At 40.4% G+C, this 72,089-nt stretch overlaps 4 protein-coding genes, 1 long non-coding RNA gene and 1 pseudogene across 5 annotated transcripts; 1 reads left to right on the top strand and 5 right to left on the bottom strand.

Annotated features, from left to right (window-relative positions):
* Window positions 1-18,154: 18,154 nt before the first annotated feature.
* LOC125316161 lies at window positions 18,155-19,912 on the bottom strand. The gene has a single exon (XM_048283631.1). The coding sequence runs from the start codon at window positions 19,910-19,912 to the stop codon at window positions 18,155-18,157; it is 1,758 nt and encodes a 585-aa protein (XP_048139588.1).
* Window positions 19,913-28,228: 8,316 nt separating this feature from the next.
* LOC125316160 (probable disease resistance protein RF9) lies at window positions 28,229-33,168 on the bottom strand. The gene is made up of 3 exons (XM_048283630.1): window positions 32,798-33,168; window positions 28,389-31,182; window positions 28,229-28,282 (listed from the first exon to the last, which is right to left on the bottom strand). The coding sequence occupies exons 1-3, from the start codon at window positions 33,166-33,168 to the stop codon at window positions 28,229-28,231; spliced, it is 3,219 nt and encodes a 1,072-aa protein (XP_048139587.1).
* A 547-nt stretch (window positions 33,169-33,715) lies between these two features.
* Window positions 33,716-35,239, bottom strand: LOC125312523 (protein PHLOEM PROTEIN 2-LIKE A1-like). The gene is made up of 3 exons (XM_048283629.1): window positions 35,054-35,239; window positions 34,703-34,875; window positions 33,716-34,332 (listed from the first exon to the last, which is right to left on the bottom strand). Exons 1-3 carry the CDS (start codon window positions 35,237-35,239, stop codon window positions 33,945-33,947), a joined length of 747 nt encoding a protein of 248 aa, XP_048139586.1. The 3' UTR covers window positions 33,716-33,944.
* Window positions 35,240-42,267: 7,028 nt separating this feature from the next.
* LOC115737994 lies at window positions 42,268-53,807 on the bottom strand (annotated as a pseudogene).
* On the top strand, window positions 47,425-48,223 carry LOC125316130. The gene is made up of 2 exons (XR_007199452.1): window positions 47,425-47,562; window positions 47,776-48,223. It is a non-coding gene; the product is annotated as an uncharacterized LOC125316130 (long non-coding RNA).
* Window positions 53,808-61,339: 7,532 nt separating the features above from the next.
* On the bottom strand, window positions 61,340-64,624 carry LOC115737995 (oligouridylate-binding protein 1C-like). Its single transcript, XM_030670475.2, has 3 exons — window positions 64,519-64,624; window positions 62,133-62,309; window positions 61,340-61,459 (listed from the first exon to the last, which is right to left on the bottom strand). Exons 1-3 carry the CDS (start codon window positions 64,597-64,599, stop codon window positions 61,340-61,342), a joined length of 378 nt encoding a protein of 125 aa, XP_030526335.2. The 5' UTR covers window positions 64,600-64,624.
* Between the last annotated feature and the right edge of the window lie 7,465 nt (window positions 64,625-72,089).

Raw genomic sequence — 72,089 nt, 5'->3', positions numbered from 1 at the left:
ACTTTGACCTACCTAATTCATCTGATTCATGGGGAAATATGAAATGCTATTCCAATCTTTGAATGGAATATCTAAGTTCTCTAGTAAACCGAGTCCTAAGCAGATTTTGAGCATTCAACGAACCGGAGCTGAATGCAGGAAATCACCATCTGTCTACAGGTTTAAGGAGTTCAAGCGAACACAAAGATATACTGTTTTCCCATCAGATTGGTAGAGGGACTAAAATGTTATCATTACAAAACGTCCCTCCGCTCACGAAGATCCAGTGAAAACGGAGACGAAATTCAGGACAGATTTGGTTATGCTGCTAATGAAGTAACATTTGGAAGTGAAATGTCAAGCCGAAATAAGAGATGAGGAGCTAACACATATGAAAGTAACAATTAGAAGTGAACTGTGAAGCCGAAATAAGAGAGGAGGAGCTAACACATGTGACATATGGTTCACTCAGAGCCGGGGCATGATGAGTCAGTCCTGCCTCACCAGCACCTCGGCAATTGCTGGGTCACTCAGTATCTGGAAGTGATCGGTCAAGCCGAAATGAGCCATGAGGAGCCAGACGTGAGTCAGGAATTGGCCTCCTTTTTGTAGTTGCCGGGCGTGTTCACGTCCCCTGCACTTGATGGCTGCGAATCCCATCATCTCCAGCCACACCGAACTTATGATGTCCCATCTAGCTGTTGGATCGATGATTTTGTTCAGCTGCGACGCGAGGCGGCATCCGTTGTACAGGGTGAACTTTCTCTTATCTCCTTTTGTCACCATTGGAGGTATTTCCGTGTTCACGTCGTTGAGGAGCACATTGCAAGCTTGGGTTACGTCGGTTATCATTGACTCGTTCTCATCGAAGATACTCGTTGCATCTGCATACATCTCTCGGAATTCAACGCGTCCAACTCCGACAGGCAAGAGATTAGGGTATTCGACCAAAAGATACAGCATATACCGAGACAAGTGCTTGCTCATTTTGGAAGCGTTTCGAAGAGTCAATTCATCATACTCCTGATATTCAGGGAGGCAGAGTTGGGTTGCAATGTGCCAGATGAGGATGCTCTGGTCGAACTCTAACTTGATGCTCCATTTGAAAATCGTCGATAACGGATTTTCGAGTATGTGATCTCCCCCAATCTTCAATAACCGATGATTTTCGAGTATGCGATCTCCCCAGCGCGTCCATACAGACGGCTTCTGGCTGGGCGTGAAATTCTCGAGGACTCGTTTCTTTAGAAAGTCGCTCACTTTCACATCACCCTTGCGACGTCTCTTCAGAGCCCACGGGCCGACCCATCGCACCTTTTGGATTACACAGCATGCAGGGTTTTTCTCTTTGAGGGCGAAGCTTATTAGGTTGTACTGCGGCATAGAACCCGACCACCTGCGCCCGTAAAACAGTGGTTTTAACCGTTGGCCAAAATCCAGGATTGCGAGCCCATGATGGTTCATCAGCCAATAAGCTGCTTTGTCAGAGAAAAGAAGAACGATTAACGACCAAATCTCCAGGAAAGTGGCGACGCCGAGCAACACATAGGTCACAGAGACATTAATCTTGGAGTACTTGCCCTTCCCAGACAAGGAAAAAAGCACCAAGGCCATAAAGGTGAATAGTACACTCGCGACGCGGAAAGCGAAGCCCCATCGATTCTGGAATAATTTGGCCTTAGTGTAGAACAAATCGAACATGAGTCCCAGTTCTATCTCGATAACTCTGAATACCACGTGAGAATGTTTTCCCCGGAGTTTTGACAGACTAGTGTCGATGTCTTGAGAGCTAAGCACGAGGTCTGCAAAAATGCGCCGGAAAATGTTGATCAGCTCGTTGGCTATTTTCAACTCGGCCTGGTTGCGCTTTCTCATAGCTCTAGGTAAAATATCAGCGTCAGGAGAGGAGAGATTGTCTTCCGCGTCCTCTCTCTGTACCACCATCACCTCGTGTTGCGTGATGTCATAGCCCTCGGCCTTCTTCAACTTATATTCCTCTAGAATCTTCGAGTAATGGAGAGCATGGTTGGGGATTGAGTCCCTGAATGGATCGCTGCTTGCGGCCCAGAGGATGTAAACCCTCTCGCCACACTTTATGAGGCCAGAGGCGATGATGAGAAGCGAAAGCATCCAGAGCCAGCGTTCAGAGCCTATGAACACCATCTGGAAGAAGATGTACAGCGTCGCAATTGTCTTGATGGCGAGTGTGTAAGCACGCCTCAACCAGAGCTCGTTGTCCTCAAGGGCGTAGGCCGTGATGGTGTCGGGACCGCCCAGGTGCAGCAGCAGGAATGGTGCCCAGAACGCGGCCATCTGGGCGTTTGGGTCCAGCCCCTTGGCGGCATCTTGCCGCATTTGCTTGACCTGGGTCGTGATCTTGCCGAGTGCGTAGATCGCGGCCCAGTCTGCCAGCAAGTAGCACAGCCAGACCACCGCCCTCAGCAATGCACCGGGCCGGTACTTCCGGCGATGGCCGAGGAAGATGAGCAGCACTTGAATGGTGAGGCTGAGGAGAACCAGGACTCGCAGTTCCCATTCCACCCATAGATCCTTTAGATGGTAAGCCATTCCCTCCTCCGTCTATCGGTTTTTACAGGTAAAAAGAAAGCTGAAAATAGTGTACTTTCGATACCAACCGAGACCAAATGATCATCAGCTGTGCAGTTACTCAAAAGTGTTCCTTTCGGAGTATACTCGCGGATGAACAAGTCCACGCTCATCGAGCCGGTTCTTCAAAGTCATATATTTGGATTGGACGGGGAACTTGATCCACTTGAAAAGTGCCAAGTCATTACGCAAAGATTTTTTTTATGTTTTATTTATTTTATTTTTTTGCTATAGCTGAGTGTGTGGAGTCTTCAAGTACCTAACGCCTTATGGTAACGTTTTTATTCCAAAAAAGTGATTCTGATTAGAATCAAATTTTTTGATTCTATTCCCTGAAATGAGTTTTAGAGAATCATAACGCATTTGGTAACTACATAAAATTTTTGTTCCTGGAACAAAAACGCATTTGTTAACTGCACAAATTTCTATTCTAGAAAATAATTTGTCTTCCCAATTTGTCATTTAAGTCAAATAATTACATAATCACATTTGATACCATGTGGATGGTGGACCTGAGCAATTGATACCATGTGGATGGTCACCGATGCAGCAAAGTACTCCGACAACAAATCATGCAAGGTTTAAGAAAAATCACCAAAACCAGGATTGGCCGGTTGAATTGGACCCATTTCCTACTTTTTGAGATTTTTTTTTTAATTTTCAAGATTTTTTTGGAACAATTTGCCCATGAGAGGCAAAATTGTTATTTGGGAGAGAAATCGAAAGGAAAAATTGTGAAAAATAGGATTGGCCAGTTGAAATGACCTATCTCCTAATTTTTGAAATTTTTTTTGGAATTCTTCTTCTTTTTTTTCCAATTTTTTAGATTTTTTTGTGAATTTTTATTTTTTTGGATTTTTAATCATTTTCTCATTTTTATTTTTTTTATTAATTTTATAATTTTTTATAAAAAAAAATCATCCGAACGGGGTTTGGTTGACCCGGCCCATGCCTTGCGGGCCCCCGACAAAAGTGAAAGAAGACTATCGTTGCCTTTTTTATTCTCAAAAGTGTTCTTTTTTTGGAGAAACATTTTTTTTATTTTTATTTTGTCCAAAAGTGTTTCCGAGAGCAGAATTAAAAGCAGAATCAGAATCGGAATCAGAATCATTTGCGTAACCAAATGTGTTTATGATTTTTTTTTGTTTCGAAGAACAGAAACGTTACCAAACAGGCCCTATGTAATCTTATATGTGCGTTGTAGGTCTGCTCTCTGCACCCAATGAATTGAGCTCTTGGGATCTTCGGCACTCCAAATTCGAAAACATAGGCGCAAGATTAATGACTGTAGACTAGGCGAAAAGAGGAAAATGGCGTATGTGGAGGATCAGGATGATACGTGAAGCAATTTAAGTCATTAACCATTTTCTTTAAGTGGTCATACCGCGGAATTTTATTATTCTTTTCTAAAAAAAATTCGGTTTTTTTCCCATGTCCGTACATTTCCATAATTAATTTTATCGGTAAGTATTGATATCATATTCGTATAGCTGACTTTTTGCAATTGCTCCCTCCAGATGGAGTTCTCTTCTCAAGGATGCACCTTTTCCCGATTAGCCTCTTCTCGTTACTGGATGTGCAAAGGGAACTAGGAAAAATCGCGGGCCCATCGACATAGTCGAATAGGTGTCGAGGTAACCATAGATATAAGATAATTTCTGCATTGCAAAGTTGGACAACCCATTATATTTGGTGCATGTGTATTGAACAACATACATAGATATATATTTCCATAGACTCTATATTTTATTTCTAAATGTGCATGAAAAAGCTTTCTGTAATTTATTTTCACCTCGCTTTTATACCATTCACTGTTTCATGAAATTTGTCCGAAAAATCTCCTATGTTGTTTTGACCATGACAAAGACAATTAAATGTTACTAATGTGTGTATTTGTTAAGTAAGTACCACGTGATATATATTGAAGTAACAAATCAAAAAGCGAAAAATCATAATCGTTAATTTTTATTCATTTCTCACGTATATCAAAATTGTTATCTTTTATCACATAATTGTAGGTGGCAATATTTCTATTTATACTGTACTATGTATCAATGAAAGTAAGCTTCACCAACTTAATTCTTTGTTTTTTTATGGTATCAGAGCCAAGCAAGGGCACAATGATCTCTTCTTGTTGGCAAAAAAAAAAAAAAAAAAGAAACTGTGCAATCATGTCGTAAACTTCTCTAAACTTGAGATTTTCATTTCCTTCAAACATCAATGTGGCAAATATTGTTAAATTGAAGCTCGGCGAAAACAAATTTTTACTTTGGGAGACACATGTATTGTTTATGATTAAAAGTCAGGACCTACTTGGCTTCCTTACCGGAGAGACAGAGGCACCACCACGGACTCGAACAGCAAAAAATACAACCAAAGTCAGTAATCTAGAATATACATCATGGATGCGTAGTGACCGACTCGTAAAGTCTTGGATTGTGGGCGCACTCTCAGAAGAGGTTCTCGGACATGCTGTTGGACTTCAAACAGCAACATAAGTATGGAAAGCTCTCACCAATCATTTCAAGCAAAGCTCAATGACTCATGAATTTGACCTCTTTGGACAACTTCAACACATTAGGAAAGGAAATAAGCCTTTATCTGTTTATCTTTATGATTTTAAATCTATTTGCGATCAATTGCATTCTATTGATAAACATGTGTTGGATGCTAATAAAGGCTTCATGTTACTTGAAGGACTTGATGATAGCTATGAGTCATTCAAAATGACTATGTTCAGGCTTCCTCTTCTATATCATGCCGAAGTGGTTGCACGACTTCAAAGTTATGAGTTATGCAACAAGCGCACTTCAACCTTGCTTCCAAACAATTCAATAGTGTTTATCTCGCAATGAAGTAATAGTGGCTACAAAAACAACCCTAGAGGAAGGGGTAGAGGACCCACATTTAATCCTAGGGGTCGTGGCTTTTCTCAAACAAATCAGAATGGTCGGCCATTTTCAGGAAACCATTATACTACTCAGCAAACAAAAACCGCTCGTGCACTGCCAAATCCAAACCTATGAGTGTCATCTTTCTCATCTGTCAAATCCGTAAGAAGAAGGGGCATGATGCATTGAATTGCTGGTATCATTTCAACAATAGTAATCAAAGTATCAATATACCCCACGGCCTAGCTGCTCTTCATATCTCAAACTCACAAGACGAAGAATGGCATCCGGACACTAGTGCTTATATCCATATGATAGATAATCTAGGTAATCTTGTAAACACGGTTCCTTACCATGGCCAGGATAATGTAATAGTTGGGAATGGCACATCACCGCTGATTACTCATATTGGAACTGGTCAATTTGGCAACGAGACCGATCAATTTTCACTTAATAATGTTCTGGTCGTTCATAAATTAAGAAAAATCTATTATTTGTCTCTCAATTGACGCAAGATTATCCTTGCTATTTTGAGTTTGATTCCTTTGGTTTTTCTATCAAGTACTCGAGGACACACCGGGTATTGCTGAAGGAAACTAATCATCAAGGATTATATAACAATAAGGACCTGCATTCCATGGTATTGTCTCCTCAAAGAAACAAGATTGCGAGTGAACTTACATGGCATCACCGATTAGGCCATCCAAATAGTCATATTTTACAACTTTGGCGGTTTGATTTCAGTAAATAAATCCACCGGCACTTTATGTCCAAGTCGGATTAGTAAAATTTGATGTTTTCTTGTGTTTAGATCGCATTTAGAAAATGATTTCAACTTCATGACATTATCTCAAGTTTAAAAAAAAATTAAGCCTCGCCGGTTGTCGCGACCTAAAATTCAAGTTAACGGATTATCGGGTTAATTAAATCAACTAACCTAATTCGGACCCTCCCAAGTCCTACCGAATCGCAACCTAAGTTTATTCATGAGAAGATATTCAATTGGAGCCGCCACTAATCATTTACGGAAGGTTGATTAGAAACCTTAATAAAATATAGGGAGAACTATTTTATTTCTGCGCACCAGAGAAAAATGGGCTCGGGGACTTGGTTACATTAATTGGGAAAATTAATGCCCTTTCGGTACCAATTTCATGAAAAAGCCATTCCGATTGATCGATGTGAATTTGATGATTAATTAAAAAAAATGTGACATGAAGACTATATATTAAGCGCCCAGAGGATGATTTTTTGGTATTTTCGGCAATAAAAGAAAACATTCAAAAGCATTCAAAAATCTGAACAAAAATAAACAAAAATGCCCATAATATACCTTTAATTTTCGATTTTTTCGAAAATCCTCTCATTCCCAAAGATCCGGGCTAGAGCGAGATTTTATCCGCTACATCCTCGAGGATTCGAGCCGGTATGCGGATACGCGTATAGAAAAACAACATCCCTTTTGCCAAAGGGCGTAACACGAATTTCTATACTAAATCACCATCCCATTCCACGAGATCGTGGCTAAGGCGTGTGATTTATTTTTCCGACGGGTCTAGGCACAAAGGGGAGCATATATTATGGGCATGTTTGTTTAAAGATGTGCAAATTTTATAACAAGTCAAAACAAACAAGCACGGCAAAAATAAAATGAAAATCAATTGAGCTTGAAATTTCGAAAATTCAAAGAGGGGTGGCCGAAATTATGAGATTGGGGATCCACCTTTCCTCATCCAAAAATTCAATCCATTTTAATTTAAGAAATTATCTTTGAGATTTGAAAATTTAATTTTAGATAATCCTCATAAAAAAATAGATAGAAATTCAATCCAACCAAACCTTATCTCTAATCGAGTGTGTTCAGAAAATTCACCAAAGATAAGATAAGATAACATCCAAATCGTTCCGCATGTATTAAAGATAACGACTAGCTCAAAAAAATGTATCCATGAGTAAAAAAATTATCTAACTTAGCCTAATCAGATAAAATTTCAATTTAGTCGAATCTTTATTCACACCAGGAGATAATATCGAACAATCACAAATTCCTATCAATAACACAAGGACATGATCGAACACCCAATGGATAAGTTCTAGTCAACCAACGTAGCGAAAAAGATTAATCCTCCACTCACATTAAACCGTTCGATCAAACGAATTGCCTACGTGCTAAAAATTCCACGCTCATGCCATAAAGTTCTGATTTTTTTTTTTTTTACAGAGACAATTCAGATCATTCATGACATGGAGAGATAGGACCAAGTCATCACAAGACAAAACCACTCAAAGATAATGCTTTAGGATCAACCGTAGAGAGTAATTTAGCCATGAAAATCTAAGTGTCGAATACCTCCCTCACCTTCTCCATCATGCTTACTAAGAACGATATCAGAATTTTCACTCTACTAAAATCTGATTTTCGGTTCCTCCCATGGTCAGAATTTTTATTCCGCGAAACCAGATTTCAAGGGTACTTTTCGACAATCGGCAAAAACTCATCCGTTCTTTGGTAAAAAATAGTTTTCCGACTTTAATTGCAAATCGAAGCATGCTCGCGAACACACGTGCATATTGTTACTAAACTAACAAGTATAGATTAACAATCAAGACTGATAGATTAGTAATCAAAAATCAAGAATTTTTACCTTTTCCGAAACAAATTTTCTGCGGCGCGCACTTGACGATATCCACCCGAAATTTGCACTTTCTGAAGCGCGAATTACTGGATATTGCTTTGGTTGCACTATCACACGTAGCACTGGGATTAAATCTTCAAATAATGTCAAAACAAGGACCAAGAAAACCTGATCCGAAGCTGGACAGTGTTGCGAGTTGGACTAGTTGATGGTTGTAGCTTGGCTTCTTGTGGTGAGTGCGCTTGAGAGAGAAAACCAAGACTCAACGTGGCTGAATTGTGGCAGGACAGCAAGGAACACCAAGGTTGTGTGGTGGATGACAAAGCTGGTCTGGAGCGCCGATTGATTTTTGGCAATGGACGAGGAGGCTTTGGCTTGACGACAAGAGGGACAATCAAACCCTCGTTATTGCTCTTGAAAACCTTCTGTTTAGCTCTTAGAAGTACCGCAAATTTCAGAATGTGAGCCTCCATCTTCAACGTGAGCGAAGCCTTATATTTATAAAACTTGTCTCGGCAATCCTAGTAGGAGTAGGAGTCAATTTGGATCGTTGGATAGAGAGTTCTAGTTAGAACGGGATCGAATGTAAGCCTTAGATTTTAAGAGTCCGCATCCACTAAAACTTTCTGTTATTTGCAGCCAAATAGAGATAAAATTTTAGTTAAGATAAGACTCTAATAAATTTGAATTTTGACCTTAAAAGAGTCCTAATCTAACTAAACACCTATCAATTTCGGCCAAATGAATGAGGAGGGCGAAATGGGCTCTTGTTCAATGTTTTATGGGCTCGTTTTGTGATCCCGTACTCACTTGGACCTTAACTAATAAAATGGGTAATTAATTAAGGCCTTTTTGCAATTTTAAGAGCTCAAATGGGCTGTTTTGAGTCCAAAATTATAGTAAAAAATTCTGCACCCTCTCTAGTGACTTTCGAGTCGATTTTAACTCGGTCGTCCATTGGGAACGTGCTCAATTGACTCATCTACGGCCCTAGCTGACATGATGTACACTTGACCGACGAAAATTAAATATGCAATGCATGAAATTTTTTTGTGAGAATTATGAATAACTCTCATTTTAGGCTTACATAAATGATTTTCTAAAAATTAAAATTTAGGTGTCAACAGCTGCCCCTCTTTGAGTGGAAGCTCGTAGAGGTTTCGTTCAAAGACCAAAGATTGCAACCTAAATTTTGCTAATATGAGTGATAATAATTTTTGGTGGGATTGAATCCCATTTTTTATGTGAAGTAAACAATGCATGAAATGCAAGACTGTAAATAACATGTGAAATTTGCACATGGGTCGCATATGAGAATACCTGTTGTACAAAATACCTCATAATGCTGATGATTCCCTTAATTTCCAAGTTTCTGTTGCGAGGATCTTAAGGTACTGGGCTCATCCGTTATCATAGATTTCTCCCTGATGCGAGACGACGCAAGATATGTGTGTCCTCCGAGATCACAAGAGCTACGTCGTTGTGAGTCGAAAGAAGTGAAATCAAGTTCACAAGAGCTACGTCGTTGTGATTTGATAAAATGTCAAAATCGCCAGTGCATATGTCTTCACGATTTGACAAAGGGGAACCAAAATCATAAGAGCTACGTCGTTATGATTTGGTTTGGATCAAAATCATGGGTGCTTATGTCGTCATGATTTGATAAAGGGCCGAGAATCATAAGAGCTATGTCATTATGAGCCGACTAAAGGTCAAGATCACCAGTGCATATGTCTACGTGATCTGAGACCCAAATCATAAGAGCTACGTCATTACGATTTGATAAGATGTCAAGATCGCTAGTGCATATGTCTACACGACCCGACAAGAGAGGCATATTGCCCGAATTGAACAATATTTGAGATGAGTACTACCGAATGGAATCAATAAGTACGAAAGAGGCATATTGCCTGAATTGAATCATAACAACTATCATAAGAAAAGTTGTTAATTCGAAAAGAAGTTCAGAAAACTTACCTGGTTCTCCGAACGAACAATCAAGGAACGAGGCGGATTGCTTGCATCGTACCTGTTTAATCCCTTGAGATGAACATGATCGATTGTTAACACAACATGACACGTCCACAAATTCTTGAAAATTTCTTTTGTTGTTTTTTTTTTTTTTTTTTTTGCAAAGCTCCATGGGGATTTGTCAATAAGGAAATAAGTGTGATCCTTTTGACGAGTTTGATCAAATCGAATGAGGAACTACGATCAAAAAGGACTTTCACTCACCCTCATGAAAAAGGTTTTGAAACCCGACCGTTGATACGGGTAAGAGAAAACACTCAGAACTACCATCATCACACTTGACAAGGGTCCGAGTATTCTCGCAATCAGTATGACCAGACCAATCTATGAGGTCTTTTGCAAGGACTGTAATTCAGGTTTGGTCAAAGGGTTTATCAAAGGGGACTCGTATGAGTCATTTTTGGCTTTGAAATGAAATGAGATTCTTGTCAGCTGCATCGGGTTTACAAGTCGGGAACCCCGCAAAATGAAGCAAAAATGATCTTGCTCGCACTTCTTTGAGCGATATTTATAAGCAATTCAAAATCCTACATTAAACCAAGTGCCCTAATCTGAAGAGACTTTTGGTAATGGTTGTAATGTAGGTTCAGGGTAGGCCTAGAAATGAAAGGCTTATTTGCAACAAATGGTGCATAATGGTGGGATTGGTAACCATCTCTTTGCTTAGAATGGTATTCTTGCAGACTCCTTGGGGAACATTCGAATGTGTCCAAACCGAGACACCCCTTCATTGCAGAGATTTTCCCGAGAGTTTTTTTCTCTTTTCTTTTACAGGAAATGGCCCCTTTTCTTTTTTGTTTGTTTTTTTTTTTGGGCCGCATTTCTCATTTTTTCTTTTCCTTTTTTTTCCACTTTTTGGGATTTTTGGATGCTCAAAATTTTGCCACTGTTTTCATTTCCTTTTTGAGCGGTAAGCCTTTGCTTTTCTCTTTTTTTTTTTTCAAAAGGAAAGAAAGGGGTCTCGTCCAGTTCCTGCATATTTTGCTGGCAAATCTTTCGAGTTCAAGTTTGCCCCAAGGCATTTTGCTCATTTGCCATATGATATGAAATGATTCCTCGCTAGAATGATCACCAATTGGGTTACGAGAAATGAATTCGCCGCTCAAATTGGGTTTGCAAAAGGGATAAATGTGTATGATGTAGAGAATGAAATGCTCTTCGTCATGTCTAAGGCACTTGGACTAATACAGAATTCGCATGCAATAAATACACTCAAAGATTGATGCAAGTGAGAGCAAGAAAATTTTACTCATTCCTTGATCTGAAAATTGCCCCGATGTGGGGTTGTTCCCGACAGGGATACGAAATGAATCGCCGTTCAAAGGGGTTAAGCAAAGGGCAACCCGTAGTGTTTGGATGGAAGAAATGAATGCCTCGTATCATCTTAGTCGTCATACTTCTCGCGAGATAACCCTTTACCTTGTTAGTATGGAAACTTCCTCTTTTCACTTGGGGTTATGATATAGACGTGTATAGGAAATGGCTTGCCTTTCATCATCCCGATATTCCTCATTCAAAATGATCAATTCGGCAGAATCAAAGAAATTTCCTCATCGAAAACTCCCACATTGAAAATTAACAATGCGAACAGGAACAATTCAAATGCATGTGAACTCATTTGATGAATTGTAACTTGATTAAAATGTCAGAGCACATCAAGCATAATATTTCTTTACAGCATCAGAATTGACAGGGTTGGTAAAAACACGACCATCCATCTCGATCAAAATCGGAGCGCCTCCTGGGAGTACCTTCTTCACAAAATATGGACCACCATAGTTTGGAGCGAACTTCCCTTCCGGAAGTGGAACAATGGGCAACAATTTTCTCGGGACAAGGTCACCAACCTGGAAGTGTCGAGGCCGAACCTTTTTGTTGAAGGATTTAGCAACCCTTTGCTGATAGCATTGGCCGTGACATACGGCCCTAAGCCGTTTTTCATCGATCAAATTTAACTGGTCCATCCTCCGTTGGACACAATCAGCCTCGGTTAGCTTGACTTGAGATAGGACTCGCAAAGAAGGAATCTCCACCTCGATTGGTAACACTGCTTCCATCCCGTATACAAGAGAGTACGGGGTTGCCCCGATAGATGTTCGGATCGAAGTCCGATACGCCATGAGGGCAAACGGCAACCTCTCATGCCGGTCACGATAATTCTCAGCTGTCTTAGCTAAGATCTTCTTAATATTCTTGTTGGCTGCTTCCACTGCCCCGTTCATCCGGGGACGGTATGGAGAAGAGTTCAGATGCTTGATCTTAAATTCCTCGAACGGATCATCGACCTGTTTGTTGTTCAGGTTTGAACCATTGTCGGTGATTATGGCTTCGGGCGATCCGTATCGCGCGATAATGTCTCGACGGATGAATTTCACGACATTCCGAGCTGTGATCGCCAAGTACGATGCAGCTTCAATCCATTTGGAAAAATAGTCAATGGCCACCAGAATGAAACGATGCCCATTGGAGGCCTTAGGATTAATAGGACCGATCACATCGATGCCCCACATAGAGAATGGCCATGGTTCGGACAACCGATGCAGCTCGTTCGGAGGAATGTTAATCCTATCACCATGAATCTGGCATTTGTGACAGCTCCGGACATGTTGAATACAATCGCTCTCTAAGGTGAGCCAGTAATAGCCCAACCTCATGATCTTCTTGGCTAGCATGTGTCCGTTCATATGCGGACCACAAATTCCTTCATGCACCTCCATCATCGGGCGGATCGCTTCGGTGGAATCTATACACCTTAGAAGGACCGAATCGTACGACCGTTTGTATAAACTCTCTCCGCTCAGGAAAAATTTCGAGGCCATCTTCTTTATGTACCTTTGGTCAGACGCGGTACTTTTCTCGGGAAACTCCCGCTTCTGAAGGTAAGTCTTGATATCGTGGTACCATGGCTTGCCGTCGGGTTTATCGGTCGTAGCCATACAATATGCTGGCTTCCTTAGTACCTCGATCTTTAACGGCTCAACCTCAAGTCCATTAGTGACTTGTAACATTGAGGACAGGGTAGCCAAAGCATCGGCAAACCGATTGTGAGTTCTAGGCAAATACTCGAACGAGATATCATGAAACTCTTCCACTAATTCATCCAGATACTCGTGGTAGGGCAGCGGTTTGGCGTCCCGGGTTTTCCATTTTCCGACTGTTTGGAGGATAATCAACGCCGAATCCCCAAATACCTTGAGTCGAGTAACTCCCATCTCGATCGCGGCCCGCAAGCCGAGGATACACGCCTCATATTCTGCTCTGTTATTTGTGCATGGAAATACCAACTTCGCCGCCACGGGATAATGCCGACCACCAGGGGATATTAGGACCGCTCCAGTGCTCGATCCGGATAAATTTACAGCTCCGTCAAAATACATGGTCCAGATGTAATCCTCCACCGACATGATTCGATCCTCGGAATGATAAGCATCATCATCTCGCCCCGGATTTTCGGCTAGGACATCCGCTATAACCCGTCCCTTGATTGACTTTTGGGACAAATATTGAACATCAAACTCAGAAATGAGGATTTGCCATTTGGCAAGTCTACCAATTAAGGCGGGTTGATTTAGCAAGTATTTGATAGGATCGCACTCTGTCACCAGAAGCACCTGGTAATGCAAGGTATATTGCCGAAGCCAGTGCAGTACCCGGACTAATGCTGCACATGTTTTCTCTGTTTCGGAGTACTTCATTTCCGAAGCTGTGAATTTCTTGCTCGGATAATAAATGGCTTGTTCTTTTCCATCCTCCTGCCTTTCTTGGGCTAACATAGCGCCCAAAGACTCACTATGGATTGTGAGGTAGAGGATTAAAGGTTGCCCTGGCTTCGGAGGAACAAGCACGGGTGGATTCATCAGATGCTGCTTGAGCTTCTCAAAACCTTCCTCACATTCGCTATCCCATTCGACTAGCGCATTCTTCTTTAACAGCTTGAGGAACGGCTTAGCGGTTTCTGATAACCGAGAGATGAATCGAGCAATATAGTTTAGCCTACCCATCAAACTTCGAACTTCTTTAACCGTCGTCGGCGGCTTAAGCTCACGAATCGCCTTGACTTTAGAAGGGTCAACTTCAATACCCTTGCTGCTTACCACAAATCCGAGCAGCTTGCCCGAGCTGGTCCCAAAGACACACTTGGCGGGGTTGAGGCGTAACTTGTACTTTCGAAGTCCGTCGAACAATTTCTTCAGCGTTTCGACGTGATCTTCTCCATGCCTTGTTTTTGCTATCATGTCATCGACGTAAACCTCAATCTCATTATGCATCATGTCGTGGAAAAGGGCAACCATGGCTCGTTGGTAAGTAGCTCCAGCATTTCTGAGACCGAACGGCATCACCCGGTAATGGAACATTCCCCATGGTGTGGTGAAAGTGGTTTTCAACTTATCATTGACATTCATCAGGATCCGATTGTACCCGGAGAAACCATCCATGAATGAAAACAATTCAAACCCCGCCGATCTGTCAACGAGTACGTCAATATGTGGGAGAGGAAAATCATCTTTAGGACTGGCCTTATTCAAATCTCGATAATCAACACGGACTCGAATACGGCCGTCTTTCTTCATGACGGGGACTATGTTAGCGACCCAATCGGAATATTCCGTAGTCTCGATGAATCCTACGTCGAGAAGTTTCATGACCTCCTCTTTAATCTTCCGCACCAATTTTGGTCCGGCCCTCCGCGATCTTTGCACCACCGGCTTAGCCGAATGATCGATCGGCAAGCAATGTTCGACAATGGAACGGTCAAGACCGGGCATATCTGCATAGGACCAGGCGAAGATATCTTGGTAATCCCTCAAGAGGTTGGTCGGACGTTCAGCTACGTCCTTAGGAAGGTTTGCCCCGATCTTAACTTCTTTAGGGTTTTCCGCATCGCCCGGGTTGATCGAGATAGTTTGTTCACCGGTCAAGGGCTTGATCTCCTCATGTTGTTCGAAATCCCGACGAATTTCCTCATAATCTGGACTGGACTCATCTAGGTCGTATACTTCTGAATCCACTGGGTTTCCCTCCTCATGTATCCCCCCGAAACATAAAGTAACAAAATCGGAAGGACAAACAGGGCTTAATCTTTTATTCATTTTTCAAAAGTTGAGTGTCTCCTTTGAAAAATTTTGTTTTCGAAGACCTCGGGGCGAGAATTCTTGAGAAGCCCAACCCTCAGTGCTTACCATAGATGACAGATTATTTGATCATTGGTTATCGTCATCGGGTTGGTTTGGGGATACTTCAACAAGATTCAAAGAATTTAATGAAGAACATCTGTAATTTTATTGATAATAAAATCAATGAATTACATCTTATTGGAAGAGAAATTGAAAAGTACGACATAAAACTGAAATGAGAATCCTAAGAAAGTGATGCAACCTAGACTCCTAAAAACCAGAAATATCCCACGCAGGGGGTTGCATAAATGTAAAGGTGTTACTACGAATCTAAACCCTCCAAGTGGATCGTCGAATATGACATTGACGGATGGCCTTGGGGGTCTAGGCACCATGTAAGGCTCCTCTTCAGGTGTTCCATCAACTTGCATGGGATCCTCAAATACGGTAGCAATGGTTAAATCATCAAACCATCCAAGAAGATCGGGGACTCCATCATCGGCTTCATCGTCGTCCCGGTCCATCGGTTCAACCACAGCATCTTGGCCCTTCGGCGAGTCAAGGAAGACAATCCCTAGGTCATCTTCAAATTGAACTGTCTCATTGTAACCGGCGACTACTCCAGCTGATCGGAAAGTGGTGTACAAAGGTGGTGGCAAAGGACTACATTCCAGCTTACCGCGACCCATCGCACGTCGCTTACCATGTCTAGGACGGCCACGTCCTTGGAATCCCAAACCAGCTGTATGGGACTGGCCTTTAAGTTGAATTGGGTTGCGGATCCCTTGGCCATGCCAACCCAAACCCTTGCCAGGCTCAAAACCATTACCGATCATTACCTTAGCTACCATAAGAGAGGTAGTTGATATTTCTGGTCCGGCCCTCCGCGATCTTTGCACCACCGGCTTAGCCGAATGATCGATCGGCAAGCAATGTTCGACAATGGAACGGTCAAGACCGGGCATATCTGCATAGGACCAGGCGAAGATATCTTGGTAATCCCTCAAGAGGTTGGTCGGACGTTCAGCTACGTCCTTAGGAAGGTTTGCCCCGATCTTAACTTCTTTAGGGTTTTCTGCATCGCCCGGGTTGATCGAGATAGTTTGTTCACCGGTCAAGGGCTTGATCTCCTCATGTTGTTCGAAATCCCGACGAATTTCCTCATAATCTGGACTGGACTCATCTAGGTCGTATACTTCTGAATCCACTTGGGTTTCCCTCCTCATGTATCCCCCCGAAACATAAAGTAACAAAATCGGAAGGACAAACAGGGCTTAATCTTTCATTCATTTTTCAAAAGTTGAGTGTCTCCTTTGAAAAATTTTGTTTTCGAAGACCTCGGGGCGAGAATTCTTGAGAAGCCCAACCCTCAGTGCTTACCATAGATGACAGATTATTTGATCATTGGTTATCGTCATCGGGTTGGTTTGGGGATACTTCAACAAGATTCAAAGAATTTAATGAAGAACATCCGTAATTTTATTGATAATAAAATCAATGAATTACATCTTATTGGAAGAGAAATTGAAAAGTACGACATAAAACTGAAATGAGAATCCTAAGAAAGTGATGCAACCTAGACTCCTAAAAACCAGAAATATCCCACGCAGGGGGTTGCATAAATGTAAAGGTGTTACTCTGAATCTAAACCCTCTAGTGGATCGTCGAATATGACATTGACGGATGGCCTTGGGGGTCTAGGCACCATGTAAGGCTCCTCTTCGGGTGTTCCATCAACTTGCATGGGATCCTCAAATACGGTAGCAATGGTTAAATCATCAAACCATCCAAGAAGATCGGGGACTCCATCATCGCCTTCATCGTCGTCCGTGTCCATCAGTTCAACCACAGCATCTTGGCCCTTCGGCGAGTCAAGGAAGACAATCCCTAGGTCATCTTCAAATTGAACTGTCTCATTGTAACCGGCGACTACTCCAGCTGATCGGAAAGTGGTGTACAAAGGTGGTGGCAAAGGACTACATTCCAGCTTACCGCGACCCATCGCACGTCGCTTACCATGTCTAGGACGGCCACGTCCTTGGAATCCCAAACCAGCTGTATGGGACTGGCCTTTAAGTTGAATTGGGTTGCGGATCCCTTGGCCATGCCAACCCAAACCCTTGCCAGGCTCAAAACCATTACCGATCATTACCTTAGCTACCATAAGAGAGGTAGTTGATATTTCAGGAACGGGTAAGGGACTTTCCGGCGACGCATGAATGGTCCGTACTAGCTCAAAAGCATGGTAAGAATCTTCTTCATTATGAGCCGGCTCGATATAGGGGATAGCCGTTTCGTTGAAGATTCGATGATCTTCCTCGCCATGAACAATCACTAACTTTTGCTCGACCACGAACTTGATCTTCCGATGAAGACTTGATGGAACAGCACCCGCATTGTGAATCCACGGACGTCCTAGCAAGAGGTTGAACGCAGATGGGATGTCTAACACTTGGAACAAGACATCGAACGGAGATGGTCCAATCCGGATCTCGAGATTAATTTGCCCCATAACGTTCTTTTTCATACCGTCAAAAGATCTGACCGAGGTTTTGGCTGCCCGCATCCTGGCCAAATCAACTCCCGGGCGGTTCGGTGTAGCTAGGGGACAAATATTCAATGCCGACCCATTATCAATGAGCACCCGAGCCACATAAGTCTGTTTGTGCTTGACCGTTATGTGTAAAGCCTTGTTGTGGCCTCGTCCTTCGACAGGGATCTCATCGTCAGCAAATGCAACCTGATCTTTTAGAAGGATGGCCCCAACAAAATTCTCCAACCTATCCTGGTCGATGTTTTCAGGCACATGAATTTGGCCCAACACCTTCATCGGGGAATCCCGATGTTTTTCGGACGATCGTAAAAGCTCAAGTAGAGAAACCCGAGCCGGCAACTTTCAGAATCGATCAACAATGTTGTACTCACTTGTCTTGATCACAGCCAAAAACTCTTTTGCATCCTTTTCAGCCACTTGCTTGGCAGGCCGATCATCATTATAAGTACGTCCGGACCTTGTTATCGGGGCAAGGTCATAGGACCAAGGAACCGCCTTGCCATCTTTATAAGGAAAAGGCTGGGGGGAAGTAATCACCAGAGTCTCGGGTATAACAATTCCGAGTTCATCATCTATTGCGTCCTCTAAGGCGGGCATATCAGCTAACTCCGGATCACTCTTAATTAGACTAGCCACGTCAGCTTCTACTGCTTTAACCTTCGGAGAAGATTCAGATTGAGATAGAGCCAAAGCAGCAAATTCTTGATCCCAATCAATTACAATATGAGATACAATGGCTACTACCTCGGTTTGATTTGCCCGGACTATCAACCCGTTCTCCATAAGAGTTGAGATTCTTTGTTCCAAATTGGCGAACGATACTATTTCTCCAACTCGATAATAACCTGCTCTAACCAGAGCATTGAAAATGTCAACCACCCGGATCTTAAAAACACCTCTTCGTCCGCCTTCGGAACTAAAGACAGCATTAACCTTGCCTGAGTGATCCGGCAAAGGATTATTCTTGGTATTTGGCTGACTATTGTCTTGAAATGAAAATGCTTTGGAATCGAGCAAGTCTTGAATGCGGTGTTTCAACACATAACAACCATCTGCATCATGTCCAGGCTCACCACAATGGTAGTCACACTTCTTTGACGGGTCATACCTTGGTGAGTTCGTGTTACCAAGTCGTAGAGGTTCGGAAGTCAGAAGCCCTTTCTTACGTAAGACCGCAAGCACTCGTGACGGGGTCCCGTGTAGAGGAGTAAATTGCCGAGGAGGACGTAAATTTCCTTTTTGCCGTTGTGCACTAAAGTTGCCCCGCTGTTGGTTAGGGATCCGCACGACCGGCACCTGCGCCATGGGTTTCTGGGCATAGGTCATGTTAACTCGTGAGACAGGCTCTTTGTCTTTCTTTGCCGTGAATCTCTTGGTACTAGTGGCAACATCTCCGTACCAACCTTTCTTCATGCCGCTCTCAATCTCCTCAGCCATTGCAATGAGGTGACTAAATGACGTCGCAGCAGATCCAAGGATTCGTGATCGCATCGTCCGAGGTAAAGTGGAGACAAACAATTTCATGAGCTCTCGCTCGGGGGGTACCGGCTTCAGCCGAGATGCCACATTCCTCCACCTAGTGGCGTATTGTTTAATCGTCTCGCCTTTCTTCATCTCTGCCTGTTCTAGATCTTCCCTAGAAATGAGAACATCCAAGTTGAAACTAAAATGCTTAATAAAAGCATTAGCCACCTTCTCCCAGTTCTCCATGCTGTAGATTTCATAGTCCGTGTACCATCTCATAGCTGCATCTTTCGGACCGGCCTGGAAAGTCTGAATCATCAGAGGGCCGTTAGCCACATACTTGCTCATCCTAGCTTGGTACATCTGGACATGTTGCACTGGGTTGGAAGTGCCGTCGTACTTTTCGAAGTCGGGCATTTTAAACTTCTCGGGCACATTGACCTTCGAGAACGCGGAGAAATCAACCTGGGGAATGTTGTGGGTACCTTCTACTTCTCGGATCCTTTGCTCCATTTGGGCCAATAACTTGGCCATTTCACCGGATGGTCCCATAGTCACAGGGCTGGCTTGGGAGATGAGAGCTGGTGATGGGGCACCCGAGCTAGTGCCAGTAATGACAACATCCTCTAGCGGCATGGTGTAACCAGGGACATGCTCGGAAGCCTTCTCGGGATTGTTTGCGGGAAGGGTCGGAGAGACGACGTTCTGAGGTGTTGGACTAGTCGGGTGCTTAGCAGAAGCAACAGTAGCAGCCATCATACGTTCCATCATCTGGCTCATCATACCCTCAAACCTCCGATTCATAGCCTCGAATTGCTCTTGCAGAGCTTCCTGGATCGCGTTGTTGATTTCAGCCTTGTCCGCCATTTTCTTAGCCACCGATCGGGTAATATGTGGAGGATCCGTGATAAATTACCTGCAAAGGAGAGTCATATGATGAGTATAATGCGTGAAAGGCGTCGAGTCGATCCATGGCTGTACTAGACTCATGAGCACCTGACTCGTGACCTTGACCTGCAGGTTCCAGCCTCGTCGGGTTTCGGGAATTTATTCATGAAAAATCATCCGATTGTGAAAATGGTGTGAAAATTTACCAGCTTATAGAAAAGAGGCTGGTTAACAACTTTTGTGTTGGACGATTGAGCTAGATCTAAGTGGATCAAATCAGTTTAATGCATCTTTGTGAAACGTTATGTTCAGAAAACTGTTTCGTCCACCTGTTGTTAAAAGAACGAAGGACCCCTTTAAATGGTGAATTTAATTCCGAAATTTTTCAGGCTGTTAATTGAAACATAGATCAACAACTTTCATGTTTGGTAATTTAACAATGCAGCACGTTTTCTAGTAGTAAATTGCAAAATGAATCTGTAGTCTGAGAACATGTCAAATTCCAGCCTGCTCAACCCCGGCCATTAATTCCATGATAAATAGAAAACACACTGGATTACCACGAAATTTTTTGAGACGATGGATCAAGATCTTATGAACATTTTCTGCTTGAAGTGAGGAAATTGAATCCAACAAGAAAGGGGCGTAAAAATTCGTACAAGACAGCAAGGTAGGAATGAAAACAGAACTGTTTTATTAATCTGAAAGTGTAATAAGACACGAGATCCCTAAAATCCGACGAAAACTCCTAACATGAGACCTAGGAAAGCAAGAAAAAAAAACACGATGACATGACTCAACAAATGTCTATCACTTCGAGGGCCCGGCTCCATTCCCGGATCTCTTGACTTGAGGACCAGCTTGTGCCTTCAACCGCTTGATGACTTTCTTCGCCATGGCAATCTCTTCATCAGCTTCGACCAGCAAACGCCTAAGCTCGTTGTTGAGGGATCGGGATGGAGTAATATCTGGGAGCTTTGGACGCCATTCCTCGGGGATGGAGTGCTTCAGTCGGTACTCCTTGGTGGATCGATAGGCCTCCTCAGCGGGCTCCAGCGGTTTCCTCGGGAAAGAAAGTTTGTTCGGCTGAGAAGCAGCCCATAGGTAGTGAGCGGTAACGACCGTTTCTTCGTGCTCCGGGATAAGGTTCTCAAAGTTCAGCTGGATCTGATCGGATGGCAGAGGTGGAGGCATCTTCTGAACGCACCCGAACCGTCGAATGACTCGGGGCGGATAATACTCAGCTGCTCCAATAAAACCCAAGAGAGGGACCGGTCCGGATCGGCCGGAGGTGAGACGAGCCTCCTTACATTGGAACCAGCTAGCGTGCCATTGGAGAGACTTGGCGGAGGGGTTCCTCACGAGTTTTAGCCATTCAGAAAAATGATAATCCGGGCATTTACTTTGTTTTTCTTTGAAGATGACCAATGGCGGGGCAAAATTTCTCGGTGTGTCAGTTGACACAAGGTTTTGACATTCTTTGACATGAGATAAAAACCATACTTGCAAAAGCTCAGCAGGGGCTCGCAAGACCTTATCCTTGCCCCGTCGATACTTGTTCAATGAAATAATAGTTTCGGCCAAAATAGCATTCACAAAATTTCTTCCTTCACAAACTTGTTGAACAAAGTGAGCCATATGAGGATTGATAGAATTCTTATGATGAGGAAAAACGATTAATCCAAAAAAGGCCAATAAAAAGATTTTTCCCTTTTGCAAGGATCGAGCTTTGTTAAAACAATCGATGAGAAAAGTAAAAGAACAATGCCCGTAGTTTCCTTTCGGAACCCTTTGAACGATCAGTAATTCAACTTTTAAGAAATCAGCTAAAACCCCGCAGGCATCCTCATTTAGGTATGGATTGATGAGCTCGGAATCAAGGGACTTACCAATGAGCACGCTATACTCTTCCAAGGTAGGGGTGAGCTCGTGCTTACCAAGCAAAAATGTGGCGGTCCGAGGAACCCAGCAATGAGCGAGAGCTTGAATCATCCCGATACGGACCTTAATATCCAGCAACAAAATGAGCTTCCCCAGTCTGCTCTCTACATAGTGACGGGCGACCTCGTCCCGTTGGGGAAGCCAGTCGATCGAATCATCCTTAGTGATCTCTACGGTGCGAATGTTGCCGTGCCCCATGAAGTGATAGATCAAAACGACGACGCACCTAACAACCATGGATCGACTCAAAAAACACATATGCGAATATGATGCTCATGGGTTCAAAGACAAGCAGAATGATATATGCATGCTTTATTAGCCAAATTTTTAAAGAACTCTTGAGGGCGGATCGGACTCAACGATCGGAGCCGTATCCAGCACCTCTTGAGCTACGGGGATGTCAAGAAATCCTCTCATGCCCGCAGATTCAGGCCGGAGCGGGGAATTCTCAACATGATCGGGGTCGAGGGCAAGGTCATCCATTCCTCCATCCCGAGGCCAGGCGGATCCTTACCCAGACACCATCCTAGGTTCAACTAGCATTTTAGGGTCCAATGCAATGTCATGAATCATGCACGACAGGTTAATTCACTCAATCACGGCATTTTGTGATAAAATAGAGCAATTAAATTAAATGCCAAAAAACATGTAAACCTACAGAAAATCATGAGAAAAATGAAGCACAATGGAGTAAGATTATCCAAGATATAATCAAATAAAAATCAGTCAAACCCCAAATCAGTCGTTCCAAAAAAAATCAATCACACTCAAGGCAAATCACAATCGATCAATCAAGGCATAGATCATGAAAATCAACGGCTTAAGTCCACAAAATTTTAATTTCTTTTCGAAAATTAAAGGGAATTGGGTGGAAATTCCGAAAGTCGACCTTAAAATTTGAAAATTAATTTTAATTTCGAAAAATCAAATTTAATTTTCAAAAATTAATTAAAATTTCGGTTAACCCCTTTCGCTTTTCAAAAAATTAAAATTAATGAGTCCCCAGTGGAGTCGCCAAGTCATCGCGACCTAAAATTCAAGTTAACGGATTATCGGGTTAATTAAATCAACTAACCTAATTCGGACCCTCCCAAGTCCTACCGAATCGCAACCTAAGTTTATTCATGAGAAGATATTCAATTGGAGCCGCCACTAATCATTTACGGAAGGTTGATTAGAAACCTTAATAAAATATAGGGAGAACTATTTTATTTCTGCGCACCAGAGAAAAATGGGCTCGGGGACTTGGTTACATTAATTGGGAAAATTAATGCCCTTTCGGTACCAATTTCATGAAAAAGCCATTCCGATTGATCGATGTGAATTTGATGATTAATTAAAAAAAATGTGACATGAAGACTATATATTAAGCGCCCGGAGGATGATTTTTTGGTATTTTCGGCAATAAAAGAAAACATTCAAAAGCATTCAAAAATCTGAACAAAAATAAACAAAAATGCCCATAATATACCTTTAATTTTCGATTTTTTCGAAAATCCTCTCATTCCCAAAGATCCGGGCTAGAGCGAGATTTTATCCGCTACATCCTCGAGGATTCGAGCCAGTATGCGGATACGCGTATAGAAAAACAACATCCCTTTTGCCAAAGGGCAGAACACGAATTTCTATACTAAATCACCATCCCATTCCACGAGATCGTGGCTAAGGCGTGTGATTTATTTTTCCGATGGGTCTAGGCACAAAGGGGAGCATATATTATGGGCATGTTTGTTTAAAGATGTGCAAATTTTATAACAAGTCAAAACAAACAAGCACGGCAAAAATAAAATGAAAATCAATTGAGCTTGAAATTTCGAAAATTCAAAGAGGGGTGGCCGAAATTATGAGATTGGGGATCCACCTTTCCTCATCCAAAAATTCAATCCATTTTAATTTAAGAAATTATCTTTGAGATTTGAAAATTTAATTTTAGATAATCCTCATAAAAAAATAGATAGAAATTCAATCCAACCAAACCTTATCTCTAATCGAGTGTGTTCAGAAAATTCACCAAAGATAAGATAAGATAACATCCAAATCGTTCCGCATGTATTAAAGATAACGACTAGCTCAAAAAAATGTATCCATGAGTAAAAAAATTATCTAACTTAGCCTAATCAGATAAAATTTCAATTTAGTCGAATCTTTATTCACACCAGGAGATAATATCGAACAATCACAAATTCCTATCAATAACACAAGGACATGATCGAACACCCAATGGATAAGTTCTAGTCAACCAACGTAGCGAAAAAGATTAATCCTCCACTCACATTAAACCGTTCGATCAAACGAATTGCCTACGTGCTAAAAATTCCACGCTCATGCCATAAAGTTCTGATTTTTTTTTTTTTACAGAGACAATTCAGATCATTCATGACATGGAGAGATAGGACCAAGTCATCACAAGACAAAACCACTCAAAGATAATGCTTTAGGATCAACCGTAGAGAGTAATTTAGCCATGAAAATCTAAGTGTCGAATACCTCCCTCACCTTCTCCATCATGCTTACTAAGAACGATATCAGAATTTTCACTCTACTAAAATCTGATTTTCGGTCCCTCCCATGGTCAGAATTTTTATTCCGCGAAACCAGATTTCAAGGGTACTTTTCGACAATCGGCAAAAACTCATCCGTTCTTTGGTAAAAAATAGTTTTCCGACTTTAATTGCAAATCGAAGCATGCTCGCGAACACACGTGCATATTGTTACTAAACTAACAAGTATAGATTAACAATCAAGACTGATAGATTAGTAATCAAAAATCAAGAATTTTTACCTTTTCCGAAACAAATTTTCTGCGGCGCGCACTTGACGATATCCACCCGAAATTTGCACTTTCTGAAGCGCGAATTACTGGATATTGCTTTGGTTGCACTATCACACGTAGCACTCGGGATTAAATCTTCAAATAATGTCAAAACAAGGACCAAGAAAACCTGATCCGAAGCTGGACAGTGTTGCGAGTTGGACTAGTTGATGGTTGTAGCTTGGCTTCTTGTGGTGAGTGCGCTTGAGAGAGAAAACCAAGACTCAACGTGGCTGAATTGTGGCAGGACAGCAAGGAACACCAAGGTTGTGTGGTGGATGACAAAGCTGGTCTGGAGCGCCGATTGATTTTTGGCAATGGACGAGGAGGCTTTGGCTTGACGACAAGAGGGACAATCAAACCCTCGTTATTGCTCTTGAAAACCTTCTGTTTAGCTCTTAGAAGTACCGCAAATTTCAGAATGTGAGCCTCCATCTTCAACGTGAGCGAAGCCTTATATTTATAAAACTTGTCTCGGCAATCCTAGTAGGAGTAGGAGTCAATTTGGATCGTTGGATAGAGAGTTCTAGTTAGAACGGGATCGAATGTAAGCCTTAGATTTTAAGAGTCCGCATCCACTAAAACTTTCTGTTATTTGCAGCCAAATAGAGATAAAATTTTAGTTAAGATAAGACTCTAATAAATTTGAATTTTGACCTTAAAAGAGTCCTAATCTAACTAAACACCTATCAATTTCGGCCAAATGAATGAGGAGGGCGAAATGGGCTACTGTTCAATGTTTTATGGGCTCGTTTTGTGATCCCGTACTCACTTGGACCTTAACTAATAAAATGGGTAATTAATTAAGGCCTTTTTGCAATTTTAAGAGCTCAAATGGGCTGTTTTGAGTCCAAAATTATAGTAAAAAATTCTGCACCCTCTCTAGTGACTTTCGAGTCGATTTTAACTCGGTCGTCCATTGGGAACGTGCTCAATTGACTCATCTCCGGCCCTAGCCGACATGATGTACACTTGACCGACGAAAATTAAATATGCAATGCATGAAATTTTTTTGTGAGAATTATGAATAACTCTCATTTTAGGCTTACATAAATGATTTTCTAAAAATTAAAATTTAGGTGTCAACACCGGTCACCGGACCACGACAAGGCTCGGTCTCGAGCTCGTCGGGAGAGCTCGAGCTCACTAGATCCAACAAGGCTCGGCCCTTGCTTGAGACTAGCGAGGCTGAGCTTGCCACAAGTGCAGGCCGGGGAAGCTCAAGCTCGCTTATCACCAGCCATCACCGAGGTCGGGCAACCGGCTGAGGGAAAGAAAAAGAAAAATAAAAAAGAAAAGAAAATATACTTAAATATTTAAATATTATAATAAAATATCAAAAAATTCGAAAGGAACAATTCCGGAAAGTGTTTTAACCTCTTAAAATTGGGGATTCACTTTTCTGATTTTATGCATTAATATTTTCGCTTGACTTGTCATTTTCGGCTAACCAAACCAATGAAAGTTCGGAAAATGAATTTCTGAAAACACTTGCACTCAAACAAACACAACAAGTGATTTATTAGCTTTTTTAGGAAAAATCAAAATGCAAACAACAATCTTGGATCATTAGAAGACGTTGAACTACTGACTCTACAAGCGAATGAGTTACCAACTAGTTTGGTGTCGCTCTCTCATTGGAGTTAAACCCCGACATATATTCGTTTTCTTCTTAATTTACCGAGTTTTTAAGGTTAACGACTTACTTTTGCAATTAATAACTTGTTAAGTAGATTTAGGTTACTCGATTGAGCTGGAATCACCGGCCAACCTTTTCATTATAAGTTTGTAACTCATGCTTACACAACAAATTTACCTGCCCATCTTATTTAGTTGCAATAGGACAAGAAGGCTATTCAATGATCTCCAGAGAATTGACGGAGTACAAGAGGCTTGGACACCTAGTCGTTATAAAAATATATATAAAAGCATAGAGAAGAAAAAGGAAAGTCAGTAGTCAATAGCACTCCTATCAGTCTACATGGAACAGAAATTTTCACCAATGTTCTGGTGGCTTGGGTGCAAACAATGACCATTCCGTTTTTTCTATTTCAAAAAATAAGTTTTGAATAGAAATCTGTTTGGTAAAATAATTTCATTTTTCTATTTCTTGGACAAATTTTTAGCCCAAAAGTAGGTTTGGAACAGAAATAAAAAAATAATTTTTTTTATCTTTTTATTTATGGAACAAAAATAAAAATAAGATTTCTTTTCATCGATTACTCCCTTTCTCTCGCGTGTGGTCTGCCTCTTTCTCGCGTCCCTATTGTTGGTTGATGGCCGAGGGCCGGCTGCCGCCAGACGTAGAAATTTTTATGCTGTTATTAAATGAAGTTCTGTTTCGGGAACAGAAACTTTATATCGTTATCAAACGCGTTTCACTGCTCCGAAACTCGTCCAAGAAATGTAAATAGAAAAATCCATTTATTGCCAGAAATAGCTCTTGGGAACAAAATAGTTATGACTCACACCCATGGCAAAAGATTCAAATTTTGTTGCCAGCACTCTATGAGTAAAATCCTGCCAATTCGGGGAAGTTGCGTTAGTAGGATCGCCTGGGACTAGTCGAGGTGTAGGAAAGCCCGTCCGAATGCCTTACCTCACCACTAAACCAAAAAAAAAGAGGAAATAACATGCAACAACCTTTCGAAATAAGGAAAGAACAGGTATCACCAACATACTGAATCCCGACTGCAACTAATAAACATTCGTGATACCAAAAATTTCAACACGAAACACAAGCTGGCTCTTAACATTTAACACTCACAATACCAAAAGACGAAAGTCTTGGGACTCTGGCTGAAGCAGCATTTGCCATGGATTACAATGTAGAAAATTACAAAGAGATAGAGACGTGAAAGGAAATAAAATAAAGCACACAGGACAGGAGCATATAAATGCTCTTATTATGAGCATGAAAATATTCTTTGCTGGAAGCAGATTGATTAGGGCCAAATCGAATCGTCGTTTGTTGCATATGGCACGCCTCCCTGTTCAACAAGTAAAAGTTTTCTTAATTGGCCAGCAAAAGAAAAACATGATGGAAGGAGATGAACTTAGAAAACTGCAGCATGCAACATCCATGAAATTTCTGGCCGTCGTTTACCTGGTAAATATCAAGTCCCCTAGCTTGAGGTGGATCCTACAGGCGAAGATAAAATGCATATCAATATCCAAGTTATAAATATAGTACTATTGAAGCACATCTTTCTATAGATTAAAAGCGGTTTCCGTTGATCAAAATCTATCAAGGAACAATAGAAGCCTTCATTTTGCTATTGTACCGCATAAAGAACCCCCTCCTTATTACTCTAGAGTCGGCATTCGTAAGCCTCGGCTCTCCAAAATGTTCCATCATATTTCTCCTGAAGTGCAATTAAGGTTTTCTTAAATAGTACGTAGTAGAGTAAATTTGCACTTTTCGTTGATAATTGATATAACAAGTAACACAATAGCAATTATAAACTTTACCTGGCGCAGTAGCTCCGTTGTTTTGACCCATGTACCTGGGCGGCGAACTCTGATACGAACGTCGGGGGCGGGAGGGTCGTGGGCGGGGCCGTTGGGGTCAAGGACTTTCTTAACTTTAGTAAGACGCAAACTTGTCAACCTGTTGTTGATCTGATCCAAGCCAGAAACCCTCCCTAGCTTCTCGCATTGGCTGATATCCAACTCTTCGAGATTAACCATCGCCCCTTGGTCGATAGCAAACTCTTCCAAGTTATCCAGCATCCATAGTTTTAAGACTCGGAGCTGTGGAAAACCTGCTTGGCAATGTAATTGTCTCGTGGAGCACGATCGACCCAATAACCTGAGTTCAATCAATTGATTCAGGTGCTGTAGAACCTGCATCGGGTCATCTCTACATCCTGACATCGACAAGGTAAGCCTTTTCAGACTCAGAGGAAGGACCGAACACGGGTTCTGTGCGGGCCGCAACGATCCAAGCAAATACAAGTTTGAAAGATCCAAAAGATCTCTGAGCCCTGTCATGTTATCACCGAAACGGAGGACCGCAGGCTGACTGAACAAGTCCCTCGATCTCAACCTCAGGGACTTGAGACGGGTCAGTCTTAAAATGCATCCTGCTACCACCATCACCGCTCCGGGACGGCACGTGACACCCAGCTTCGTCAGGCTTTGCAGCCTCGGCAACACATTTATCATGGGGCTCCTATCAGTTTCTATGAACAGACCCCATAGCGTCTCGAGTTTAGACCCCGTTGAGACATGTCCTGGAATGGGCCCGTCAAACGATGCTTCGCTCAGGTACAGATGTCGGAGGTTCTTCGCATTCCAAATGGCGCTGGTCACTTTGGTTATGTTGGTGTGCTTCAGATCTAATGTTTCCAGGAGCAATAAATTCCCGACTGATTCCGGAATCGAATCCAGAGCTGTCCGTCTCAATCCCAAATACCTTAGGTTCGGCAGTATATCCTCGAATTTCTTGGGGAGAACAGGCTTGTAAACACCCTCGAGATCTAGTACCCTCAGCAAAACCGGGCCTTCGTCTATAATTGGTGGTTTAAGAAGATCTTTGATCTCTCTCCCTTGTTCTGTCCCTGGCTTACAGGTTTGAAATGATGCAACAGAACGAAGGTATTGGACAATGTAATCATGATGTCCTGTCGCTGTGTTTTGCGCTTGGTTTGGTTGATTAGGAGCATTCTGCTCGGCATCGGGGCTGATTTTAAGAAGTCGGAAGTCTATTGCCATCTGACAGAAAAAATCATGAAGAAATGCAGGCATGCGACATGATCGGGCACTTGTGTCCGGTTTCCGGCGTACCACACGAATCAAGTTCCTTCTCTCTAATTCATGAAAACAGTCCTCCGCTGACCGCATTCGGACTAGCCCATCAGCAGCCGGCTCTGCCAACAACAACCCCTCAGCAGCCCATAGCCGGAAAAGCCTCCTTGTGGGGACCTCAGACTCCTTAGGAAAGAGAGCCATATAGAGAACACATGGCTTCATCTCGATAGGCAATTCGTTGAAGCTCAAGCTCAGGAAATGGTTGAGGGGGGCAGACTCTCCGAGCGGGGCGACGAGGGCCTCCCTTCTGTTCTCTTCCACAGCAGACAAAAGTCCTCCTAGCAGTGAGATCGCCGGGGCAGAACCTCCGCATTTTCTCAGAATTAACGTCATCAATTCTGGAGGGAGAACTCCTCCTCCAGTGAAGCTATCCTGCAGCAATGCCATGCACTCTTCTTCGGTGAAGTCCGGGCATAATTGGAGATCATCTACCCCCGGGTCTACCAAATTTTGCATAGCTTCTTCAGTAGAGGTGACAATTATTCTGCTTCCATTTGAGTCCTCAAATGGATCCCAGAAGTCGGTGAAGCGTCGGGCGCCTAAATTATCCAAAACTATCAAGTATCTCTTCTCCATCAACAATTGACGAAGCATGCGGATCAGCTGCTCCTTATTCTTGTGCTTCAAGTCTTTCAGCTGATCTTGAAATGGCATCTGTAACAGTATGTCCACCAGGAGGCTCTCCGTCCAGGACTCCGGCCCGACGTCAGCGACCCGGACCCAAGCGCAACAGTCAAAGTGATGCTTGACCTCTAGATTGTTGAAGACACTTCTCACCAGTGCGGTCTTGCCACAGTTTCTTCTGCCAACCACCGCGATCACATGAAGTGAATCCGGAGGAGGAGGAGGGGCGTTGCGATCTGCCGGAGGAATCAAATTGGTCACAAGAAGAGTCACACTTTGGTCACGGCCCACGATGTCGGACTCGACCCTCATGTTTCCTTGATATGCCATTCCACTGTCCTGCTGGCCATTTTCAGCAGCAGCAGGCCAGTTGGCATCGAGCTGTTGGAATGGCGACACAACTCCGTCCCTGAATTGCGTGGCCATGTTTTTCCTGGCACGTACTCGGTCAGCTGCTGAGAAGAACCGACCTAGTTGCGATTTCGACACGTAATGTCGGAGCAATTGGACAAGGAGATGTTGTGCAGCCTTCTCAGCGTCGCGAGCCCTAACCAGAAGGGTTGCGTTGTCGGGAAAAGGTTCATGGTTGTGGAAGGCTTGTTGTCGCATCTTGTTCATGATACTTTGGAGACTGTTTATGGAGTCACGGATTTGACGTGTGAAGTTTTGATGGGGGATGATGATTTTTTGTGACTTGGAGAGAAGATCAAGAAGACTGGCCTTCGCCAGTGAAACGGCCAATTCAGCTTCGTCAGCCATGGGGTGAGGATGCTGCTGAAAATGAGGGACAGGTACGACCAAACTAGACAAGGATGGTCGCAAGCTTTGACTGTGGAAGCAGGAAGGAACAAGAAGCTATTTATAAGCCTCGAGAATACAAGTAAAAAGAAGAGAGCTATCAGTTTTCCTTTCCTAAGGCGAAATTGAATGGCAGAATAATACTATTGTAGCCAAGTAGATCTAGTGTGAAAAGTGAAAGCTGGCATTAGATGCGACAAAAGTTTTGTTTTTTTTTTTTTTTTCGAAAGATGCGACAAAGTTGAATGGCAGAATAATGCTGTTGTAGTGAAGTAGAACACATAAAAGCTTAATTAAGAAGGATTTTTATTTATCGGTACGTGTATTCTCCAAACCTACGAATGTGTATAAAATATTTTTACACTGATAATGGATCTAATAATAAATTTTATTCGCTAAATCATTTTTATTGACCATGTTGTATGCATACAATAGATGCGAACGGAATGGGCCTTGTTAAAGGCCGACTCTCAAGTGAAACACGTGACTCTTGAGTGTTGTACTATTCGGCTAGGTAGGGCAATCAAACTTGATCGGCTGATTGATACGTGTCAGAAATTCACATAAAGGCTACGTTAGTTTCGCAGAACCAGTCTCGGGCAATTGACCCCAAGCCTCACCAGATCCGGCAAAGCAAGCTCAACCTCGTCGGCCTTAGGGGCGGCCGGCACCGGATGAAAATGAAAAAGAATAAAAAGAATAAAATAAAATAAAAAAGAACATGAAAATAAAAATAAAAAATAGTTAAAAGAATTGCCTGGAGGGAAATCAATTTCAATTTTTCGTATCGAACGACAGAAAATATTTCTTGGAAAACATTTTCTGAAAACAACTCATTTTTAGTGAAATGAATAGAACCTAAAAGGTAAAATTACATGTTACTCCGTAGAATCAACGTGTCCTTCAATTAACCGTGTCTTGTTTATGGGAAGTGATGTGTGTTGTCCGGAGAACCTCTCTCGCAAAGTATAGAATGTTCATTTTAACAAGAGAAAATACGAGTGAAAATTACGACATCTCCAAAACAAATTATGTCACAAAAAAAACTCAATTCTTACCTTCATGACACGTATACCTCGTCACACTTCTATTCAAAACCGTTGTTGAAAATATTGCGTGGCGGCGACGACGAAAGGCAAATGAAACTAAGGTGACTCCGATCCGGACTTCAATGAACTGATTCTTGAATCTTAACATCATTTGCGGTAAAAATGGTGGTTCAATCCTGCGTAAAATGTATTGATGCACCATCTATGCTCAAGTTCCAATCTTTTTTAACATCACACCAAAGTCTCTTTGGCCTCGCAAAGAAGCAATGCAAAAGACCAGGATTTTCTCCTTTTCAACCGCAAGTAGCTGTTCGTTGGACATCGCTACCTCCAGTCTGCAAACCAGACCGATCATGGAGACAAATGGGAGCAATCTCAACAAATCTCTTGTAAGATTCCATGGAGAGACCACGGGTACCCTATTTTTTTTTTATTTTTTTATTTTTACTTTGGGTCGAAAAAGGATAAATTCATTGCTAATTAAGAGTTTGCAATAAAGAAACATAAGACTCAGCACAAATTAAATTCCAAAGTGGTTCAGGAGGAGAGGCAAGCCAATCTTGGGCTAAGCATTTATTACGTTGGGCCTTCGCCAACCAGTCTGCGGCTCTATTCCCTTCTCGGCTACAGTACTCCAGAGAAAGATCAACAAAGCCCAGCAACTTCGACTTAGCCTCAGTGATAACTTGGTGCGCTTCCCATGGGAAGTGATTTGCTCCCTTCAAAGTCTGAACTAAGCTTAGATTGTCCGACTCCAAGTAGATTTTTTGTCCTCTTTGTGCGACCAAGAAGTCTAGGGTTTCAACCAACGCTCTTGCCTCCACGAGCTCTGCTGAATTAACTTTAATAGATCTGGCAAAACCATCCACCAAGCGACCGTGATCATGTTTGCATATGCAGCTGATGGCCCCCTCTAATGAGCCCGCCATGAACGACCCATCAATGTCTACTTTGAGAGACCCCTTCATTGGACAGAGCCAAGGTCGAGAAAAGCCTTCAACGCCCAAGCCTCGCTTTTTCTCGGGTTGATTCCACCTGCTGATATTCTGGTACAATGCCAAGGCAGAGCTCACCAAGTACTTTGGAGAGGCCTGGATTGAGCTCCGACCTTGCCTATGGCCGATGAGGGTAGATAGCTCTCGCCATGAAAGTCGAAACGGCAGTGGCACCCCTTAAAACATCCTAAATCATTTGTGATCTGTGTGTTTCAAATTTTTATGACGGACTATAATGATCTGCATATTTGTCATACCAGTAAAAGTTTGAGATTTTTTATGACCAAAAAAGAAATTCCAGAGCAGACATAATTTAGAGATTTTTTATGGTATTTTCTCCAAACGCAAAGATAAATAGTGGCGTACAATTCAAGCATTTCATCGCCCTCTTGGCCTTCTAATTTATCGAAACATGCAAGCTTTAAAAAAAAGGATACTAACTTCCCTGGTTGGCAATCCTGAAAAGTTCAGCATGATTCTAGTCGAAAATATTACAGACAGCTGAATTTCTTGTTTTTTGGGCCAATGGATACGAAATACGAAAAACACCATTGCCAAGATACTCAAGCACACAGAGACAGGAAATCAGTGCAAACATTTAGAGCCCCAACTCAGCCAAGCGCGGCCATGGAGGAGCCAGTCATGGCTAGATCTGAAGCGGCTGGAAATGGGATTCTGCGTCAAAGTTGGACAAGCTCCAGGAAGCAGAAGCAGAAGCAGAAGCAGAAGCAGAATGGAGTGATGACGTGTCAAGCGAGTGGCCTTAATTGAACGCCTTTGACGAGGAGGCCGGACTTCCAATGCCCACCAGTTTGCTTGAGGGAAAAGCTTATCTCACCCACGGTTCTGGGCGTTGTCTCGAACGTGCCGATTGTAATCTCTTGCCAGGGCTCCGGTTCCGAATCCCTTCTCTTTCTCTTTAAGTATTCCACGCGTTCCTGCTTGTGTCCATCCGGTAGAGAGAGACTGAGGTTCACCGGAGCTTCCCATCCGTCGCTTTCCTCACTCATCTTCACGATGATCTCGACTTGGTATGCTGTCTTCGGAGAGAGCGTGGTCGTTTTGCATGTCCCACTGATCGCTACCCAGGAAACTCTCTTTATCTTGGCGATGCGAACAATCCCGTTGCCCCCATAGCTGAAACTCAGAGATGTTCATTCAGCAAGCAAAGGGTTGGTTTACTAGCGATGATGATTGTAAGCAATTCAAAAATTGTTTTTTGTGTCGCTAAATGAGCAACTTGAAGCTGGAAAAACAGTGCATATTCAGCGGGCGTCAGGAAATACACAACGCCAAAAATAAAGCTAGAGATATGCCAATCCAATACATAGGTACTCATCTAGCGGCCGCGGCAACAACAGAACGTTCCTCGCCGCCTGCCGAGTCATTTTTGTTGAGCGAGCCTATTTCATACCTTGTACCCAGGACAGACCTTAGATCATTCGACAATCACATGAAAGTTGGACTTAAAACGTACTTGTTTTAGGATAGGAGAAGCAACGATTACCATTCTTCCTGCTCTTCTTTCCAGGTCCAGTTGTTGGAATCGTTAACCGAATCGATCGATAAGGCAGGAGCCAGAACAATCCAGCAGCTCTTGTTCAGGCGTCGGTCAACCCAATACTTGTGTGTATGGTGTTGTCCCTGTAAGCACAAACCAGCGATCGCGAGTGAGACAATTAGCAAAAATCAGATCAAACCTCGGCTCTTGTCTAATCAGGACATCTGGTGTGTGATGAACTAACTATTTTGTAGATCCCACTTATTATCAGCAAGTGCTCTTGATTTACAGACTTTTTTTCTTCTTGACCAAGACAACATGCTCTTTTCTTTTTTTTTTTGGTCCTCTGGAACTTGCCTGATGTTGCTCGCCCTGTCCCTCGTTCAACTTCAAAAGCAGTCCGTCATAGACTCGATCGCTCAGCTCCTGTTGGCTGAGTTTGTCAAATTTGTCGCCGCCGATCGCTGTTTTCAAGATCCCGTAGGAAGCGAGAGGAGGCTGTGGGATTCCACTTGTGCTGCGATGTGTAGAAGATCCTGACATCTTCTTCCCAGGTATGCAGAGGTACACAGAGATCAAAAAGGCAAAGGTGTTTTGAGTTGGCCTTAGAGCTGGACTAAATGAGAGGTTGATTCATTGGTCCATCCGTCCGGACTCTTACCGAGAACGTCTCGTTGCGTGCAGCGCCAGCTAGGGCTGAACAAACGGAGAAGAAAATATGATGTGACCTCTGGTTTTGCAGACTTTTATATTCGAGTAGAAACAAAGGGGATCCAAATAATACAGCCGCCCGCCCATTTTTTTAAACTCAAATTCAGTGGATCGGACATTGGTTACTCAAAACTTAATGGACAGGTTGAAGTAGTTCACAATATTAAAGTCCAAATACATAATACGAGTCTCAATTCAAATGGGTCTGAGAATATATTCATTTACAATTAATTTCTATTATGAAAAAAAAAGAAAAAAAAGAAAAAGGGAGTTATTAATCGAAGATAAATAAATAATGATAAAAGAATCAGACAACCACAACCACGACGTGGAAGAAGAGAAGGGGAAAGGGGGAAGGGCGGAAGGGCACTGTCAATAGAGAACCACGACAATGACGTCGAAGAAGAGATAGCCTTCCGCGGTCGGCAATATCACCCCACCGTGGCCGGTCTCCTAAGCGATGACCTCCAACAAGTTCATCTCCGGATTTCCTCGGATCCGTCGAGAAGCTTCGATCCGGATCCACAAGTTTATCTTCCATAGCTTCTTCCTCGTTCCTATCTACGTTTTGTATCCGTGTTTTGCTCTTTCTATTTTCCTTAATTTCTCTCTCTATTCTCTGATTCCTCCTCCTCCGTTGTTCAACGTTGTCGCGACCTAAAATTTTAGGCTAACGGATTATCAGGTCAATTAAATCAACTAACATAATTCAGACCCTTCCAAGTCCTACCGAATCGCAACTTAGGTTTATTCATGAAAAGATATTCAATTGGAGCCGCCACTAATTATGTACGGAAGGTTGATTAGAAACCTTAATAAAATAGAGGGAGAACTATTTTATTTCTACGAACCAGAGAGATTGGGTTCGGGGACTTGGTTACATTAATTAAAAATTAATGCCCTTTCGGTACCAATTTCATGAAAAAGCCTTTCCAATTGATGTGAATTTGATGATTGGAAAAATGTGACATGAAGACCGTATATTATGCGCCCATAGGATGATTTTTTTTTTGTATTTTCGATAATAAAAGAAAACATTCAAAAATAATAAAAAATCTGAACAAAATTAAACAAAAATGCCCATAATATACCTTTAATTTCCGATTTTTTCTGAAAATCCTCTCATTCCAAAGATCCGGGCTAGAGCGAGATTTTATCCGCTACATTCTCGAGGATTCGAGCCGGTATGCGGATACGCGTATAGAAAAACAACATCCCTTTTGCCAAAGGGCAGAACACGAATTTCTATACTAAATCACCATCCCATTCCACGAGATCGTGGCTAAGGCGTGTGATTTATTTTTCCGACGGGTCTAGGCATAAAGGGGAGCATATATTATGGACATGTTTGTTTAAAATTGTGCAAATTTTATAACAATCAAAAGCAAACAAACAGCATGACAAAAATAAAATAAAAATGAGTCAATTGAGATTAAAATTTCAAAAATTTGGAGGGGTGGCCGAAATTGTGAGATTGGGGATCCACCTTTCCTCATCCAAAAACTCAATCTATTTTTAATTTGAGAAATTATCTTTGAGATTTGAAAATTTAATTTTAGATAATCCTCATAAAAAAAAGATAGAGATTCAATCCAACCAAACCTTATTTCTAATCAAATGTGTTCAGAAAATTCACCAGAGATAAGATAAGATAACATCCAAATCGTTCCGCATGTGTTAAAGATAACGACTAGCTCAAAAAAAATGTATCCATGAGTCAAAAATTATCTAACTTAGCCAAATCAGATAAAATTTCAATTTAGTCGAATCTTTATTCACACCAGGAGATAATATCGAACAATCGCAAATTCATATCAATAACACAAGGCCATGATCGAATACCCAATGGATAATTTCCAGTCAACCAACGTAGCGAAAAAGATTAGTCCTCCACCCACATTAAAACGTCCGATCAAACAGATTGCCTATGTGCCAAAAATTCCATGCTCATGCCATAAAGTTCTGATTTTTTTAATTCAATGTAACTTGACGACCATTGAGGAATAATTTTTAATTAAGGACGGACAAGTTCCACTTGAATTAAAATCACCTTCCCTAACACGTGCAAGCATCCAACCAATTCAAAGGTAAGCATCGGACGTAAACTCATTCATGATCAGAATTTTTATGCATCCTAAGACAAGTTTCGGCTTTGAGCAAAAAATTCTACTTTCAATTGCAAATCAACACATGATGGCAAATACCTAGGCAAGTTATTAGCTTGACGAGCATTGAATAACAACCAAAATTTGAGAAAAAGCACCTTTTTAAGCAAAAACTCCAGCACACTTGCAGCTTTGAAATCACGTCCAAAATTGTCTCTTCTTTGAACGAATGGGAGCTCTAGTTCTCAGGGACTATGACGCCAAATAGCACTTGAGTTGGTGACTGAATATTGATAAAAAAATCAGATCAAATAAACCTGAAATAGTGCTGGAGCAGTGACGCAAAGAAGGGTTGAACAGCTATTTGAATTTGTCGGGACATCAGCTAACTCAAGGAATTGATCTCGCGGGTGTGTAGCTTCGACAATGGACGGTGGAGCTTGATCACGAACGCACGGCGGAGCTTGATCACGAACGCATGGCGGAGCTTGATCACGAATGGTTAGGAGAGTCGAACTCTTAGACCCTCCCTTTAGCTCTCAAGTGACGAAAATTCTGATGTGCCGAATGACACGAACGCGAGTGAGCCCTCGTTTATATAGAGCTAGGCACGGCTACTTCTAGTAGGAGTAGGACTTCTTGAGAGCCATTAGATGAGCAATCTTTGCTATCGTAGGAGTTGTTATTAGCCATTGGATCATGAGTTTCCACATCAATAAAACTCTTAGTTAAGATAAGAATTCCAAGCTAATAAAACTCTTGATTTAGTTTGAATTTTGAGAAGCCCTATTCTCCTAGATATATTTCTGCCAAGGGATGATGAGAGTGATAATGGGCGAAATCCCTATGTCTACGTGGGTTTGGGACAATGCTCTAGGGTCTAGATTAATTAAATGGCTGATCAATTGAAGCCTCATATAATCATAAGGGCTGAATTGAACTAGATTTGAGGTTTATACCCATTAGAAATTTCAGCTCCTTCATGAACCAACCCCCAATTGGATTTTCTAACTAAATTATGGGCTCGTCCTGAATTCTCAAGCTCAAACTATGGCTATTTCTAAATAATGGACATTTAATTAAAAGCCTTAATGATTAAAACAAGCTTGAATGAATAGAATTGTGCTCAAGAAATAGGTCCATTCGGCACACTTTGTAGGTCCAATTAAAAATCTTAGATCGAGTCTGGTCCGATCGCCTGTCGGGTCAAACTAAATTAATTTATCTATGACCCTAAATGCAGATCATGCGACTGACGAAAAATAAAAATGCGATGTATGAAGATTATTTTTTGTGAGAATTATAACTAACTCTCATTTTTATGAAATGATAAATTAAAATTAAAATTTAGGTGTCAACAAACGTAGATTCAAACCCGTCAAATCAACTTCTCCATGGTTTCAATCACAATAATTGTCGCACTATTATAGTAATAATGTCACACGAAATAGGAAAAAGGGGCATTTGAGCTAAACGTGCTTGAGCCTAATAGGTCCTGCCAGCTCACTTATCGAAGGCTTGTCAATCAGAGCCTTCTTTACTTTCAAGCTTTGTTTATTCACGTAAAAGAAAATTAGATTTTTTTTTAAATAATCACATACATCAATTGAAATAATTAATTGATAAAAAAAATTCATTATCGACAATGACTTATATCTAAAATTTTCGCAAACTAAAAATCAAAATCTTATATGTATATATGTAAGTTATAATTTTTAAGATAAGTATTTTTCAAATCACTCATTTTTACTTAACTTTTCTTCATATACATGGAGATTTCTTAACTCAATAGGTAAGGGTAGCCACTTAATTATGCCTTGTAATCACCTTCGTATCGATCTATTCCTGTTATTTTGGTCGATTACCAAAATGTTTCAATGCGATTGCGAATTGCATTCTGCATTGAAATTGAGTACGTGAAAAAGTGTCAATTCATGTGAGCTTCGAGTTCATCATATCATGTCGTTTAGATTTTTTGTTCATAGTAACTGTGTTGTATCATAGATCAGGAATTGCCATCTCTATTAAAAGGTTTCCTAACTTTTTTGAACTTAATTCCACAAAAACTCCTAACTTTAGCTTATGTCCCAATTCTATCTTAAATTATTTTTTATCTCATAAAAAACCACCAACATTCACTTCATATCCAAGTCCACCCTGCGTTATTTTCCCATCCAACTATGTCGTTGGAATCTGAGGTGCCACCCACTTGTCATCCATCTATGTGTCATTTTTTACACGTCAGCTTAGTTAAATTTCTTCTTTTTTTCCTTCTTCCTTTTATTGCCACTGTGGACACTATGTGAAAGACACTGTTCATCGTGTTCTTTGCGCAGACTCGCTCGACATCAGTCCACTGGTGCTCACCCATTGCCATTTAGACCTTTGAAGACACGCCACGCTACGACCTCCGACAACCCCTTCGCAAATTGGGAGATAACTCATAGTTTGGGGTTTTTAATGGAAGGGTTCCTCAAAGTTCTCATGCATGATGTTGGTGTTCTTGCCAAGCTGCCAGCTTTATCGAGGTCCAAATCAGGTTGTGGCATCCCAATAGTGACGGCTTAAGTACACCCCAAGTGCCATAAGTTGTGTACAGCGCTCACTTTAGTGCCAAAACTTTCAAATCGATCACTTTAGTGCTAAGTTTTTGTAACTTCGACCACTTAAGTGCCAACTTCTTTTAAAAACGATCACTTTAGTGCCGGAGCTAATGTGGCTTGCCGAAAATTCGACACGTGGTATTTTTTGTTAATATTTGAGATGACGTGGCTTGGTGAATTTGACACTAAAGTGATCGTTTTTAAAAGAAGTTGGCACTTAAATAATCGAAGTTACAAAAACTTAGCACTAAAGTGATCGTTTTGAAAGTTTTGGTACTAAAGTGATCAAAGTTACAAAAATTTAGTACTAAAGTGATCGATTTGAAAGTTTTGGCATTAAAGTGAGCGCCGTACACAACTTATGGCACTTGGGGCGTACTTAAGCCCAATAGTGACGTACCCGTCCAAAATCATCCAAGGTCCCTCTCGCAGTGCAAAATCATAGTCATCAGTGCTCGGAAATTTGGCAATGAACAACATCGTTTCCTAGCTCAATAACTGTGGACTTTGGAGCTCAGCCCACAGAGATGAGTCAGGAGCTTGCCTCCTCATCTTAGTTGCCGAGCATGATAACTTCCATGACGCCAGATAGCAGCATGAACCAACATTTTGGCTCTTGATTCGTGTCGATAGTAGCAAGCTACGATGCTAGTCGGCATCCATGAAATAGCACATGTTTGCTGCTATTGCCTTTCGGTATGTTCAGGCTTGGTTTGGTGCTGACATGCTCCCTTGATTGATCACAAGCGCCAGCTATGCACAAGCACTGGTTGTGTCGAACTCGTGCTCTTTGCTTCGATAGATGGTCCGTGGTCCTGGTGAAACATTCTTTTTTTTTTTTTACTGGTGCTTCTTCGATTGGAGCATCTTCCAGACTAGTACGTTCTCTGGGGTGGCAGCTGAGTTCAGCAGCAATACCAAATTAGAACTCTCAGGTCGAAATCCAGCTAAAGAATCCATGTGAAACGAACAAATATTTTAGCCCAACCGAATGCGCGACCACTTCTCAAGATATGTATAGCTTGGAAACGTATTCTGCGCATCATAAGTAAGTCAAAAGTACTCGAAATAGGAGTAAATTCAACCGATGATAGAATTCATGTATGCAAATTTTTGTGACATTGGTCCTCTCCTCTTTAAGCGGGGTGTTTGGTTCAATTTTGAAATTCAAGTGTTGATTCTTATTTTTCTTTCATATTTCACATCAAAAGAGAGAAATTTTTAATTTTTTTTTACATATAGATAAATATATTTGATGTGAAGTCATGTCGAAATTTTCCTAATTTCTTTTAACATATAAAATATTTTCTTTGTCTGTTAATATTAATATACGAAGCAAAAAGAGACACTATGCCTTTTTTTTTTTTTTTTTTTGCTAAATGGAGTAGATTATAATTTTTCATGAAAGTGACTCAAACTCAAACATGCAAGATGCTTCAGGAGTTTCTAAATAGCTAGCTCTCTACATCTATGCCTCTGAACTATCGAAAACTTATAAGACCGGCATAAACTCAAGGGGAAGATGCCCTTTGCTACCGCGAACTTTTACCTTTAAAGTTCATTTCCATCACTTCGACTCCTACTTCTTTTAAGGCCATAGGAAATCGAGAAATCAAGTAATGAAATCCAATTCTCTCACTACGTATGCAAAAGTTATCTCGTATTCCTATTGATTTATTTCTTTGCCTGAATCTAATTATTCACGAAGCGCATGATGCATTATGATCAAACAATTAGATGAGGTGAGATAGTGTCAGAGCTTAGAGTTACTATTTGTTCCACTACTCCGATGCTTTGAAAGCCAGTCATCAATCCTACTTGTTCTCACAGTGCAGCGAGCATCGGCATTGCCGCAACGAGACCACTCCATTCCCATCCACCCATGGACGGAAAGCATATGAACAACGTGATATTACCCTAATCATAATACTACAGTAGAATGATATCGCGTGGGCTTATACTAATCAATGAGTCTACAATTCCTCAATAGCGAGTCTCACGGTTTCTAGAAATGCGAGTTGACTATAGTAGGATATGCCTCTACAAGGTTGTCCAGTGCAAGTCTCCACTGTTTTCGAAATTGGAAATTCGCCTTGATTGAGTAGAAATAAAATGCGTCGGAACCTCATGGGAAAATGGTAAAAAGAGAGATTCATTTCTGAGAAGCCAACCATAGAGCTACATAAATAGAATGACATACAGACGAAGAGAACAGATTGACAAGGGTAACATGCCCAGACATGGGTAACATGCACAGAAAAGTCTAGTTGGGTAACATGCCCAGACAAGGGTAACATGCAATGGTAACATGCCCAGACAAGGGTAACATGCAAAGAAAAATCGGCGACTTCCTAGTTGTCATAAACTCTCAGTAATATATGTAGCTCAAGAAAAGTTCCTCTCTCTCTCTCTCTCTCTCTCTTCCCCCTTTAACCATTAAGCCAGCAGCAACATTTTGAGTCCCACCATCATAGATGGCCTGGCTTCCGCCAGCAACTCCCATACCCATCGCTGCCTGCTTGAGAGGATGCTGTCCTCGCATGAGAGGATGCATGCCGCCCATCTTGCTCATTGCTAACTGTCGCTCGTAGGCTAATAGTTCAGCACTAGAAAGGCCTGGTAATGGTGCCACTGCAGCAGGTGGAGGAAGGGGATTGGAGCTTGTTCCTGGGGGAGTAGGCTTGCTACCCAAGGAGCACTGCAAGCACAAACAAATCAGAAGTCAGCTTTGGTTCAATCGAAAACACCAGGGGGAGGAAGTCTTGTATTAACTACTGTTTTTCACAAGCTAGAGCCCCTGATCTATTTTTACCACTGCCAAGATGCGGACAGCAATTATATCTTAAACTCTATGCCCCGAAACCTTCAAATTATTGAAAAGATAGAACACTCCACTTGTATTGCCAGAAAATCATTCTATTACCATAACACATGCCACCTTTGCTTAACCTTGTAGCGGATAAGAGGTACAGCCGAACATGTGGGCGCACAACATGCTGATGAAGTAATAGCTACAGCATTGACAGATTTGAGTTTAAATCCGTCCTAAGTCGAAGAGCAATAACCTCATCCAAAAGCGTTTAGTGTAGTCACTTAAATGCACAAAACTCAAAGACAACTTGCATTCAATTCTCGGTGTAGTATACAAAAATGAGGTCTTCGACCAAGGTTATAACTGTGGGAGGTGGTCGGATTTACGACCAGGAAAAGAAAAGAAGTGTGGTACTTCCACTTATATCAGCATGATTGCAAAATTAGTAATCTTCCACTACATTTTATATGGAATAGATACTTTTCTAATCAGCACCCTATGAAATGAAAAATTAGAAATGAAGAGCATTAGTAACAAGCCCAAGAACACACCTTAATTTGTCTTCCGCATAGAAGTGACTCAGAATTTTCGATTTGAATGGCTAATGCTGCTTCTGCATGAGTACTACACCTCTCGAAACCAAATCCTTTGTTTCTTTGGACCGGGACCTCCTCAATCACTCCAGCACCAGGAGCATGAAAATGGCAATGAAGATCAAGCTGAGTGACCTGCAAATTTAAAATGACTAAGAATTTCCCCAAAAAAGTTGGAGACAAATAACTTCTTAAAATTAGCCTACACAGTTAATTTATACAAGCTCGCGTGCACGCACATATATTTACAACGATGCAATTATAGCATAAAGTCTTCCTTAGTTATAATGAAACCCTTTCCTAGGCAGCACAGTGAACTAAACTTGAACAAAAGACGTAAGGGAAAACTACACATGGTATCATGTTCCATGGGGTAAAATGCACTCTATCATTTCAAAAGAAATAACACTTTACAAGTCATAGTTCGCAAAACTACCTCCTACTTCATAAACTCCACAATCCCTGTAAATGCCCATCACCAAAAATTCAAATACTTACAATTGTCATTTTATTCACTTGAAAGGCCAATTTAAACTTGCAAATTGTTGGAGCCATTTTCCATATAAGTAAGTTTAACTTTGATAGAATAAGCTCATCAGCTCTTCCTCTCTACTCATTCACCTACTCTTCACACACCCACTTCCTGAATTCTCTCCTCTAAATAAGGCTACAAAGTATGAACTAATGTAGCACTGACATCAGATAGTTTATAATAAAAAGTATAACAGAATAAATTAGTCTAAAAAATTATTCTGGTATAGACCCAAAATGTGGTTGCATTAGTTAGAGTTAACTTAATCAAATACTGTATACGTGTCTTAGTGCAAAAGCCAGGGGACTATCAGTGTTGGCATGCGGTTCTCTTTTTGAGTTCTCATGTCCCACTAACTAAACAAATCAAGAAAACATGTTTCACTAAATGAACTATCGTTTTTTATTCAACCTTTCTTTCTTATATTTTTCTTTCAATCTAAAGAAAAAGAAGCATCTTTCACGAAATTTAAAGAGCAAGAATTTACCAAAAAAAAAATTACATGACTTCAAGGGATCTCAAAAGTTTGTATTTATTTAGTTTTAGAAATTCGAAGTGGTCAACATTAAACAGAAGTCAAAGCTCAAATAGTAAAAACAAAAAAAGATCAATCCAAATCTCTAATATAATTTGATTTACTACTTAATTTTTAGATAACAATTATCATGTAAGCAAGTTAAGATTTGTAGAACAAGATAAATAGGGTGCATGGAATTAGCATTTAAAAAATTACTTCTTTTCTTACACGCAATTTCAGTTGAAATTAATTAGAGCAATTTTTTCACATCTAATTCTAATTTGACTTCTAATCATTGTTGAATTTTGTAAACTGAAATTATCTAATCTGTTTGTGAGATTTTGTCTCCTCATAATGTTGGCACTCAAAGAATGTAATACAATACATCCAAATTTAGTTATTGCAAAAGTTAGCATCAAATTAACTAATAAAGAGGAAAGGAATACTATTCAATCTGATATGAAAAAAACATGAAAAGAATCAGAACAAGCTCTGCACTTTGATTTCTTCTTCATTATATAGAAAATAATTTGGATCAGTACTAAAGTGACAAGTCCAAATCCTCATCCTTTTTGTGATAATTCAATTTCTTGAGCTCTTCAAACACTTGCTTGAACTATAAGTTATTTATAACAATAAAAAAGAGACCCATGCATAGGACGGGCTTCTTGACTAGTTATAACTAAAGAAGGGCATTATGCTACTGCAAAAGTACACAGATGGTTGATGCATATTTAGACTTTATAAAAACAAAGAATTACAGTTTCTTTGGATATAACTTTATTACTGGTTGCAGAAGAATAAAACACAGATGGCTAATGTAGTAATGTCAATATGACGATGTCAAGTGTAACTTTAAGAACCCGCGATGCAAAGTTTACTGTACCCCCAGTTCATGATGAAGATATGAGTTTTCCTTACAGATAATCTGGAAAAACCGCTTTGATTTGCCCCGAATTACTTAAAAATCTGCCATATGGACAGCAACACCGAAAGATAGTACAAGAAAGAGAGATCGCTCTTGACTTTGGAGCTAAATTTCCTACATAAACAGTTGTCTACTGATTATTATTTTCCGGAGCATCACTCTGTACCCTCCCTACCATCCTCTGCAATGACAAAAAGAGGGTAGATGATACGTGAAACAATCACGAGAAGGAAAATGCCTACAACAGTTGATAATACAATGACTCTAGGCAGTAAAACTTAAAATGCCCGTTCCTTCGAGCATCGCATAGCAACCAAGATGAATCCAAGAAAGTTTTGTTTCAAAAATGGCTAACCTGATGAGCCATTAGATAGCTCCACCACACTTTTGGCATCAGAGCTCTGCTTTATCTTCCATGCGACCAGCACCCTTTGTCGCCCAACTGCAACAGAGCTCCACCACACTTTTGGCATCAGAGCTCCGCTTTATCTTCCATGCCACCAGCACCCTTTGTCGCCCAATTGCAACATGCCTGTCTGCTGCCAAGCCATTAACCTGAATATAAAGCAAATGTAACTTGAATTTACATGGAGACCGTAAAAAGAACTAGCCATCATGTTATTACCAGGGAAGAATGTTCAACTTTCTGGCATTTCACTGAACCGCTGAACTACCACTATACTATCCAAAATAATTCAACTGTTGCCAACTTCTTATTATGTCCAAATTTCTACCAGAAAGTGATCCTTAATAAACCCACAGGCCCTATTCAATATGATCATCATCCCAATCTACAGTAATCAATGTGCTCACAAAGTAGCAAAGAAAAAAGGCACCACCTATTTGTGAAAAAAAAAAAATCGCCATTGTGACAACAATGTGCTTGGAGTGGACAACCACACCGATTTTTATGAAAACTACGAATGGAACAAAAATCAAATAAAATTAGTGACAACCCCAAATTTCCTTTTCTTTTGGCAAAAGACAACCACATATATTTACGATTGAAAAATGGCTCAAAATTGTGGACCACCCTTAATATCTCGCCCCCAACACATCAAGCCAATCTAGGTATCTCAGGGAAACAGCATGATTATGATCCAAGAAAGAGTTTTCCATCTAGCAACTAGTTACTATAGACAAAGATAAGAAGGATGTCTGGAAGTTTCAAAAGTCTGTTTAAGAAAATCTGAACTTCAGTATCAATAGTTCGTCTGTTTCACTATTCCAGTAACCAAGATAAAGAAGGCAATCTCCTTAACATAGACGGCCATAACACATGTAAATGTGAGAAAAACAGTTTTCTTCAGAAGGCAGAAAGTTTACCAGTCAAATCGTATATTACAATCTGGGCATCCTGAATGCCAACAGAACCACCACAAACAAACAGACAACCTTAATACTGGTGATTAAGAACAACAGAATATGTATGTGTCCAATGGATGCAGAACTTATAGATGTAGGAAACAACAATAGGTTCAGGAGAATGCAATGAAGCACCTGTTGGTTCCTGAAAGAAACAAAGCCAAACCCCATTGAACATCCAGTCTTCTGATCCCACATAACCCGAGCATCTCTGTGTTTTAGCACAATGGTACAATTTACTACCACAGTTATTTGGGCTTGACTGACGGGAATGCATACTGCCATCATAATGTCTTTTTACAATTTCTCTTGTACTAGAAAGTTTGCACTTACAGCAAAAAAAAAAAAAAAAAAAAGCAAGATAAGGAGATGTGAAACTTACGAACAGCTGGGATAAACAGAAAAGCATGCAAACTGTAAGAAATGGTCCAAAAAAAAAAAAAAAGAGATAAAGAAATTACAGAAAAAGTGAGCCCATAAGTCCATCTTTTAAGGAAGGCCTCAGCTCATCTGAAGAAAACAAAATGAAGCTTCTGCTGGTGGAGTCGTGAAATGAGGAAAATTAGAATAGCTTCGAAGGGGAGAGAGAGATAGAGAGTACGTAGAAAAAAAATAGAAGGAAAGAAAGAGAAAGGGATTTCTTGCATGCACGCTCAAGGAGTCTCGGTGAGTCAACAATTAACTCCGTTAGCAACGTCCGGTAAGTCCTTTACCCCTTTATTTGTTCAGTTGAAGGAATTTTCAAAATTAAGGCACAAATTTGAGGTTTGATTGATTTTGAGCTGTGAGATTCAATTGAGGAGTTGCTGGACTGCATTTTTGTATAAGAGTGAAACTTTAGGGTGTTGTGAAGCTGCGGGATTTGACGAATCTTGAAATGGAGCTACGGTTTGTCCGGAGCGAATTTTTTAAGTTAGGTGGGCGTACTGAACAGTAGCGAACAGTACACTTCGGGGCTGAGTTTCATCTGTTTCGGGCTAATTTGTGAGTGGGTTAAGTTGGGGATCTTGTAGTACAACGAAAGGTTTTTCTAGACTATAAGTTTGCTTGAAGCGAAGTTTGAAGGAGGAAGTTATGGCGCAAACGATTTTAGCACGCAAGCTATACGTAGCAGACGATAATGGTCTTTCACTATGGGCGAGGTTTTTGATGGCTCGTAGATGTCATTTTATCGATGAACAAGCTTAGTTTAGTCAAGCCGTTTGTTAGAATCTTGTTTTACTCAGTTTTTGATATCCTTTTTCAATTATTTGATAGACAGACAAATGCGTTGGCTCGACTAACTATCGTAGGTTGGTTTTCGACTTTCTCATGTGAGTGGCGCTATCTCTTCTTCGAATTTATAAACTCATATTTCGAAGGCGATATGAATTAGATGCATTAGGAGTTACAAAATGACATTTTTATTACATAAAAATATGGATCAAGCATTTACTACTCTTTGATCATTTGAGGGTGATTTGAGAAACTTGTTTGAGAGGTGTTGTGAAAGTTAATATATACATATTACGTTATGGATTGGTTTAGGGATAGTTATGGGTATTTATTAAGAAAAAATCGATAAATTGAGTTGTGTTTGTGGAAAGATTGTGTGTTTCGATTTGTAAAACCGATTGATAATATATGCAAGTATATTTTGGTTTAGCTTTGTGAATTTTGGAGGATGCTATTGTTATGAGTTTGTGGTGCTCAAGATTTTTGTGAACCCATTTGAAGGATTTGTGAGTATGTGCATACTAGTTTAGAATACTCTTGTGGGCCAAGCCATCGACATTGTAGGTGGAGACCTTGCTAAGGGGGAATCTTGGTCGCCTTTTGTCACGAGGTGTAATGCGCGACTATGGTTGGATTCTTGAGCACGGGATTGATCAATGGATAGACCATTGACATGTTTTGACGAGATCACGAGATTAGTCAATGGATAGACAATTGACATGTTTTGACCAGATTACGAGATTGGCCAATAGATAGACCACCGACATGTTTTGCCCAGATTACGAGATTGACCAATGGATAAACCATTGACATATGTTTTTGATGATATTGATCAATGAAATGGACCATTGACATGTGATTTAAGATTAGTCGACGGAATGGACCATCGACGTGTGATTTGATGAGACTAATCAATGGAATAAACCATTGACGTTCTGTTTTGATATTACTGAGGAAATGAGTTTGTTAAAAAGATAAAACTTGTTTTTGACCTTGTACATATGCTATAATGAGAATCTGTGATATGTATATGGTCTTGTGGAAAGATATAACCTGCTTTTGGTATTGTCTATGTACGAACTGCAACATTTGAAAATAATGTGTCGTAGTATTTTACTATTTTGTGATTGTGTATTTCAACGTTCATTTTGACCATATGCGTACAAATATTTGCTAAAAGCAAATAACTTATATTTGAAATTGCATGTACATTATGAATCAAAGTATTGAGTTTGTTATGATTTTGTATATATGCATAGTGGGTGCTCGATCTGCTCAGAAGATATACACATTACTCACTAAGCTATGGTTGCTCCCCCTCCTTTCATTCCCATTTTTCCAGGTTCTCCAGTTAGCGGCCACTAGAGCGAGAGCGATACCGATGGGGAGGATTTTGAGTGGTTTGATGCTACGTCCTTCAGATGGAAGGATTGTCGCATCATGGCCCCATTCTTCATGGATTTCGGATGTGACACAAACAACATGGCATCCATCACATCAGCACTGAGGTCAACAACAAAAATGTTGAAATGGCCTACACATTCAAAAAGTAGTTATATGAAGCATCGATGAAGATATGTATTATAGCACCATGAGGAGTAATAATAAGCTATTGTAGAACAAGAACCAGAGCAAACCTGAAGTGTCCTCTCTCTGACCACAGGCATATGCTTAATTAACTTTAAGGCGTTGCCCAAATCTGCAAGCCGTGGAATGGGACAAGCTCAGCAAAAAGAGAGTAATCCAATGGCATGAATGCTCAAGTTGTAATTGCAACATCGGAAACTGAAAATCCAGTATAGTTTCTACTCACAGATGCCGTCCATTCAGAGAAAGAATCTCAACAGCAGCGGATCTTTGATCAAAGTAGAGAATAAACCCATAGGACGACTGTGTACAGAACGGAAAAGAAAATTGTTAGCAATAGACAATATCCAAGCAAGTGAAGCAACATATTCTATCATTTCTGTTCAATTTTTCCAGGTGCTTCGGCAATTTCATCAAAACCCAAATACAGATAGCATATCTAACTTCCAAATCGAAACCTATACGTTCTCCTTTCTAATAAGTTTGCAGCCCTCAACAGGACCTGTACCAGCAAAAACCTCTTGAAGAAGTGGCTCTGTCACCTGAGTATGAATGTTGCCCACATAGCTGCATTATACAACGAATACCAAGAACAATAAGTTTCTAACTCGAGAATTTGAAAACAAAAAAATGAACTCCTAGTGTCCCTGAGTTAAGTTAAAACAAAGATGAGAGAAAACCCAAAAGAAATATTCCGGTGCATCTTCAAGCAAAAGTCTTAATGTCAGAAGATTTTAATATATATGACAATTACCACAGCACAAATCTGAGCCTTACTCTGAGCCTTACATAGCCTCAATTTAAGGTAACCAAAGAAACATGATAAACGGACAAACAGGCGGTTGAAACAGAGAAATGGAAATAACAGCATGAAGGAAAGACTTGACAAAGACTTACACTGCGGCAAGTACTTGGATCAAAACTATGAGGCACATTTCCACTTGCAATTGGTTCTATCGGCAGAACAATAGGGGGAAAAGAAAATTCAAAAGAAAGAACGAATAACGTTGCTTTGCTTGAGAGTATTCTAAACCAAAGACAAAGACATACCATACTAATATCCATTAAGCAGGCAAAGATGAACCAAGATACGAGCAAAAAATTATCCATAATGGGCAAGACAAGATCAGAAAGAAGATTAACAAAGAGTCCAACAAACAGCCACTCCAAAAGGATTCATGATATACAAACTAAATTACACCATTAAAGCAATAATAGTAAGCTGTAATAACCAGCTTCTAACATCAAGTCCCAACAAAAACTTCTGTGATCTAGTCAGGATATTCATTAACGCGTAGCTCGAGCATTGATCAAAATTCTGAAGACAGAATGACTCAGCGCCCAGCAGGAGCTTCACAAAAATGGATAATCTGAAAGTTTCCCGGGACAAAGAGAAAGATCAAATATTCCAACTAAATAAGCTAGATAAGGAATAAAACAAAATCCACAACCAATTACCATTCTTGAGGATGTATTCTATGAAAGTATTCCCTATTTTCACATCTTGTTAAATAATGATGACCGCAAATATTTAAAATTTCAACATTTGCAATGGTTACTCCTTCAAGCCATGCCATGCCACAAAATAGCAATTTATCATGCTTGCACATTACAACATCTATATGTGAACTTGTTAAATCTTGTCAACACGGCATTACAAGTAATCTCTGAAGAAATATAATTCCGGCCCATCTTTGTCGTGATCCAATCTTATTCCCTGCCACCAGCCCCAATCCCCCAAACTAAGTGTCCTCTTTTGCTAGTTTTTAACCTTGTTCATGCTCACTAATAACCGGATTCCAAAAATTCCAAGATGCCACAGGCTTCACCGCATAATTCACCATCCCAGTCCTTGAATCATTCCCCCATGACCCATAATTTTTCCATCTCCTCAATAAGTCCTTTTCCTTCTGCTTGACTAATCATCAGAAGTTTCTCGCATACCCTATCTAAAGCAACCCTACACGAACAACAGCCATGTGCTTAACAGAAGTATAGGAAGACAGATGAATATAAAAGAAATTAAGTCCATATCCTGCTTAAGGAATATTCACAGAGATTAAATGGAAATTCAAAATATTCTGCAGAGCATAATGTTTTGGAGAAGAAGAATATTTTTTTTATTTTCCTTCTTACATTCTTTTAGTTCCATTTAAACCGTTTGTAGGGAGCTTCTCTGTTCTCTCCTTTAGGATGTAAGGTAAACGAGCTACAGCTTAAGCATTCCACGTAAGTCCATCAACTCAAGATATTGACCCAATCCCTCATGAAGTGGACTGATGGAGGATAAGTAAGCTTACACAGCCAAAGAAGAGTGAAATGACGTGGCGTCTTGCAGTGGCTGTAGAAGTGCCCAGTCTTGGAAAAGGCTATCAAAGGAAGATTCTACGGTCAAGTAGCGGTTCACCTTTGCCAGATAGAAACTTGTAAGTTGTAATATAAGTGGTGACATTTACCAGATAGAAGCTTGTAAGTTGTAATATAAGTGGTAATTTGCTCTCAGTTCTTCCTAGTATCACAAGGGAATTAGAGCAATTTACAGATCACCCCATAAGCTGAAGCTGAAAAATAAATACATTTTCACGTTGAATTAGATCATGTTTGGACCCCGCAGCATACCTTTCAGTTTCAATAGCTTAAGGCTGTGTTCTTCCATCATGTCTAGCATGATCTAGTATTGTTCTTAGACTTATCCAAATATTGCTCCAGTAAAAACAATCCAAAACGGAATTATTTCCTTATAAAAGAAAAGGTCAACAACAACAGCTAACTCCACTAGAATCAATACCTAATGGGTGGCGATGGGCGAACATACAAACTGCACAGATCATTTGTTTTCTGATAGATGGAACTGAAGAATGAAAGACAAGAAGCTGCACCTCATTTCCACCTTCCTGATAACTAACATACTTCAAAAGATGTCTCCACACTATCTAACAAAGAAATCGCAACTACACAACAGAAGGGCAAGCACTGCAGGACCCTAGCTGCAAAAACGAAATAAACAAACCACTTCCTGCGACCTAAATCCCTTGTCTAACAACACAGTCCGACCCCACAAGAAGACAAAATCGGGTTGTGATTAAATGTTCACACTATATCATCTTACTTGGACAAAAACCCCGAACACCGGAATCATCAAAATTGCGAATTCGGAGGTCACAAACGCAGCCATCAACAATCACACAAATGCATCCATCAACATTAACATGTGACAAGACGAAATGCGAGAAACCGGAGGAGGAGCCAAGAATTGAACCGGATTTTTTGTTCAGCTCATATTCGGTTCAGGGTGAGATTGGGTTCGTTTCAAGCGTACACTCCTTTCACACGCCACACGAAGAGTAGAACTGAGAAGTGCAGTCTACTTGAGTCTCACCCTCCAAATCGTCCTCGTTTTTCTTGGAAACCGCGAGCTAAGAGGTACAGTCTGCTTGAGCCTCACCCTCCAAATAGTCCTCGTGTGTCTAGGAAACCGCCGCTAGTGCGTACCATGCGCTTGGATCAGGATAGACACATGGTCGACCTACCTATTGGCCGATTCGGTTGCGATCTGTGCGCTCAGCTTGATCTCCAACATGATCGGGGAAATCAAGGCCAGCAAATCGATGGACCCGCACGAAGAGCTAAGCACCTTTCGGGCACCATTTCTGTTGCTACACTTGGGGGGCTGCGACACGATTGACACCTACGCCATGGAAGACAATAAGCTCTGGCTCAGGCATTTGCTGGCGAACCAGGCGGGCTTGACAGTTTATGTTCTAGCAATGGCGTGGACTCATCCTAGCCTACTACTCCTCGCCATTCTGATACTGCTCTCAGTTACCTAATAGTACAGCAAGAGGGTTTGGATGCTCCGTTCCGCCAGCAACTGTATCATCTCTTCTCACTTGTAAAGGAGAACACTAGCACAACACATCTCAGGAATGAAATGGCAAGCTTACAAATAAAGACCCAGCTCATATATAACGTCTTTGCCTTCGCATAAAACACATTGATGAAGCCCAATTCGATTTCAATGACTTTGAAAATGTCTTCATTGGACTTGTCACGCAGTATCGACAAGCAAGCATCACATTTCTCCAAGCTGGAGAAATGATCTACGAGAAGGCACTAACTACTGTCAACCAAGCTACAGGCCACTAGCAGGACGTGTACATCGAACTTGTATTCTTGATTCTTGTAGATCCTTCTTGGATCTTAATTTCTGTCACAGAAGATCACCGATCACATGATTTCATCACAATCACCACATCATCTTGATGAGGCACGATGTTGTACCCTCGACCCTCTTCAACTCGCATTTAACGGGGTCGGGATTCGGCGAGGGAGTGAGCGGCATGGAGGACACAAACCCTCTTGCCAAAGGTATACCACCCCTCTCACCGTAGGTATAACCCCACCAAAAGTATTCCAACAAGATTGTCGAGGAATGATAAATCATGCGATCGGCGATCTTCTGGGATCTCCGAGAACCAAGAATACAAGCGCAATGTGCGCGCACTGCTAGTGGCCGGCAGCTTGGACAACACCCGTCAGTGCCTTTTTGTAGATCATTCTAAACGCGATGCCAATCGATATTGCATGACAAGCCCAATGAAAACATTTTCAAAGTCAAGCCCAATGAAGAATGTCATTGGAATTGAACTGGGCCTTACGACGTATCCTATGCAAAAGCAAAGGCCGTCTATACAAGCTGGGGCTTTATTTGTAGACTCACCATCTCATTCTCAATGTGTCGCCTTGGTGCTCCTCTTCAAGCGAAGAGCGATGATACAGTTCTGGTGGCAGGGAGGACCCAAACTCTCTCGCCGTACTTATAGATACCTGAGAGCAGTGTAAGAATGACGATGAGTGGTAGGCTAATATGAGTACACGTCATTACAAGAACATAAACCGCCAAGCCCACCTACTTCCACCAACACTAGCAAATGCCTGAGCCGGAGCTTGTTGTCTCCCATGGCGTAGGCACTAATTGTGTCAGGGGCCCCCAAATGCAACAACAGAAATGGCACCCAAAAAGTAATTAGCTATGCATGTGGGTCCATCGATTTGCCGGTTTTGATTTCCCTCATCATGTTGGAGATCAAGCCAAGCACATAGATCGCAACCGAATCGGCCAATAGGTGGCCGACAAACGACGATTAGGAGGGTGAAGCTCAAGCAGACTGCACCTCTCAGCTCCCACTCCTTCCACGCATCACCTGAAGAGGAGACCACCTCCGACAGCCTCCATGCCCTCATTAGGACTGCAAGACATGTTTGCCGACAAACAAATAAGCCAATGCCAAATGATTCAACATGAAACATGAGGCCTAATGGAGACAGGGAAAGTAACGACCAGGGTGTCAATGGGTGGGGTTGGGCCGGGACTCATATAGGCCTGACTTGGCCTGAAACCAAACAGCCCCAAGCTCGACCCGGCCCGGGCCGACCTAATACCCTAATCATATAAGTCCAAGATATTCGGATCGGGTCAAGTCGATTCAGGTTTTTTATTTTTGTTTTTTTTTAATCAAGCTCCAAAATCCCATAGATTTCAAGAATTCAATACTTATGTTATATTCATCATATAAGTCGAGATCAACGAAAAGAGCTCGATTTCACGATGGATAAAATCAAAATTACTTGAGACTTAAATTTGAAAAAGCTTTAGATTGTACTCATTTTTTCGATATTGCTTGAGCTATGAAGCTGTTCTCATACTCCCTCTAAACTCTGTCAGCTTGAATCCAAATGCCATTAAAACCAAAAGAAATTCAAAATCCAAACTTCACATGCACTCGGAGAAAATTTCCATTAGATTGTGGTGGCCAAATAAGTTTCGAGAAAATGAACAATGGAAGTAAAGTAATTGGAATGACTTCATTCAACCAGCAGAATCACACCAAGCTCCATCATAAAATAATTTTGATGTCCATGGCAAACAAAATTCATGATCACAAGCACCCTTAAGCAAGAAAGACTATCAGGACAAACATTCCTGAAATCATGCCAAAAATGATACTTATCCATTACCTCATTTGAAAATGGAAATTTTGCAAAACATCCCAATCAAAATGAACACAAGTAGTATCTTTCTCAGAGCAGATCATAAATTTTGGCTTATACAGCTATTGGTATACTCGTTGAAACATTTGAGGCGAATGTCATCACAAGCTCTGGTTTATACATAAGATTAATAGTGGAATTAACGCCCAAGTAAATCCCCTTTCAGCAGGATGAACAGAAAGCTGACATTTGATCAAACAATCTTAACCTTAAACACGAATTCGTTTTGGGGAGAGAAATGCCAATAATCCACGGTCAGCGCCTGAGAGGGAGTGCACCATATACACATTGTTGAAGACCAATTCCAACTCCAACTGTACACAAGCTGGATCGGTCAATCTGTTAGCTGAAGAAAGCTTTTGCTTCTTCCATTTGTGAGCAGCTTCCAAGATTTTGAAGTTTGTGGTCTAGGTCTCTTCAGGAGTCTCTGTATTCCTCGTACCTGAAATTCAAGCATGTCAGCCAAGCTCCAAAGGATTGAGATCGAAGTGGACAGTTACAAATAGAGACGGACAAAATAGGTATGCCTTGCATCGGGCAATTATGCCACAGCTTGCAGAAGCATTGGCTGGACAAGTTTCTATGAATTGGACCAGGAATAGAAAATACATAGGCATCAGACCAGTGCACAAAAGCACCTGCATTACAACATAAACCAAGGCCACTAAAATACTAACTACTAACTTGATAGGAAAGCAAAATATTCGCTCTATTGCTGCCATCGAGTTTTTTAGTATCTTACATTAAACTTAGTATTACAACATTGTCAATTGACTGCCACACAAAACAAGTCCATTTGACCAGATGGAAAACCAATTTGCGAAGAAGGGTTAGCCTGAAGCAGCAAATTGGATGATTTCGAGTTTCTGGAAACTCTGCATGAAACAAGGCCACTTAGATTTGAACCAGGAGGATTAGCTTGGACGAAAACATCAATCTCGGTACATCCCCAAAGCTACTTAAACTCAGCGCAGCATCCTCTCTCTAAAAGTCAGAACTCTAAATGAACGAACCAAACGTCAATCATTTCAAACAACTAGTTAGGAGCATTTGACACCTGGAGAAGCACCCAATATAGATTCCTACCAGAGATCATCTTGTGCTCTCCCCAACTTCTCATATGACTGCTGATGTGTCAATCATCATGGGAACTAGCAAGGAAAAAAGCAGGAAGTCTTTGAAGAGTGAACTCAGGCCATCAACTTCACCAATCACTTCAAAAAGCACATGATGATTTGTTTACTACGGACAAGAGCCAACATCTCCATTTCCAGAAAATGTTCTCATTGAAGGACAAAGACCAACTCATCCCTTGTCTAAAAAAAAAAAGACCTTTTTATCAAGTCAAGCAGAGGAAGATGACAAAATTAAGTCAGCTTAGTGGGTTCGATTGTGTATTATTTCTGAGCTCCCAAAGATGCACTAACCACAATAAAAAGAAGATCTAATAACAATGCACTTTTGAGCTGGAAAAGAATTTTCCTTTTCAACAGGAAAAAAACGAAAAACATTCAATGGACTATTTTATTTATGAATAAAAATTAAGTACAACCATCAGTCCCATCAAAACTGTGGCTACCACTAGATTGCACATTGAGCATCATTTTAGGAGCTATAGTTTGACAAAAATCCTTGCATAACACTCTTTTAGCAATATCATCAAACCACTTGCACACAAGAGACAGGGTGGCAATTGCCTTAGGATTCCAATTCATCTGTTGGAATGCTAAGAAAATAACATCCTTGCTTAGATGTCCTTTTGTGCACTGGCAACTGGACTGATCCAAAGCTCGTTGTCTCAATCCCAATTTGTAGGTACCGGACTGATCCGGCCCGTCGCAGCCGGATCGGCAGACGCCGTCGGTTCGGCACCAAGGTCCGTCGACCGGTTCGTCCTCGGCGAGCGCGACATACACCGAGGAGAAGATCGCGATCATGAGGCAAACTAAGGAGGACTTTTATGAGACGAAGTCATGGAAGAAGAGCTAGGTCCGTACGGGGGTGATGACAGCACTTTTTGGAAGTGAATTTATGCTACGAAAGATTTTTTTAGCAGAAATTTATTTAATAACGTAATTTCTAAAATAAAAATTTATTTGATAAAAAAATTTATTTTCGAAAGAAATTTCTACTTCTAAAGTAAATTTTTACTTCTGAAGTTATTTTTTTCTCAATTTAAGAAGTTAAAAAATAACTTCTCCAACTCAATAAATACTTTTCATCTCACTCTCTTTTTATTATGCTCTCACCCTCTTTTCGATCATACCCACCTTCGCCAACCTCCGCCGCCACCGATCGTCGCCGGCGTCCACCCATTATCGACCTCCATCGGTCGCCGCTCACGACCATCGCCAACCACAAACCATCGCTTGCCCTCGCCCACAAATCTCGGCCGCCCGCCAATTGCCCCCGATAGCTAATCATCGTCGACCTCCGCTAGCCGTCACCCACCACCGACTCCACCAACCACCGCCATTGCTAACCTTCGTTGGCCACGATCTTCGCCGATTGCGACCGTCGCCAACTGTCGCCCTATGCCGCCAACCAACAACCACCACGTCAAGTCGCTGTCTCCGACCACCAGAGTAAAAAATAAATAATATTTTAATAATAAAAAAAATTTAAATATTTTTAAAGAAATTTAAAAAGTTCAAAAATGAAGTAGAAATTTTTCGGCCGTCGATAATAATTTCTCATAGAATATTTTGTGTTAATAATGTTTCAAAAGTAGAAATTTTCAACCGTTACCAAACGAAATTCTCTTATCAGAAATAACTTCTGAAGTAGAAGTAAAAAAATCAACTTTTGCTTCCGAGAAGAAGTAAAAAAATTAACTTTTGGCCGGAAGTTGATTTACCAAACAGAAATATTACTATACACACCCTAAATTTTTGGGCATCCATTTCTTTTGGGCGAATTCGGGCCAAACCTTACGGGGAACGATATCGAGGCCCGGCCCAAAATACACTTAAGTTTTTTAGCCAGGCCGAATTGGGTCCGGCTGGCTCAAGCTTTTTGACGCCTCTAGTACCAAATAGATGAAAACTGGCCTAAAAGATTTCTTTTTTCTAAAAAGATTCTCTTTCGATCTTTTGCCCTATAAAACTTTTGAGTAAAGCTAAAATTTTTGGATAAAAGTGTTAGATTTTTTTTGTTTTTATGTAATTTGATGTTTAGGAGATGATTTCTCACTAAAAGTCTTTAGAATTACTTATTACTAAGCTGATGTTAACATATTCTTCAAAGCTAATTTAGAAGTATCGGCACATTAAACTCGTTCAGTTCTCATTAATTTGTGACATATTAATCGTTAGCATGGTGTGCGGTTTAGCAACACTCAAACCCACAACATCGTGAATTATAATCATCAACACTTCTTTCAGTCAAATGTGAATTTCGCCCATGAGAGAGAAACAATGGACACTACCGCATTTCCAATTTTACATGGGTTCACTCCATTTAATTTAATTAAGCTTAGAGCACTCAGTAAGTTTACCCGTCGTCAGTCCGATAAATATGCAAATAGGAATGCAAAAAATTGTACTTACTTATATGTAAATTATGCGAGAATGATTTAAATATTTTATCTGGGACTAAGGTTGGTCCCTAATTTTTATGTAATAAATGATTAAATAAATAGTCAAAATTTAGGTGTCAATAGATATTAGTCTTTTCAGTTTTTTTTTTTTTTTTGTCTAAAGCCTTGTCTGTTGATACGAAGCAAAATATAGTAATAAATGGTGTAGATTATAACCTTTGGAGAAAGTGGCTCAAACTCAATTGATAACCACAAGACTCGCAGCATACTTCATGGGCTTCTAAGTACCCAGGTCTCCACATCTGTGCCTCCGGATTATTGAAAAACAGAAGTCTGACATAAACTCAAGGGGAAGATGCCCTTTGCCACCGCGAAGTTCTACCTTTTAAAGTTCGTTTCTCATCACTTCAACTCCTACTTCTTCCTTTGACCAAAAAAAAAAAAAAAAAACTCTTACTTCTTCCAAGGCCAAAGGGAAATCGGGAAATCAAGAAATGGAATCCAATTCTCTCACCACGCACACAAAAATTATCTCGAATTCCTATTGGTTTCTTTCTTTGCCTGACTCTAGTTATTCTTGAACCACATGATGCATTATGATCAAACAATTAGATGAGGTGTAAAAGTATCATAGCTTAGATTTACTATTTGCTCCACAACACATGAGCTGCTGGGCAGCCGCAACATTTTGAAATCCCCCATCATATATTGCCTGGCTTCCACCAGCAACTCCCATGCCCATCGCCGCCTACTTGAGAGGGTGCATGCCACCCATCTTGCTCATTGCTAACTGCCGCTCGTAGGGTAAGGGCCCGTATGGTAACCATTCTCATTTTCCGATTCTGATTTTGGGAATAAAAAAAGGTGAGAATCGTGTTTGGTAACGCAAATAAATTTGATTCCGATTCTATTTCCAGAATCAGTTTTAGAGAATTAGAATCAGTTTTATAGCAAAATCCAGAACCAAAAAAAAGTTGGTTCTGGAAAAAAGAATCACTTTTGAGAATCACAAAACAAAATGAAGTCTCACACCTCACACTTTTCTCTTTCAGTTCTCTCGTCACTTTCCCTCCACCTAATAAAAATAAAATAAAAATAAATCTAATAGGTATAGATCTGAAGCGGCTGGAACTGGGATTCTGCGTCACAGTTGGACAAGCTCCAGGAAGCCGAGAATGGAGTGATGACGCATCAAGCGAGTGGCCTTAATTGAAGGCCTTTGACGAGGAGGCCGGACTTCCAATGCCCACCAGTTTGCTTGAGGGAAAAGCTTATCTCACCCACTGTTTTGGGTGTTGTCTCGAACATGCCGATTGTAATCTCTTGCCAGGGCTCCAGCTCCCGCTCCGGTTCCTATTCCTTTCTGGTTATATTAGGCTAGTTTGACCTCATTTTCATAAATTTGGGCCTAAATTTCCTAAATTTCATATATTTCACTCTTCTGCAAAAAATGTTACAGAAGATGATAGCATCTAACATATAGATGATAACATATATACTCGTAACCGTGCATCACAAAATGTAAATATCTACACATGGAGCTAAAGCTAAACACACACTTGGATTTAGGATAGAAGCTGCAAAATGATAGTGAAAGACTCGTATTTCATATCAAGGAGGATAATTTTTTTTTTTGTCGGTGGATAATTTGATTAGTCAGCTGCTATATTTGTATGTATTTTGGATAATGCAATATTTAAAGAAAAAAAAATAAATTCTTAATATGGGAACCGTCCCATACTTCAATCGAACTTCAAATGTAATATATTAAAATTTGTATTTCATTTATGACATGCTAAAAAATTGATGTATTTTAAATTATTTTATTGTGCATTGAAAATCAGTCTTCAATTTAGGATGAAATTTTACAAAGTAACTACATAGTTATTTGACTTAAATAAAAAAAAAATTAGGAAGAGAAACAGTTTTTTGAAATAGAAATTTTGTGCAGTTATCAAACACGTTTCTATTCCAGGAACAGAAATTTTGGACAGTTATCAAACGCGTTCTGATTCTCTAAAACTCATTCAGGAATAGAATTAGAAAAATTCATTTTAATCAGAATCAGTTTTTTGAAACAGAATGGTTACCATGCGCAGCCTAATATTTCAGCAGTAGAAAGGCCCGGTAATGGTGCCACTGCAGCAGGTGGAGGAAGGGGATTGGAGCTTGTTCCTGGGGGAGTAGGCTTGCTACCCCAGGAGCACTGCAAGCACAAACAAATCAGAAGTCAGCTTTGGTTCAATCGAAAACACCAGGGGGACGAAGTCTTGTATTAACAACCGTTTTCACATGCTAGAGCCCCTGATCTATTTTAACCACTGCCAAGATGCGGACGGCAATTTTTATCTTAAACTCTATGCCATGAAAAGCCCATCTAAATTATTGAAAAGACAGAACACTCCACTTGTATTGCCAGAGAACCATGTCTTATTACCATAACACATGCCACCTTTGCTAATCCTTGTAGAGGATACGAGGTACAGCCGAACAGTGGTGGCACAACATGCCGATGAAGTCATAGCTACAGCATTTACAGATTGAGTTTAAATCCAACTGTCCTAAGTCAAAGAGCACTAAGCTCATCCAAAAGGGCTTAGTGCAGTCACTGAACGCACAAAACTCAAAGACAACTTGTATTCAAAGCTCGGTGTAGTAAACAAAAATGAGGTCTTCGACCAAGGTTAACTATGGGAGGTGGTCGGATTTACAATCAGGAAAAGAAAAAAAAGCGGTAACTGCAACTACTATAAGCATAATTGCAGAATTAATAGTCTCCCACTGCATTTTCTATGGAACAGAAAATTTTCTAACCATCAGCACCCTGTGAAATGAAAAATTAGAAATGACGAGTATTAGTAACAACTCCAAGAACACACCTTAATTTGTCTTCCGCATAGAAGCGACTGAGAATTTCCCATTTGAATGGCTAATGCTGCTTCTGCATGTGTGCTATACCTAACGAAACCAAATCCTTTATCTCTTTGGACCTGGACCTCCTCAATCACTCCAGCACCAAGAGCATGAAAGTGGCGGTGGAGTTCAAGCTGAGTGACCTGCAAATTTAAAATGACTCAGAATTTCCCCAAAAAAATTGGAGACAAACAACTTCTTCTGATAATGAGCCCATACAGTCAGTTTATATGAGCTCGCATGCACGCACACATATTTATAACAATTCGATTATAGCATAAAGTTTTCCTTAGTTATAATGACACCCTTTCCGAGGCGATGTAGTGAACTAAACTTGAACAAAAGACATATGCGAAAACTACATATGGTATCATGTTCCATGGGGTAAGATGCACCCTATATTTCAAAGAAATAACACTTTATAACTCGTAGTTCACAAAACTACCTCCTACTTCATAAACTCTACAATCCCTGTAAATTCAAATACTTATAATTGTCATTTTAGTCACTTGAAAGGCCAAATTTAAACTTGCAATAGTCAGAGCCTTTTCCATATATGTAGGTTTAACTTCGATAGAATAAGCTCATTAGCTCTTCCTCTCTACTCATTCGCCAACTCTTCACGCACCCACTTCCTTAATTCTCTCCTCTCATGAACTAATGTAATACCAACATCAAATAGCTTATCACAAAAGTAAAACAGAGTAAATTAGTCTCAAAAAATTATTTCGGTATATACCCATTCAATGGGGTTGCATTACTTTTAGTTAACTTAATCGAATACTAGATATGTGTCTTGGTGCAAAAGCAAGGGGACTCAGTGTTGTTGACATGCGGTTCTCTCTTTGAGTGACATATGTCCTACTAAGTAAACAAATCAAGAAAACATGTTTCACAAGGCTCCGTTTATTTTGCGAAAAATGAAATATTTGAAAAAAAATTTCTTAATAATGATCGCTCGTGTCACTTGTAATAATTAGTCAATTGAATTTTTTTTCATTACTGATAATAATTTATGTCCAAACACTTTCGTGGACGATGAAGATATTTTTTGTTTATTCAATTTTTGTAAGTGATATATGCGATTATTTTAGGAAAATATTTTCCAAATCATTTTTTTTTTCCGCAAAACAAATGGAGCCTAAAATAAACTATCATTTTTTATTCCACCTTTCTTTCTAACATTTTTCTTTCAATCTAAAGTAAAAGAAGAATCTTTCGCAAAATTTAAAGAGAATGTTAATTTTAAGAAACAACCCAAATTATTTAAATGGCTTCGAGGGATCTGAAAAGTTTGTATTCATTTAGTTTTAGGAATTCGAAGTGGTCAACATTAAAGAGAAGTCAAAGCTCAATCACTGAAAAAAGAAGAGGATCAATCCAAATCTCTAATATCATTTGATTTACCACTTAATTTTTCGATTACAATTATCATGTAAGCAAGTTAAGATTTGCAGAACGAGATAAATAGGGTGGATGTAATCAGCATTTAAAATTACTTCTTTTCTTACACTTCTCCAAGAACTATCTGATTCATGTGCAATCGCCAATCCAATTACACGCAATTTCAGTTGAAATTAATTAGAGAATTTTTTTAACCTCTAATTCTTATTTGACTTCTAATCATTGTTGAATTTTGTATACTGAAATTTTCTGATCTATTTGTAAGATTTTGTCTCCATATAATGTTGGCGCTCAAAGAATGTAATACAATACATCCACATTTAGTTATTACAAAAGTTAGCATCAAATTAACTAATGAAGAGGAAAGGAATACTATTCAATCTGATATGAAGAAAACATGAAACGAATCAGAACCTGTACTGCACGTTGATTTTGTCATTATACAGAAAATAATTAGATCAGTACAAAGTGACAAGTCTAAATCCTTATCCTTTTCGGGATAATTCAATTTCTAGAGCTTTTCAAACACTTGCTTGAAGTATGTGTTATTTCTAATAATAAAAGAGACCCATGCAGAGGACGGGCTTCTTGTCCAGTTATAACTAAAGAAGAGCTTTATGGTAACTGCAAAAGTACACAGATGGTTGATGCGTATTTAAACTTTATAAAAAGAAAGAACTACACTTTCTTTGGATATAATTTTATTGCTGGTCGCAGAAAGAATAATACTCAGATGGCTAATGTAGTAGTGTCAATATGAAGATGTCAAGTGTAATTTTAATAACCCGTGATGCAAAGTTTACTGTACCCCCAGTTCATGATGAAAATACTAGTTTTCCTTACAGATAATCTGAACAAACCGCTTTGATTTGCCCCGAAATTACTTAAAATTCTGCCATATGGACTGCAACACCAAAAGATAGTACAGGAAAGAGAGATCGGTCTTGCCTCTGAAGCTAAATTTCCTACATAAACAGTTGTATACTGAGGATTATTTTCTGGAATCACTGTTTGTTCCCTTCTTACCATCCTCTGCAATGGAAACAGAAAGGGTAGATGATACGTGAATCAATCATGAGAAAGAAAATGCCTAAAACAGTTGATAATACAATAACTCTAGGCAGTAAAACTTAAAATGCTTGTTCCTTCGAGCATCGCATATCAACCAAGATGAATCCACGAAAGTTATGTTCCAAAAAATGGCTAACCTGATGGGCCATTAGATAGCTCCACCACACTTTTGGCATCAGAGCTCTGCTTTATCTTCAATGCCACCAGCAACCTTTGTCATCCATTTGCAACGTATCTCTCTACTGCCAAGCCATTTCCCTGAAATATAAAGCAAATATAACTTGACTTTACATGGAGACAGTAAAAAGAACTAGCCATCATGTTATTACCAAGGAAGACCGTTCAACTCCTTGGCATTTCACTGAACCGCTGAACTGCCACTATACTATCCAAAGTTGCCAACTTCTTTCTATGTCCAAATTTCTACCAGAAAGTGATCCTTGATCAACCCACAGGGCTTATTCAATATGATGCATCATCCAAATCTACAGTAATCAATGTGCTCACAAAATAGCAAACAAAAAGGCACCATCTATTTGTCAAAAAAAAAAAAAAATCGCCATTGTGACAACAATGTGCCTAGAGTGGACAACCACATTGATTTTTGTGAAAACTATGAATGGAACAAAATTGTGATAAAGTTTAGTGACAACCCCAAATTTCCTTTTCTTTTGGAAAAAGCCAATCACATATATTTAAAAATGAAAAATGGCTCAAAATTGAGGACCTCCCTTAATACCTTAAGAAAGATGTCTGGAAGTTTCAATAGTCTATTTAAGAAAACCCGAATTTCAGTATTCATAGTTCATCTATTTCACTATTCCAATATCCAAGATAAAGAAGGCAATCTCCTTAACATGGACGACCATGGTCCATAACACATGTAAGCGTGGGAAAAATAGTTTTGTTCAGAAGTTAGAACAGTTACCGGTCAAATTTTTTTTATTGCACTCTGGGCATCCTGAACACAAAAAGAACCACCACAAATTAGCAGACAACCTTAATGCTAGAGATTAAGAACAACAGAATATGTATGTGTCTAATGGATGTAGAACTTATAAATGTAGGAAATGACAATAGGTTCAGGAGATCGCCATAAAGCACCTGTTGGTTCCTGGAAGAAACAAAGCCAAACCCTCTTGGACGTCCAGTCTTCTCATCCCACATAGCCCGTGCATCTATGTGTTTTGGAACAAAGATCCAATTTAATACCACAGTTATTTGAAGTTATGCTATCATAATGTCTTTTTTGTATGCCTTTTGTACTAGAAAGTTTGCACTCTCAGGAAAAAAAAACATTTTAATGAGATGCGAAACTTGCAAATAGCTAGGATAAACGGAAAAGCATGCAAACACCATCACATCCGTTAGCTCAGCACTGAGGTTACCAACAAAAATGACATCCTGCTTTAATACCAGTGTTGGATGGTACTGTTGCTCTCTCATCCATAAAGCAACCTCAAAGGACAAGGCTTTCCTTCACACTTAGAAACCGATCATCAACCATTTCCATAACCGATATGAGACCACTCACACAATCCCCCCCTCACACATTGAGCCTTGGGTCGGAGCAGTAACAACTTGTATCTCTCCCATGTTACTATCGGGTCTAGACTTATTGGTAACCCGAGCTCCGATAATAATATTGGTTGTTCTTGAGCTTCTCTCATCCCAAAGGTTAACTCAAAGAATAAGACTTTCCCTCACACTTATTATGATAAGATATCAGCTCCTTTCTCAACCGATCTGGGATAACCCAATAATCTCCCCTCACACATCAGGCTCTCGGTTCGAACAACAACAACTTACATCTCTCCCATGTGACTGTTGGGTCTAAATTTATTGATAACCTAAGCTTTGATACCAATAAAATGACATGAATCGGATGTTGCGTATCCCCAATCATACTCATGTATGTTGAGACAGCCTAAAAGTCCTCTGTCCTAGCACTCAAATTCTCATGTACTCATTTAACATTTGTGAGTGGAGCTTGTGCACGCCATGATGAGTGTGGGATACACAGGGGAGATACAACTGTTATGTTTGTGCTAGGAGTTTTAAGATGGAAAAATTACATTTATAGGGAGCTCTGAAGACGTGGTTTTAATATATAATTACTTTAACATAGTAATTCCTTGCATAGGTCCCTCCCTCGGCCTCTCGGTGGTGGCGAGGCCAAGGGTGAGTTTGAGGCACCGCCGCTGGTACTAAAAGCAGTTGACGGTGCGGAGGTCTGGGCAAAGGAAACGTTGAAGAGGTGGGCGAGGGAGAGGAGGGAGACTGGGGCCTAGCCATGGTGGCACTGGAGGCGGGACGACAGCTGGGGCACGGCGTTGAAGAGGAGGGCAAGCAAGATGAAGAAGTGGAGGAAGAGCTGGTGGAGCTCCTTCTTCTACTGGTTGATGGAGTGTTTCTTCTCTAAAGTCTTCTCGAAGTGGAGCTGGTATCGTGTTCAGGGCATGGAAGGCCGTTTCTTTCGCTTGCTGGTGGTGATGGAGGTGGCTCTTGTAGTCCGTCATTGTTGTTGTCTGCGGCGGCGGTGCGTATAGAGAGAGAGAGAGATGAGGTTGGGTCGACGGGAAAGGAGATTTTGGGGGAAGAGAGAGAGAGAGAGAGAGAGAGAGGAGAGAGGGGCCTTCGTTCCGTGGAAAGTAGAAAAAGTAGGACCATGCGCCACGTGTCACCCATTACATGGGCTCGCCTCATGATGACATGGAGGGATCGACCCATGCAATATTTTCTTCTCATTTTTGCCAAAATTCTGCAAAAATATTTTCTAAATCATTCGTGTTTTGCAAAATAAAGTTTCGATGAAACAGCAAATTGGAAACTATTTGTCAACTTTATGATGTTTTGATGAAGGAAAAGTAATTGATGAATTTTTTTTTTCATGGAGTGAGAACAGGCAGCTTAGATTAAGAAAAAAAACTTCTCTTTTTAGCAAGGAGAAAATCAGAAAAATTGTCACAAAAGTTTAAATCTTTTGTACTTTTGTTAATTCAGTCTTAAATCTTTTAATTTTGTCAATTCAATCATAAACCTTTTGCATTTATGTTAATTTAGTCATAAACCTTTCGTTTCATACCAATTCAATCTTAAACCTTTTGTAAATTTACAAATTTAGCCCATCCAGTCATATTTGGCCTGCTGGCACTAACGTGGACCTGGTCAACACTAACGGGCAATTTTGAATAATATTTTAATATTTTTTATTTTTTTTTTTTTTCCTTTTAATATTCATCTTCTTCCTCCTTTCTCTTTAGCTACTAACCTCATCTTCTTCCTCCTTCCTCATTAGGGACCGGAAAGAGGCGAGGTCCTTGACGGCCACTAGCGCCATCGCTAGGTGAGGTCGACGCCACTGTCGTTGGGTGAGCTCAACCTCGCCCAATGACGGCAACAGAATCAATGGCGGGAGGTGAGATTTGGGTCCTCCTGGCTTTTGGGCAGGGCCATCTATTCTCCTACATCGAGCTATGCAAGCTCACCGCTTACTAGAACTACAAGCCCACCCTCATCATCTTCTCCACACTCTCTTCCTCTATTTCCTCCTCTTTCCACAACAACCCTCTCACGGATGTCATCATCATCCGGCCGCTCTGCCGCGTCCTAGCGACGAGGGGTCCCACCACCATATGGCACCCGGTTGGGAGATGGCGAGGCTCAACCGTCCTTGGGTGAGGCCGAGCTCGCCTAGCAACGGAGATGCCATAGGTAGGCAAGGATGGCCTCACTCAAATTTGAGCAAGGGCGAGCTCGCCCGGTGATGGCATCGTTAGTGGCTAGCAAGGACCTCGCCTCACTTGACAAGGTTGAATAGCGCTCTTTTATGAGTGAACTTCCACCACTATAGGTCTCATAAAGAAGTACACCAATAGTGGGAGGTGGCACTGAAAGAAGCGGATTCTTGTTCTTTCAAATAGAACCATCGATTTTCTGCATCTAAGTCTTTTCTTTGTCGAGGAATTATTGATTCAAGGTACAATTGCTCCAACATAGCCTGATCCGCGTATCGAAATGAATCCTAATTGTTCTTCTATGATCAATCGGTATAAAAATCAACAACTCCAAATTGGATAGCCAATCGCTAATGAGAAAGGAGGAAAAAGATGAGGCCGGTCGCTAACCAAGGAGAAAGAAGATTAATAGTTAAAAGAGAAAATAAAAAATAAATAAAAATATTTAAAAATACATTAAAATATTATTAAAAATTATCCTATCATCATCGATCAAGTCCACGTCAACGCCGGCCGGGTTCACATCAGCACCTGCCGGCCAAAGATGGTTGGATGGACTGAATCGGCAAAATGCAAAAGATTTAAAACTGAATTGGCACAAAAAAAAAGATTTTGGGATTGAATTGATACAAATGCAAAAGGTTTTGGACTGAATTGGCAAAAGTAAAATAGATTTAGAACTTTTTTGACAATTTTTCCAAAGAAAATCACTTTACCTAGACCACCAAACAAATTAAAATGAACATTTTTATTGAAAATAATTTTATAAAATAAAATTTTCTTTATAAGGATATTTTCAGTTAAATAAATGCACCATAAATTTGTTATTAGACTCCAAATTCTGCGGCCTTTATTTTCAAGGGAAGAATACCTCAAACCTTCCCCAGTTTTTTTTTTTTTTTTTGCAACTTTTTGCATCCTTATGTTTTATAAATACACATTCGCAGCCGCCCACAAAATTCCATAACTGAAAAGACCAAATTGCCTTCCTTTAGAAAATCCAAATCCCCTAGCAATCTTAGTCCCGATTGTCACACAAATCCAAATCTCTCCTCCACCCATCACCACCTTGCACGTCTGATCATCGTCCCCATCACCGGCACCTGCACGGCCCTGGCCGTGCCTGAGAAATCGTAAACAACTTGCTGCAAGCACTTTTTCCACTATTATTAGAACTTGGAAGGCTACCTCACTTATTAATATGTCCAATCATAGTTCGTAAATTTAAAGTGCCTATCACAGGGTAACTTTCCTCCTACACTGTTAATAAATAAATGACGATGATAATCATGTAGTCAATAATTTTCCTTAATAATTTGGAAGTTACGATCTTCTAAAAATCATTGTCAAAAGTTTTTAATCTAACGGCTCATATTCCACTGGACTGGTCCTGTACATAGGACTATAGAAATTCCCCTCAATGATTCGTTTGTGGTCGCAAGTTAGCCGGTCACTCGAAAACGCAATGACGTATTGAGAAGTAAAAGAGATGGCAAAAGCTGGACTCAGCAAGAGAAATTTGCTTGATTCCCACGAGACCTACTTCGATAGTTAGAGAGAATTGTGAAACTTGTGTATATTTCTTAGTATCATAATGAAAATTACATCAATCAATTTTTAGGCATTATTAAAGAAAATATATATCAATCAAGATATGCAAAATCGAAAGAAGATATACATGCAATTTTACGAGATATAAAAAATTAATAGCAATATTGTAATTATATCTAATATAAGAAAATTCCCTAAAAAATTATCATAATTATCTCTTTCATCGGTCAATATGTGATTATATTTTCATGCAACACGTTATGGGACTTCTAATCCGGTGAACATGGGGATGATAAAGAGCGATCCCACGTTATGCTTTTCCTCACCCGGTGGTCATGAGATCATGAGGTCATTCTCTAGGATACGATATGCAGTAGCCCTATGTGTTGAAGAATTATTCAGAAAATCTTAAACAGTACTAAATTTTTTTATGCTTTGTCTATTGAATCCATCCGACTAATATTAACCAAAAATCGCTGACTTGGACATTGGACATTCTACATGGCACGATCGATGCCGATGTTGACAATTTTAAAAAAAAAACTAGTTTTTCTTTCTTTTCCTTTTTTTTTTCTTTTCTCGGTGATAGTTGTTGACTGACCCTCGCTCGGTGGCTGAAAATGGCTGTCAAGCCTCACCTGTGGTCAGCAAGGGTCGGCCGACCCTCACTTGTGACCGCACCCTTGCCCTCGTCGGACTTGATAGGGGGGAAAAAAAGAGGAAAAGAAAGAAGAAAAAAGAATAGAAAATAAAAAAAAATTATTCAAGTCAGTGTCGGCCTATCTACGTGGCATCACCGACATCCGAGTCAACGATTTCTAGTTAAAATTATTTAGATTAATTTAATTGGCCTAGTATCATTATGTTTATGACTAAATTGGCCAAAGTGTAATAAATTTAAATTTTTTAGGATAATTTTCTCTATTTGCTTTAAGAAGAATGCCCGAAAGAACTTTGAAATTTTCCATAATATATTGAAACGACGTATCACATCTCTCTTTTACTTTTATTTTTTTCTTTTTCTTTTCTGGTGAACATAACTGGAAAAAAAAAAAAAAAAGCAGCAACGCAAACCCACGACGTAAAGAATCACGCGCGAAAGTGCAAAACGAGGCACGTGGCATCTCTTTTGTCCTTTTGCTTTTCATGGACATGCGAAGGCACGTCAGTAATAAATTGACGAAAGCACGATTGGTTGGTATTAGTGTTATTGAGGAAATTAACAGAAGGTACGAGTATTAACAAGAGACTGACAGCAATTTGATCTTGTTGGAATAATAAAGTTACCATAGTAGGCTATGAATTCTCTTGGTCAAGGAAGCAAATCGACTAAACCTACGATCAATGGGAGAAGTGTTAAAAAAATCTTAAAGTTCTTGCATTGATGTCACTTCAGTCTTAAATTTTTTACATTTATGTCAATTGAGTCTATTCGGCTAATTTTGGCCAAAAAATCACTAACATGGATCAGCTGATGATAACATGGACATTTTTCAATTTTTTTTTTTACTAATACTTCTATATTTTTATTGATTTTTTTTTTTTTTTTTTTTTACTGTTTTTCTTCTTTTTATTTTTATAACTTCTTTTTATTAAAGGTCGGCGAGGGTCCCCAGCAGACCCATATTGGACCTAGGCGAGGGTCACCGTCCGACTCATACAGGCCTCGGGCGAGGGCCGACGACCCTCGCCGACCCCAAGCAAGGTCGTCGGCGAGGTCGTCGCAGCCGCGACGCCCTTACCTAGTGCCGGCGAGGATCGTCGGGCCTCAATTAAAAAAAATTACAGAAAAGAAAGAGACAAGAAGTAAAAAAATTGATAAAAATATAAGACATATAAAAAAATGTTCACATTAGTACCGATCGTGCTACATGAGATGATCAACATCCACGTTAGTGATTTTCGATCAAATTTGGCTGGATTGACTTAATTGACATAAATACAAAAGGTTTATAACTGAATTGACATCAATGCAAATATTTATGACTTTTTTGACACTTGCCCCCACAATCAAGTGTAGTTGCTCCAAGGAAAACAAATGTACAATTGAAAATGCAGTTTTAACATCAATTTAAAACAAACACCATCACTTAACGAAGACAACATCAAGAAGGCTGCGACAAAAGGGAAATACGAAATATAAGCAAAAGTTACATCATA

This window comes from Rhodamnia argentea, chromosome 8 (assembly GCF_020921035.1).
Source record: "Rhodamnia argentea isolate NSW1041297 chromosome 8, ASM2092103v1, whole genome shotgun sequence".
Lineage (NCBI taxonomy): Eukaryota > Viridiplantae > Streptophyta > Magnoliopsida > Myrtales > Myrtaceae > Rhodamnia > Rhodamnia argentea.
Note: the sequence above shows the minus strand (reverse complement) of the source record. Positions and strands in the feature narration are given on the sequence as shown.

Excerpts from the sequence above, each read along its gene's own strand:
- LOC115737995 (XM_030670475.2), bottom strand. The coding sequence starts at position 64,599 with ATGGTAAGAAGGGAACAAACAGTGATTCCAGAAAATAATCCTCAGTAT. Across the intron at positions 62,310-64,518 it reads TAGGAAATTTAGCTTCAGAG|GTCACTCAGCTTGAACTCCA; the intron begins GCAAGACCGATC and ends TTAAATTTGCAG. Across the intron at positions 61,460-62,132 it reads TATGCGGAAGACAAATTAAG|TGCTCCTGGGGTAGCAAGCC; the intron begins GTGTGTTCTTGG and ends TTGTGCTTGCAG.
- LOC125312523 (XM_048283629.1), bottom strand. The coding sequence starts at position 35,239 with ATGTCAGGATCTTCTACACATCGCAGCACAAGTGGAATCCCACAGCCT. Across the intron at positions 34,876-35,053 it reads GACAGGGCGAGCAACATCAG|ATTGTCTCACTCGCGATCGC; the intron begins GCAAGTTCCAGA and ends TGATTTTTGCTA. Across the intron at positions 34,333-34,702 it reads AAAGAAGAGCAGGAAGAATG|CTATGGGGGCAACGGGATTG; the intron begins GTAATCGTTGCT and ends TCTGAGTTTCAG.
- LOC125316161 (XM_048283631.1), bottom strand. The coding sequence starts at position 19,912 with ATGCCGCTAGAGGATGTTGTCATTACTGGCACTAGCTCGGGTGCCCCA.
- LOC125316160 (XM_048283630.1), bottom strand. The coding sequence starts at position 33,168 with ATGAAGGGGTCTCTCAAAGTAGACATTGATGGGTCGTTCATGGCGGGC. Across the intron at positions 31,183-32,797 it reads GGGAATAGAGCCGCAGACTG|TCAAAGCTTGCGACCATCCT; the intron begins GTTGGCGAAGGC and ends CTGCTTCCACAG. Across the intron at positions 28,283-28,388 it reads CAACGGAGCTACTGCGCCAG|GAGAAATATGATGGAACATT; the intron begins GTAAAGTTTATA and ends ATTGCACTTCAG.